The 68,890-nt window shown below is 43.1% G+C and overlaps 1 protein-coding gene and 2 long non-coding RNA genes across 4 annotated transcripts; 1 reads left to right on the top strand and 2 right to left on the bottom strand.

The window, feature by feature from the left end:
• Window positions 1–23,049: 23,049 nt before the first annotated feature.
• On the bottom strand, window positions 23,050–25,030 carry LOC146761914 (zinc finger CCCH domain-containing protein 11A-like). Its single transcript, XM_085539218.1, has 5 exons — window positions 24,995–25,030; window positions 24,656–24,779; window positions 24,069–24,365; window positions 23,663–23,733; window positions 23,050–23,210 (listed from the first exon to the last, which is right to left on the bottom strand). Exons 1-5 carry the CDS (start codon window positions 25,028–25,030, stop codon window positions 23,151–23,153), a joined length of 588 nt encoding a protein of 195 aa, XP_085395344.1. The 3' UTR covers window positions 23,050–23,150.
• Window positions 25,031–25,036: 6 nt separating this feature from the next.
• LOC146761913 (uncharacterized) lies at window positions 25,037–27,238 on the bottom strand. 2 transcript variants are annotated; one of them, XR_014942714.1, is made up of 3 exons: window positions 26,159–27,238; window positions 25,539–26,045; window positions 25,037–25,259 (listed from the first exon to the last, which is right to left on the bottom strand). It is a non-coding gene; the product is annotated as an uncharacterized LOC146761913 (long non-coding RNA). The 2 variants fall into 2 exon arrangements; XR_014942713.1 differs by having other exon boundaries at window positions 25,539–25,729; window positions 26,159–27,233.
• A 2,229-nt stretch (window positions 27,239–29,467) lies between these two features.
• LOC146761912 (uncharacterized) lies at window positions 29,468–35,852 on the top strand. Its single transcript, XR_014942716.1, has 4 exons — window positions 29,468–29,548; window positions 31,184–31,330; window positions 31,736–31,845; window positions 34,767–35,852. It is a non-coding gene; the product is annotated as an uncharacterized LOC146761912 (long non-coding RNA).
• The last annotated feature ends 33,038 nt before the right edge of the window (window positions 35,853–68,890 follow it).

Here is a 68,890-nt window from a genome sequence, read left to right as displayed (position 1 = left end):
CTGGTGCTCCCTGCACAGTGACACCATCTCTTCTGTCACCCCATTTAGCAATCTATCATAAAGCACTGATGCTATTCAGTGTAATACCTAGCATGGGTTTGTTTACGTTTCCTTGAGACTGCAGTCCATTTCTAGCAGTAACAATGCTTACTGCAGGTCACTCAACACCACATTATGACTATGAGTCTTACTTGAAATCCATTCCTAGCCATGAGAGCTGGGCAGTATTTAAATAGCGCTACATTGGAGCTCAGGATTGGTGCATCCCTAAGAGTAGGAAATAGGGAAGGGGGCTGTCCTGGAAATGGGTGATTCTGAGATTGTGGAGATGCTGAACGCCTTCTTTACTTTGGTTTTCACTTCAAAGACTGCCCCTTGGGACTCCTGGATCCTGGAGGGAAGAGAGAGAGCCTGGGAAATGGAGAGCTTCCCTCTGGGTGAGGAGGGGGTGATCTGAGAGCATCTGGGTGGGATCAGTGTGCACAAATCCATAGACTCTGATGGGATGCATCCACATGTGCGGAGGGAGCTGGCAGAGGTAATTGCCAAACTCTGTCATCTTTGACAGGTCTTGGAGAAGAGAAGTGCCTGAAAACTGGAGGAGAGCCTGTGACACTGCAGTCTTCAGAAAGGAGCAGGAGGAGGATCTGGTAAACTGCACGGCAGTCAGTTTCACCTCTGTCCCTGGGAAGGTGCTGGAACAGCTTGGTCTGGATGCCTTCTGCGAGCAATTGGAAAGAAAGAAGTTTATCAGCCGTTCCCCCTCCTGTTCATATGCTCCCTTCAAATACTACAAGGCCACAGTGAGGTCTCCCTGAAGCCTTCTTTTCTCCAAGCAAAAAAAGCCCAGTTCCCTCAACCTGTCCTCGTAGGAAAGGTGCTCCAGCCCTCTGATCATCTTCGTGGCCCCCCTTAGCATTATTTACAATTCTCTTTTGCCATCCTAAAAAACTACACCCCCTTCCGGGCACATTTCATCTCACTGTTAGGCCTTGTAAGAAGCACTATGGCAAGTCCACATGCAGAAAACACTGTCATTCCATTCAGTAACAGAGAAACCATTCTGCCCTTGCTCATGTCTCTCGTCCCTGCCTCCTCCTGAACTGGGCAATGAAAGAAATCCCCACATTCCAGAAAATACAGACAAAAAAGAAAGAGGCAGAGAAGTGGCACTAATACTTTGTCACTGGTGGGAATCTCCACAGAAAGTGTTGTGCTAAAGGTGTGAGGTTAAGGGATCATCACTCTTAAGATAAAAGTCATAGCATGGAAGATTTAGGGATGGCAGGCTGACTAGAAGGAATAAACAACACTTACCTTGTACCTTCTTCATTTTCTCTCTCTTATCATCGGATATCTTATCCTCATCTACAAAGCTCTGAGGTTGTCCAAAGCCTGTTGCCATGAGCTTTGCTAAACGCATGTCATGGTTTTGTAATTTTGTAATTTTGCTATCAGTATTCCACATCATAACATCATGTCAAGTATGGATACTTCTGTTGAATGTGCAGTCCACAGAAGAAGACTACATATCCCAGAGAACAACAGGAGTAACAATAAGTCACGGGACCAGGACTCTATATAATCTCGTTCCCAGGCTGGAGTGCCCTCCTTCTTCTCTCGAACTTCTCGGAGAGTGGGAAGCGTTCCAGCCGTGTCGCCTAGAGTTCACAGTAGGCCTCTCGGTTTTCGGAGACTCTCTCTCTCTGTTTCGTTCGATTTTGTTAGCCTTAATTATATTATATTGTGTTATCTTGTATTTCGATATCATATTTAGTAAAATAAGTTTTTCCTCCTTAGATTGTCGCTGTTTTATCCCACTCCCCTTTTCCCCCTCCTTTCCGGGCCCCGGGAGGGGGCGTGGGGTGGCTTCCCCTGTCACGGGCATAGGTAAATCTAAGTAACCCGTGACAGAATTTTTGGTGGAGAATGCGGGCATAGAGCTTTTTAGCTTTTAGAACAACTCTCTCTTTGCTCTTAAAGAGCTTCGTTACGGGAGTGTTGGGAGTGTTATCTTTCCGTAGCTGCTCACGGAGAACGTGACCTTGAAATACCAGACAAATTGTCAACATTAAGGGCTGCTGCACATTCTCAGCATTGCTATCTAACTTTTGTGTAGAAAACAAAGGGATTTCTTTCTCCCTTAGAGCAAAGCTAGCTAGCTCTGACTTTTACAGAGCCTGCCAGCTATGAATCCACTCTTCATCCCAGTTGCTCTGTTTAAGGGATTGAAAGCAATTATGATCTTCTTAAAGTATTGGTCAACTATTAACACCATAATTTGGTGTTGTGGAATTGTGCAGATATATAGCCTAATAAGGTGGATACTGATGGAGACACCTGCCTGGTACTTTTACGAGATGTGGTATGGTCAGAATTTTGGCATCTACACCCCAGATGGAATTGTGAATCTTACAAACACTTGCATTCCAGATGGAACAGGCAATTTTACAAATACTTGCATCCCAGATGGAACAGGCAATTTTACAAACACCACCATGTTTAATTCATTGTACAGGCTAAAAAAACCCTTTTTATTTAGGTTGTACTCTCAGATTTCCACACGCTTTTCAATAACTGAGATAGGGTTCATACTTGCATTCATGTTATCATTATCAATGCATGCATATATGTTCCTATGCATTCGTTCTATGCGGAAGTCTCCTCCAGAACCAGAGAATGATGACTGGCAGGGAATATGGAAAGGTTTAGGAAAAGTCTTAGAATCATGGGGACCTGTGGTGTCATGGGATTTCACTCTTGAACACCTAAGGGACCCTAAGAAATTAAGTGAGTATTTGGGTCAGAGATCTAAGGAGGTAAACCTTATGTGGGGTTTGGCTTATGCATACCGTGCTTTGTATCATACTATTCTGGAGAGAGAGAGTTTCCGATCTGAGATTCAAGCCCAAGTTAATTCTGATCAGTCACAGGAGGCATCAGTAGCAATATCAGTTGCCCCTGTGGAAGGCAAGAAATGGAAACGGGTGTCCATGCGTCTAGAACGAAAAGAAGGAGAAGCACAGGGGGGGGCAGCAGAAGACCCAGGTGCCGGGCATGGAGCAGTACCGAAAAAAGCAAAGGCAAAAACCAAGAGGCATGAAGAAGAGACTGATGATGAGGAGGAAATCACCTATTGTCGACCTCTGAAGCTGACTGAAATCCAAGGCTCAAGAAAGGAGTTCACACGGCGTCAAGATGAAGGTATCCTTGCTTGGTTGCTTCGCTGCTGGGACAACGGGGCCAACAGCTTGTCTCTAGATGGTAATGAAGCTCGCCAACTAGGAAGCATTGCCCAAGATGCAGGTATCGACAGAGGGATTAGCAGATGTTCGGATGGAGCTGCCACTCTCTGGTTGCGGCTGTTAGAAGCCGTGAGAGAAAGGTACCCCTATAAGGATGCTTTGAAGCCTAAATTTGATAGTTGGAATACCGTCCAAAAAGGTATTCAGCGCCTGAGGGAATTGGCCATGGCGAAAATGTTGTACAGCCCTGATCCAAGCGAACTTGACCCTGAGAGAGTGAGGGCCGATCCTGACATGTGGCAGAAAATCACAAGTACAGCACCAGAGAGAATTGCACAGTCATTGGTATCAGGATCTAAAGGATTCGTGGACAGATGGCCCCGAGTTGTTGAGCTGATTATAATGCTTCAAACCACCGATCAGCAGCTCCCCCAATTGCATGCCGCAGTTTCTGCCATCTCACGGCTAGAAAACCGAGTAGATGAAATGTGCAAGAAATTGTTTCCATCAACTAATTGTAATGATCCCGTAATAGTATCAGAAACAACTGATGAAGGTCAATCCTCGTACGGGCCACCAGGTCTAATGAAGGATCTGATCAAACTAGTCCAGTCCTACTCCCCACCTGCATCATCAAAAGTCTCAGCTGTTAAACGCACACGCTTCCCAGCTCGAGCAAAGAACAACAGTACGATTGCACCGCGTGTTTCCATGTGGCGCTACCTACGTGACCGTGGAGAAGACATGAGGAAGTGGCATGATCAGCCCACGTCTGCACTACGAGCACGGGTGAAAGAACTACTAGACATACCAACCACCAGTGGAGTTGCTCCAGTCATCACAGGTAACCAATAGAGGGGCCCTGCCCTCAGTCAGGGGAGGGAAAGGGATAATAGAGTTTATTGGACTGTGTGGATTCGATGGCCTGGCACATCAGAACCACAGGAATATAAGGCGCTGGTGGATACCGGTGCACAGTGCACCCTAATGCCCTCCAGTCATGAAGGGACAGAATCAATCCATATTTCTGGAGTGACTGGGGGCTCTCAAGAATTGACTGTGCTGGAGGCTGAAATAAGCCTCACTGGCAAAGACTGGCAAAAACATCCTATTGTGACTGGCCCAGGGGCTCCATGTATACTGGGTATTGATTACCTCAGAAGGGGGCATTTCAAGGATCCTAAGGGGTATCGATGGGCCTTTGGGATAGCTGCTGTAGACATGGACAACATTAAGCAGCTGTCTGTTTTGCCTGGCCTGTCAGAGGACCCGTCTGTTGTGGGGTTGCTACGAGTAAAAGAGCAGCAGGTACCGATTGCTACAAAGACAGTGCACAGACGGCAGTATCGCACCAACAGGGATTCCTTGCTCCCCATTCATGATTTGATTCGCCAGTTGGAGAATCAGGGAGTGATCAGTAAAACTCACTCACCTTTTAACAGTCCCATATGGCCAGTGCGTAAAGCCAGTGGAGAATGGAGGCTGACAGTAGACTACCGTGGCCTGAATGAGGTCACACCCCCATTGAGCGCTGCTGTGCCGGACATGTTGGAACTCCAGTACGAGCTGGAGTCAAAAGCAGCCAAATGGTATGCCACCATTGATATTGCTAATGCCTTCTTCTCTATTCCTTTGGCCGCAGAATGCAAGCCACAGTTTGCCTTCACCTGGAGGGGCATTCAGTATACTTGGAACCGTTTGCCCCAGGGGTGGAAACACAGCCCAACCATTTGCCATGGGTTGGTCCAAACTGTACTGGAACAGGGTGGTGCTCCTGAACACCTGCAGTACATTGATGACATTGTTGTGTGGGGTGATACAGCAGAAGAAGTTTTCACAAAAGGAGAGCAGATAATCCGGATTCTTCTACAAGCTGGCTTTGCTATTAAGCGAAGCAAAGTAAAAGGACCTGCCCAGGAAATTCAGTTCTTAGGTATAAAGTGGCAGGATGGACGTCGTCACATCCCAACAGATGTGATCGACAAAATCACTGCCATGTCTCCACCAACTAGCAAGAAAGAGACACAATCTTTCCTGGGTGCAGTGGGCTTTTGGAGGATGCACATTCCAAACTACAGCCTCATTGTAAGCCCCCTTTATCAGGTAACGCGGAAGAAGAATGATTTTGCATGGGGCCCTGAGCAGCAGCAGGCTTTTGAACAGATTAAACAAGAGATAGCCCGTGCTGTAGCCCTGGGGCCAGTACGGACTGGACAGGATGTAAAGAACATCCTCTATACTGCTGCTGGAGAGAAAGGCCCTACTTGGAGTTTGTGGCAAAGAGCCTCAGGAGAGACCCGAGGCCGACCCCTGGGATTCTGGAGTCGATCATATAAGGGGTCTGAAGAGTGCTACACTCCAACTGAGAAGGAGATCTTAGCCGCGTATGAGGGGGTTCGGGCTGCTTCCGAAGTAGTCGGGACTGAAACACAGCTCCTTTTGGCACCTCGACTGCCAGTGCTGAACTGGATGTTCAAAGGACAGGTTCCCTCCACCCATCATGCTACCGATGTCACCTGGAGCAAGTGGATTACGCTGATTACACAGCGAGCGCGAATGGGAAACCTCAATCGTCCAGGAATCCTAGAGGTAATCATGGACTGGCCTGAAGATAAAAAGTTTGGAACATCACCAGCAGAAGAGGTATCACGTGCTAAAGAGGCCCCACCATACAACGAATTACCAGAAAATGAAAAGAAATATGCCCTATTCACTGACGGATCATGTCGCATTGTAGGGAAGCATCGCAAATGGAAAGCTGCTGTGTGGAGCCCCACACGACAGGTTGCAGAGGCCACTGAAGGTAAGGGAGAATCAAGTCAGTTTGCAGAGGTAAAAGCTGTCCAGCTGGCCTTAGATGTTGCTGAACGGGAGAGGTGGCCAATGCTGTATCTTTATACTGACTCATGGATGGTGGCAAATGCCTTATGGGGGTGGTTACAGCGGTGGGAACAAAATAACTGGCAACGGAGGGGAAAATCTGTTTGGGCCGCTGAACTATGGAAGGACATTGCTTCCCGAACAAAGAATATGGTTGTAAAGGTGCGTCATGTGGATGCACATGTGCCCAAAAGTCGGGCTACTGAAGAACAACAAAACAACCATCAGGTAGATAAAGCTGCCAAAATTGAGGTGGCTCAAATTGACTTGGACTGGCAGAATAAGGGTGAATTATTTCTAGCTCGATGGGCTCATGAGACCTCAGGCCATCAAGGAAGAGACGCAACATATAAGTGGGCCAGAGACCGAGGGGTGGACTTAACCATGGACGCTATTGCGCAGATTATTCATGATTGTGAAACATGTGCCATAATTAAACAAGCCAGAAGGATGAAACCTCTCTGGGAGGAAGGGCGATGGCAAAAGTATAAATATGGGGAGGCGTGGCAGGTTGATTATATCACCTTGCCACGATCTCGCAGTGGTAAGTGTTATGTACTCACTATGGTAGAGGCAACCACTGGGTGGCTTGAAACATACGCAGTACCCCATGCAACTGCTCGAAACACCATATTAGGTCTTGAGAAACAAGTCCTGTGGCGACATGGCACCCCAGAAAGAATTGAATCTGATAATGGGACACATTTCAAAAATTCTCTTATAAATACTTGGGCCAAAGATCATGGCATTGAGTGGATTTATCATATTCCCTACCATGCACCAGCTTCTGGTAAAATTGAACGATATAATGGGTTGTTGAAAACTATGTTGAAAGCAATGGGTGGTGGAACATTTAAGCACTGGGAGCAGAATCTGGCAGAAGCCACTTGGTTGGTCAATACTAGAGGATCTGTCAATCGTGATGGTCCTAGTCAATCTAGCCCCCTACACACTGTAGAAGGAGATAAGGTCCCTGTTATACATGTAAAGAACATGTTGGGAAAAGCTGTTTGGGTCCTTCCAGCTTCTGGAAAGGGCAAACCTATCCGTGGAACTGTCTTTGCCCAGGGACCTGGGTGCACTTGGTGGGTAATGCAGAAGGATGGGGATGTTCAATGTGTGCCACAAGGGAATTTGATGCTGGGGGAGTGCAGTCAATAATTTTATGTATCTATATATATATATATATGTTTGCATGTGTAGTGTATTTTAGTTATTATAGTTGTACATTTAGTTATGTTACATGCAATTCTACTATTTAGCTATCACAATTTTACATACGTGTATATATATGTATATATATGTATATATATTAACCATGATGTAATAATGTAGAATAAGGGGTGGAATGTCATGGTTTTGTAATTTTGTAATTTTGCTATCAGTATTCCACATCATAACATCATGTCAAGTATGGATACTTCTGTTGAATGTGCAGTCCACAGAAGAAGACTACATATCCCAGAGAACAACAGGAGTAACAATAAGTCACGGGACCAGGACTCTATATAATCTCGTTCCCAGGCTGGAGTGCCCTCCTTCTTCTCTCGAACTTCTCGGAGAGTGGGAAGCGTTCCAGCCGTGTCGCCTAGAGTTCACAGTAGGCCTCTCGGTTTTCGGAGACTCTCTCTCTCTGTTTCGTTCGATTTTGTTAGCCTTAATTATATTATATTGTGTTATCTTGTATTTCGATATCATATTTAGTAAAATAAGTTTTTCCTCCTTAGATTGTCGCTGTTTTATCCCACTCCCCTTTTCCCCCTCCTTTCCGGGCCCCGGGAGGGGGCGTGGGGTGGCTTCCCCTGTCACGGGCATAGGTAAATCTAAGTAACCCGTGACAACACAGCAGTGCTGTGGCTCAGAGGTATTACACTGGCACATTGCAAAAGAGAACGCCATAACCCAAGTGTGGAAGGAAGATGAAAGGGGAACTGTTACAATTAATTACCTCCTCTAAACTGGTAACTGTAGGCTTCTTGTCACACACTAGTGCCTTAAAGCAGAACAGCACAGATGTTGACAACCATGACAGGGATTTCTGCATACAAGCAACCACACGAGGCTGGGCACACTCTCCTGTCTCTTTGCCATTCCTAGAAAGACCCAGAAGAGCTCAGTGTTCTCTTGCTGTTAGTTTACATACTCCAAGCATTTCCAAAGGCATGCTGCTCTGCTGAAAAAGCTGAGCTGTCCAGAAAGTTTGTTCAGGAAGAATGCAGCAGTATCAGTGTCCGTCATCCTGGGGGACCTGAATGCATTTGTTAAGAGAACAGGGAAAGAAGAGCGAAGAGAGCAAAAAACCAGGCACTAGCAGTGCTGCTCACAGGGGGCGGGGCTTGAGGCAGGGCCTGTGCCAGAGGGGGGCCTGGCACAGTTAGGGCCAGCTCAGGGCCCGGAGCAGAGGGGGAGAAGGCAGAGGCAGGGCCTTGGGGCCCAGGATTGAGGAGGACCAGGCACAGCTGGGGACAGCTCAGGGCCCAGACTGGAGAGGGACCTGGCACAGTTGAGGCCACTGCAGGGCCCAGGTGAGAGGGGAACCCAGCACAGTCGGGGCTGCTTTGGGGCCCAGGCCGGAGGTGGCCCGGCACAGCCAGGGCCTTGTGGCAGCACTCAGACTCTCCAGTTCAACCATTAACCATAACCTCAAATGGTAACTGTAGTGGAAGGCAGGAGCTGATACAGCTGCTTTACTCTGTTTTAATTTTCCTAAGAATGGCAAAGGACTCGAGCTAGTATCCAAAAAAAGGAATTTCTGAAAAAAAAAACCCAACACAAATCTAAACAAAAAATCCCAAATACACTTTTCTGAAGAACAGGATTCACAAAACGTTGCTATGGAGCAGATCTCCAAGTAGAGACTCTTTCTCTTAGACAGCCAGCTCTTAGATGAGATTAGGAAGGGAAGGAACCAGGCTCTCCCCCTTTTTGCGCATATGAAATGCTTCCAGCTGTGCTCCACAGCTGAACGTCTTTTAATGAAGATTAAAACCTGTGAAAGGAAAGAATCCTTTCCTATTTCTTTCACATTTGTGTATTGACTTCAGTTCCAACCAGGTGGACTCGCAGTGTCTTACAAGTGAGACCTGGAAGCAGGTACAGAGTGGAGACCCAGCTCCCTCAATCTCCAGGTGAGTAACAGCTGCCAAGGAGGCCTTTGGGCTCTGCAGGGTCCAAGTGTGGAGCATTACACACAGGAACACCTGAGTATAAAGACAGTGGCAGAGCTGTAGAGCTAGCCATAACAGAGAGGCACAGTGGCTCAGCTCATTTCCCACAGTAACACTGGAAATACGAGCCATGAGGGAAATGCAGATGCTTTCTGCCTTCCTCTTTTGTCTCATGCCTTCTGCCCCCATCAGAGGGGAAGAATGAGCTGCAGTTCCACAGAGACATTCCTCTCACAGCCACTCACACCTCAGGTGTGGAGGAGTGAGCTGGGGCTGCTGGTGGTAGCTGTGGAACACTGCCATCTGTGGTGCCCCATCCTACCCTGGAGATGGGCATGTAGAGCTGAGAACCTTTGACACTGTGCAAATGACTGCAAGCAGAGATGCAGCAGAGGAAACACAAAGCATCTAATAACTTATCATACAAAGCAATGAGTAATAGAAATAACAATATTTCCAACCAAATATCCCCCATCCTAACAGTCATGTCTGATCTCCAAAATCCCACCCAAACAATTTCCCACCCCCTAATAATATTCCATTCCCCTCAAATGCCACCTCCCCTCACCATCCAAACCTTAAATTTCCTTCCCACAATTCCCACCCAGGAATTACTCACACTAATTACCAGCAAGCAAGGCATGAGGAACACCTGTTCCTCGTGTGCAGATACCTGAAAAAGAGAAGTGGCAGGGAGCTGGTGTTCTGTAGCAGGTTTTAGAGGCTCTGCATGGAACACAGCCCCAGGCCACAACTCCATCAGCTGCTGGGGCAGCAGCATCCCTGTCAGTGGGGGATTTCGCCAGTGGTGGACAGGGACAGAGTGAAGCCACACCTTGATGTAGCTCTGCATCTGCTCCTTTCCTGCTCATGTCCAGTCCTTTCATCTATTGCACTTTCCATCTTCTGTCCTCCTTTCTTTCTTACCTGTATCCTTTCTTCTTTTCTGCTCTTTTCCTCTTCTTAAATTGTCTTACCTGTATCTGCTTTTCCCCTCTTCTGTTCTTTTACTGCTCTGGTCTGCATCCAGTGTCTGCACCGCAGCTCTAGGTTGGACTTTGTGTTGGGATGGAGAAAGGTTCACAGGGCATAGATTTGTACAAGAAAAGCTCTCCTGCTGTGCCCAACAGGTGATGAAAAGGAGCCCTCAGGACCCAGGACCACAAAGGCAGCTTTTTTTTTCCAAAGGCCACAGCGTAAGCTCGTGTAACTGGGAAGGATTCTGTTATACATCTCCTGGAAGTGCCTTTGAATGAATAATTTTCTGAACTTGTTTCCAATTGTTGCTCAGAGGAAATAAGTTTTTTATCCTTGTATCTTTGCAGGAAGACAGAGAGGAGGGAACCTGTCTGGTGAAATGCTCAGGTGCCATTTCCTTCCTTGCACCAACAGCCTGTTTGTGTCCACGTGATGCCAGTTCTCCTCCTGACAGTTTCTACTGATCCTTCCCTGAGACCTTCTGCTAAGCACTTCTGTTTCTGTATTCTCAGGGCCCTGTTAGGACTAAAAAGAGGAGTGGATAACAGATGGAAGGATCTGGCCTTCTGCTGGGTGATAGCCACCTGCATGTCATGTTCCTGCTTTCTCTTTATTACAGGTGGCATTGTGCTTCCCAAGGAGCATATGGACCTTTTAGATGGGAGTGCACAGCAATGATCCAACAGGGTCTCAGCTTCCTTCCTGCCCTGCACCTGAGTGAGGGACACCGTGACCTGCTCAGGAGGCAAGATGTCATGTCAGGGAGGTGAGTTTTCCTTGTTTTTTTTCGTCTGTGCTTGGCTCTGCTGTGCTGTTTTTTTCCTTTGTAGTGCTAAACATTGATTCCCTGGTCTTTGGCTTGCTTTTTTCTTTATTTTGCTTTGTATTGCTATTTTTTTATTTATTTTTTTTTTTTATTACTGTGTCATGTTCTGCTTTATGGTGACATTTGCAAGAGACTGTGAATTCTCCTGGTTCAAACTGCAGTCAGCTTCATCAAATGTGTAAGAAATATATAAGGGCTGCTGAGGCCAGGCTAGATTTCCATTTCTTTATGAACTGGGGTGTTGCTGCGGATGTATTTATCTCCTGTTTTGTCTCTTGTGCTTGTTCAAGAATTTTAGAACATACTATGTCAGTGTTTGTTTCTATCCTGCTTTCTCTTCTCTGTCTTTCAGGTCAGCTCGTGCTAGAAGTCGATGGCATCGCTGTATGAATCAAGGTCAGTTTAGGAGCAGCTGCTTGTGGAAGGAATCGAGTCCAGGCTAATAAATGGAAGCATCTCCTGGTGAGGTGTCAGAGGCGGCAGTAATGATGTCTGTCATCGTAAAAACCAGAGTGCAGGCTCATCCAAGTTCTTGCTGGCTGATGTTTGGGAGTATCTTGTTTTCCAGCTGAAAGATAAGAAAGCTAAACATGCTGAGCCGTTACAGCTTGAGCTGAAGTTGTAAATGTGCTCCCGGATGTTTCCTTTAGTGGTAAACCATGTTCTGGCACTGTGATAGTCCTATCTCTGTCATGATTTGGAGCACAGTGTCTGGTTGCAAGCCTTGTGTGCCTGTTTCCATGAACCTTGCTTTCTTTCTGTCTTCAGAGCAAGTGCAGGGTGCTTCCTTGCTTTTGGTGGATTCATCCAGGAGGCTTTCAGAAGGCCAATTGCAGTATTCATAACACAGAGAGACAATGGGAATGGACTGTCGTTACCACCAGGCAAAAGTTTCTTATGTCATGAACAATATAAACAAAATTCTTACCTCTGGCCTGGCCCTGAGCTGCTGCAGCTTAAAGGCTGTTTGCTTTTGGGTGGCCCTTCCTGGAATTACCTGATGAATTTTCCCCCAATATTTAAATGCCATTTGCACTCATAGCTTCAATTCTAAATTTGGGAGAGAAGTTAGATAAGGTTAGGGTAAGGTGTTTCTTTTTTTTTCTATTCTCCTAGGTGACTGTGTGTTTTCTGCCAGTGCTGTGCTAGCTCTGTAACTGGGGTTGTTCCTAATGCTCATGAAAAGGCTCTACTGGCAGCACAGAATTTGACCATTGGGGTGCCTGCTGGATTAATTTCTGTAGATTGAACAAACCATCTCAAAAAGCATACAATCAGTTTATTTTTTGAAAGGCTGTCAGCTTTTGAGGTCGCTGAGAAGTCTTGGTTTATCAGTCACTAGCAGCTTGCTGGAGCTTGAAGTAGTTGAATCGTCCCTTACAGAGCCGTTAAATAAAACCTTCTAATTACTTTGGCATTGTAGCTCTGAGCTAGGATATACCGCTGGTGTGTGTGCCTGTGCTGCAGATGGCATCCTTCCTCACCCTTCTCCTCCTCATTGGCAGAAGGTATCACCATCAGCTTTCTACCTCACACAGCAGTTGTTATCTGAGCAGAGACTTGGTCGCTTCCCAGTTTCTCTGTGGCACTTCCCTAGGCTGTTAGTTCTCTCTTTTTCTGTTGGTGTTCTGTGTAGTCTTCAGTTTGCCCTTAGATGCCAGGCCACTTGAAAAGAGTTTTCAAATTATATCCATCCTGATTTCTTTACGTGTTGTCCTTTTTTTAAACAAACAAACAAACAAACAACAACCAAACCAAAACAAACAAACAAAAAAAACAAAAAAAAAAAGCCAAAAAAAACGTCCTTTGTTCTCCCTGGGTAATATCAGCAACCAGCCCAGCAAAGACTACTGGTTGGCAGATAGGCTTCTGTACTTAGCCTTGGAAGGCAGGAGGATGCAGAGAGTAACATTTTGCAGAGTGCAGAGTGATTATAGAAACTGCAGAAGGTCAGCTTTGATAGGGATCATAGAGTCATAGAATTGCTCAGGTTGGAAAAGACCTTAAAGATGGTCAAGTCCAACCATAACCTGACCAAATGTACCCTAAACCTGACAACCTGCTGCCAAATCATGTCCCTGAGCACCACATCCAAATGGTTCTTAAACACATGCAGGGGTGGTGACTCAACCACCTGCTTGGTTTTTCCTTTGAGGAGCAAGCTGTCAGAGATGTCACTGCAGGAGCTGGTGCGGAAACTGGACAGAGGTGTGTACTTGGTTTTCAAGAAGTTGCAGGGCCTAAGAATCTGCCTGGAGAAAGTGATTGTGGGGAAGCCAGAGACACTGCAAGTTCCATCACAGCTGCCACAAGGACTGTGGTGTTAAATCTCATAGAAACATAGAATTGCTCAGGTTGGAAAAGGCATTAAGGATCATCAAGTCCACCCACAACCTAACCATACTAGCCTAACTCTAACAGCCCTCCACTACACTTTGTCTCTGAGCACCCCATCAAAATGATTTTGATGATACCTTTTGCATACCCCTTTTACCTTTGCCTTTTCTTCTATGTCACTTACCTTTTGCCTTTCCTCTGTTGAATTTGCCCTCAGGTTTTTGCTTTTCGCACTGCCATTTGCTTTTGCCCTTTGCCTTTGAATTTTGCATTTTGCTTTTGGTGTTTTCCTTTTGTCCTATGTCATTTGCCGTTTTCCTTTACCTTTGGCATTAGCTTTTTCACTTTACCTTTTGCATTTCCCTTTTGCCTTTGTCTTTTGTCCTCTGCAATTTTCCTTTTGCCTTTGCCTTTTGCTTTTTCTTTTGCCTTTGTTGTTATGCACTGTCTTTATCCATAGCCATTTGCATTGACAAGTTGCCTTTGCATTTTCAGTTTTCCTTTTGGCATTTGCCTTTGCCTTCTCTCCTGTGCCATTTGCCTTTTTCCTTTGCTTTGTCATTTTGCCATTTTCAGTTCCCTTTTGCCTTTGCCTTTTGTACTAACTGTCCCACTTAGCTTTTGCCTTTGCCTTTTGGAATCTGCCACTTACCTTTTGTCTGTGCATTTTTCTTTTGCCTTTTGCCTTTTCCTTTATGCTTTGTCTTTTGCTCTTTCCATTAGCTTTTACCCGTTGTCTTTGCATTTTCAGTTTTTATTTTGTCATTTCCCGTTGCCTTCTGTCGTATGCAATTTGCCTTTTCCTTTACTCTTCCAATTTTCCTTTTTCATTTCCCTATTGCCTTGGCCTTTTGATCTATGCCACGTACCATTTTCCTTTTGTTTATTGCCTTTTACCTATTGCATTTTACATTTGTCTTTGCCTTTTGCATACATATTACATTTTCCCGTTGGCCTTGGTGGGTGCATCTGCCCTTGTGTTTTGTATTTTCCCTTTGCCTTTTGCCTCAGCCCTTGGCTTTTGACCTTCCGTTTGCCTGTTGCCTTTTTCTTTTGCCCTTACCTTATAGCTTTGCCGTTGCATTTTGTCTTTTCCCTCTGCCATTTGCTTTGGCCTGTTGCATTTGCCTGTTGCCTTTGCCTTTGGCAGTTTGCTTTTGCTTTTGCCTTTGCCTTGTGTCCTATGCCATTTTGTTTTGCCATTGCCTTTTGCCGTTGCCTTTTGCCCTTTTTATTTTTCATGTCTTGCTTTGCTGCTCCGTCTATGTTGCCATGGATTGCTTTTGAGTTTTGGGTTTTTTTTTTCATATCTGTGGATTCCTTTTTTTTTTTTCTTTTCAATTCTTGGAGCTATTTTATCCTTCACTATGCGGTATTCCTTTTTGTTACTCAGTATTTCAAGCCATTTTGCTTTCCTTACCTTGGCTTCTTAGTTCTTCAGCTTTCATTTCTCTTTTTTGTTTTATCTTTGCTCTTTAGTTTTTCTTTTGAATCTTTACCTGCCCTTGTTTTTGAGTGTTCTTTGTTCCTTTCCAGTGCTCAGCACTGGTGAGCTTTTTTATTGTTTCTTTGATATGCACTCTTTGCTTTGACATGATCTTGTGTTCAGGTGATTTGCTTTACTCTTGCATTTCTAGACCTTGTTTTGCTTTGCTCTGTTTTCCTTCCATGTTTCGTTTTCCCCTGGTTGATTTTTTATAGTGCTCCTTTTTCTTTACTTTCCATGGTCCTTGTTTCATTATTGTTGTCTCTTTGTCTTTCCTGTTCCTTTATTTTCCTTAGTGATTTTTGATATTGTTTTTCTTTCGTTTCCTCTTTGTGTGTCCTGCAATTCTGTCTCCTGCCAGTGTGTGTTTCCTGCTATTGTTTGTTTGTCTCCTGCCAGTGTGTTTTTTCTTTCTGTCTTATAATACTTCTCTGTTTACTCTCATGGCTGCTTAAATCCATCCCTTACCTCCTTCTTGGCATGACTGCAGATGCTTTGCATTCCTACAAAGATATCTTTTGTTCTAAATGTCATCCGGAGACCCAATCTGGGCTTGTCACCCTGATGTAGCATCTCTGGTTGAGGCAGCAGCATGCCCTGTAGCTACCCATTCCTCCTCCCTGGCATGGATGTATTACTTTTTGTGTCCTCGAGACTCTGTTTGCATGTCTGCATTCTATCTTTGATACTACTTTTCCCTAGTGCTTTCCCTTCGTACATTTCCTCAGAGTTTTTCCTCATTGATTTTTCTTAGTGTTGTTGCTTATTGTTTTTCCGTACTGTTGTGTTTTTTTTATTTTATTTTTTCTTTTTTTTTTTTGTTTGTGTTTGTTACGTGCCAGTGTATGCCTCCAGTCAGTTTGTGTCTCCTGCCAGCACTTGTGTCCTGCTACTTTGTGTTTCCTGCCTGTGTTCCTCTCCTTCCAGTCCATTTTTTTTTTCTTTCTTTCTTTCTTTCTTTCTCTCTTTTCTTTTTCTTTTCCTCTTGTCACTTCTGAGATTCATTTCCCAGTAACTAGCCTTACCTTCTCTGGTGGAGGTAGCAGCATGCCCGGTAGCTACCTATTCCTCTTCCCTTGTATTGTTGGTGATATCTTAGCCTTTTTCTGGCTCTGTTGTCATCTCTGCATCACCATGGGAGTGCATTCTTTTCTTTATCCTTTGTTTGATCTGTATTCCTTTGTTTGTTTCAGTTGTTGTTGAATTGTTATTTTGTTGTTGTTGTTTTTTACTTATGCTGTTTTTTTCATTTCTCTTAATCTCTGAATTTTATCTCGTTATCACTTAGCCTAATTTATAGCCTGCAGTTCTTTTCCCCGAGTCACGTTCAGGTTTGGAACCAGTCAGCCTGGGGTTACACCTTCCCATGTTGCATCTTTGTTGTTGCTAGGGAAAAGGAGTGGCTCCTTTTCTACAAGATACTCTGAAAACATCTGTACTGAAAGCATGGGATTTATTTTGGTTGGGGAAAACAAACTGCTTCCCGTCTTACTCCCCCGTCACTTCCTTGGAGCCTTTCCTACTGCTCGCATTTGCAGTTCCTCTTGTAGACATGTAGTTAGATAAGAGCATCTCTGCTTTCCTTGTCCCTTTCCAGCTTGCCCTGATTCTTCTGCTGCTGTCCTGCCTCTTCTGCTTCTTTCTCTGGTTCTCCTTGTTAAATAAATTGCAGCCCAACCTTCAAAAAGGAAAGAAGAATTTAACTGCAGTGACCGATGTCCTTATCCCACTGTGGTCTGTGCTGAAATGGCTATTGACTGAATTGGGAACAAGGCTGCCTTCCCCCTGCTTTCACATAGCCTCTCTATGGCGTACAATAAGTGGGGTTTCACAGGTTGCATGAGGAGCAGCCAGGTCCAAACCTTCCCTCCTTGTCAATGCAGTGGCTGGGGAAGTTTCACACCTCCTTGGAGCCAGGGAGCTCTTTGGTGGAGCTGACGGAGGAAGGTCCCACCTCCATCAGGGGAAATAAGAAGGAACTCTGCCATGCAAAATAAGGAATAACATACCAAGTGGGGATTGTACAGTGAAGCAGGAATCAGATGCTCTGTTGGAATATGGAATAAAGGGGGACTAAAAGAGGGAAACTTAAAGGTAGTTTATAGAAACAAGTAAAGGATAGTTAAATTTTACAAGTAAAGAAACAAGGGGCCTAGGAGAGCAGGGAGGATGCAGATAAGGAGTGAGACCTCACGGACGACATCAGGCAAGGAGGAGAATAACTACTTGTAAACTACCAGAAGAGGAGTTTCATCCCCCTGATAAGAACAAGAGGGGGTCTTCATGCTAAAGACCTATTGAATATGTATCAGAATTCCGAGAACTATTGACTATGTATTAGAATTCTGAGAAATCATTGACTATGTATTAGATGTACCTATATCTGTGTCACGATTTTACAAGTTGGTGTGCAAGTTTGGTGGAGCTATCCCCCTTGCACCCGGCACTGGAATAAACATACCTGCTTTATAACCCATCTCTGGATTATAGAGTTTTATTCCGCAAGTCAGGATGAAATGTATTCATTTGGCTATGGCTTTTTGGATGCAGCACTGCTTAGCAGCCCTGGGCTGTGGGAGCACTGACATGATGCAGCGGGATGCCACTGGGATGCAGGGACAATTCCTGCTTTTCCGCAACCCAAACTCAGCTCTTGTGGAGGCCCCGGAAGGAAGAGTGCAGTGCTGTGCAGTGTTACTGGGCTGGGGATGAAGGCTGAGGATGACTCATCCCCACTCAAGGGAAGTGCTGTGTGTGGCTGGTCTCATGCGTGTGCCATGGACTCTTTCCTTACCGGAACACACAGGAGTTTTGAGGCACAGCACTGAATGACTGTGCTGGGTTTTCCAGAGCCCCCAGGGATTTGGGGACATTACTGCCACCATGTCGCTGTGCCCTGGCTGCTGGTGGGTCTCAGTTCATTGCTGTCCCTTTACCCCCCACCGCTGCCATCCCTAGAATTGATCCCTAGCTTGATGCCTTGTTCCATCCTCTTCCTGGTGACTCTTTAGGACAAATAGGGACAGAGCCACTGGTGTCTCCCGGCCTTGTAGGCCTGGGGATTGTCCTGAGTACCCAGCATCACTCTGCTGATGAGAACCAGTTTCTAGGGTCTGTCCCCTGTCCTCAGCTTGGCTGGGGTCCACCCGTATGGAATCACCTGTAAATAAGGGATAATAGGGACAGCAGCAGGACTGGGGGCTGCTGCAGCACCCATGTGCATCCAACCCCTCAGCATCACATAGAAAACCCCCTCTACTTGCTCAGTGAAGAAATAGCCCCCCCAGCCCCCCCCCCCCCAAAAAAAAATCCCCGAGTGACTCATTTGGGGCTAAAAAGGCAGCAAAAAGCAGAAGCTTGGGAAGGGTGGGAAAAGCATGGGAGCCCTTTGCTCCTGTCCCCATTTGGGGTAAGAAAAGGGGCTAAAGGGTTGCAGAGTGGGACCCCCTCAGCTGTCTGCACCCAGAAGCTGGAGGGGGAGGAAAGGAGAGAGAGAAGTGGAAGATGAGGGGGGAAATGAGGACACTTTGAGTTTGACAAAAAGCCTTTCATTCCAGGAAAGAAACGCTTGGCTTTGACTCAGCAGCACTCAGAGCAAAAGCCATCCCCGTGCCCGCTGTGACATCCTGCCAAACTTCTGCCCTGCAGCGCTTGGCTCACCTTGTTGCCTCTGTTTCCCCTCGTGCGACGTGCAGTGGTGCCACCCCCAGCCATCCTCAGGACCCACAGTGAGTCTGTTGGTGGCCAGTGTGTCACTGAGTGACAGCATCAGGTGGGAATGCATCAACATAGAGCCAGGGGAGAGCTGAGCAGCGCTGGCATGGGGGGGAATTCAGCCCCAAGGGGAAAGTCTCCCCCGTGAAAAAAGTGGGTCATTTAATACCTTGCGTGAGATGCTGGAGAACAGGAAATGAATGAGCTTAATATGTGCCACGAGGGTACTGCCTGTACGTCTTCCAACACCACAAGTGCTGTCCAGAGCTCTCCAGTGTCCCCTCGTGCTCCTTGCAGTTCCCCAGTAAGCTCCCATTGCTTCCCAGTATTGTCTAGACTCTCTTTGTGCAAACTCTGTATCCCCCAGTACTGCCTGGAGCCACCACAGTGCTGTCTGCGTCCTTCAATAGCCTCCCAGTGGCACCAGTCCTGCCCAGTGCCCCCAGTTAACACAGCCATTGTACAGTACGTGACCATCTCCTTCCACGAGAACAACACAAGGCCACAGAGATGTTGACAGCAACGATGGTGCTGGAGACATTCAGTCTGGAGGAGCTGCAGCTCTTGGTTCACTGCAACCACTCCAGCATCCCCAGAGGTGGGCATGGAGGTCTGGGTGGCCTTTGGTGCTGCAGGAATGACTGCAGGCAGAGATGTACCCAAGTGAGCACCAAACATTTAACACATTAACATACTAAACAGTAAAGAAATGACAATATTCCCAACCATTTCCAGGTAAAGGCAGAAATCTTCCTTTTACACTTTGTACCTATTAAACAAAGAAACAAACACGTGCTGAAATCACAAGTGATAACCTTGCTGCCAGTACTGGTTGACCTGAGTGATCTCTCCAGAGGTGCTTTGAAGTGGTTGTTCCCTTGGCAGAGGAGAGAAGTAAGCTTCGTGCTTGGGTACTTAAAATAAAGTTCAGTGTTCTGGGTCTTCCAGTGCGCCTGCCTGGGGAAGCAAGCAATTCTTTGGGAGAAACCATCACATTTCTCTTTCATTTGACAGAACTCGGTGCAGTATCAGCTTAATGTGAACACTGAGGTCCATCTGCAATTATTTTAGAGAGTTTTGTGCCACACAACCCGACTGTTTGTTTCATCTTCAGCAATGGCTGACTTCCTGACTGGCATCCTCACTCGAGCAGAGAGCCACTTGGGCTCCTGTCCCCGTGACCTGGATGCTGAAAAGAAGCTGTGGGACTCAGCCAGGAGGGATCTGTCATTTCATTTGCTGGGAGGAACCAGCAGGCCTACCTTGCCAGTGTCCAGAGTGCCTGCCTCATTTTTGGCCAAAGTCAGCAGTAGATGTACTCAGAGCTCTGTGCATGTGCCTCTTCACTGTCCTGCTTGGCTGGTGGCACTCAGGGGGGATTTTGTGAGGTGAGGTCTCTGCTGGGCGATTCAAGCCCAACACATTTGAAGTTGAGTGGCAGACAGTATGTATTTTGATTTCCAGGCTTGTGACTTGGTCACAGGGACTGGCAAGTAGGATGGAGAGAGCTCTCTGGAGATTTTGCCATTTTGCTACACATTGCTGCCAGCACCACAGCAGGAGGCAGATAGCCATACATCAGTGGTGGGATGCACAGAGAATGAACACCTGCCTGCCCATCAATAATTCCCCAGAGACCACAGTCTGCAACTATAGGAGACAGAGTGACAGAAAGCATGCTGTAGGTTTGCAGTCCACTTTATGTCTAGCACTTAGAGGTATGTTTTGTCTGAACTGTCTGATACTTTGGTCAGTTAGTGCTACAGAACAGAAGCAGACAGTGACTTCTGTATGGGCAATTGATTCTAACAAAGAGAAAAGCACTGCAGGAAGCCTTACCTCCACCTGCAGAGAAATCAGTTCCCAGCCCTATGTCAGTTCAGTTAAGCATCACTGCTCCTTCCCCAAGGAGGATCCTCTATGAAATGCAACAGGACAAAATGTGAACCTTTCACAATGTATCAATCCTTTCAAACCAAGGCATCTAGCATCTCAAAATGACTACTGCTCGACTACCAGGTCGTTTCAGATCACATAGGCTTCAGCATCTGGGAAGCCTCTGTTATTAAAGGAGAAAAGGGCTCATGCACTTGCATAAGGGCCACGACTTTGGGGACAGCAGCTACTCCCATTCTTTTCCATTTAAAGCTGTAATTTAGCTTTCACTGCATCTACTTCATGCAGCCATTCATTAGTTCTGCAGTGCACTGAATGGTGCAAAGACTGTGGATCAAGGGAACCAATCTAACCAGTCCTTTATTTCCTGATGAGAAATCTCTCTCACTCTCTTGGAATAGCACTGATCACTTGGAGCACATTAAAGTAAAGCACCCAGGAAAAAGTTCCGCCGGTGGCAAAAGTTGAATCACAGCGCCACCTGCTGGAGACCGACATCTCGAGGGAAGCAGGATGGATGTTGCAGCCAAATGTGCTCCTCCACCACTGGTTTTCTGAGACGTACCCGTGAGCACCACACATTTGTACGGTCTGTCTGTCCGTAGAGCTACAAAGGCAGAAGCAGAACATCTATATGGTTTGTTGTAGCTGTGGGTTGTGACTGATATCAGTCCTTGGATCTGTTACACTTCACAATTGCGTTCAGAGTTTTTTCAGGTCATCCTGGCTTTCTGGTGCTCCCTGCACAGTGACACCATCTCTTCTGTCACCCCATTTAGTCAAACTGACTGTGATTTGCATGTAGCTCCTCCACGGTGCTTCCAAATTCCTAACAAAGTGGGAAATGAGCCAAGGGACCCATCTGATATCTGATAGATGCTGACACAAAAGCAATCTGTCATAAAGCCCTTTGCACTGATGCGATTCAGTGTAATACATAGCATGGGTTTGTTTACCTTTCCTTGAGACTGCAGGTCATTTCTAGCAGTAACAATGCTTACTGCAGGTCACTCAACACCACGTTATGACTATGAGTCTTATTTGAAATCCATTCCTAGCCACGAGAGCTGGGCAGTATTTAAATAGCGCTTCTTTGGAGCTCAGGATTGGTTCATCCCTAAAGGTAGGAAATAGGGAAGGGGGGTGTCCTGGAAATGGGTGATGCTGAGATGGTGGAAATGCTGAACGCCTTCTTTACTTTGGTTTTCACTTCAAAGACTGCCCCTTAAGACTCCTGGACCCTGGAGCGAAGAGAGAAAGCCTGGGAAATGGAGAGCTTTCCTCTGGGTGAGGACGGGGTGATCTGGGAGCATCTGGGTGGGATCAGTGTGCACAAATCCATAGACTCTGATGGGATGCATCCACATGTGCGGAGGGAGCTGGCAGAGGTAATTGCCAAACTCTGTCATCTTTGACAGGTCTTGGAGAAGAGAAGTGCCTGAAAGCTGGAGGAGAGCCTGTGACTCTGCAGTCTTCAGAAAGGAGCAGGAGGAGGATCTGGTAAACTGCACGGCAGTCAGTTTCACCTCTGTCCCTGGAAAGGTGCTGGAACAGTTTGGTCTGGATGCCTTCTGCGAGCAATTGGAAAGGAAGAAGTTTATCAGCAGTATTCAGCTTGGATTCACCGAGGAAAAGTCATGCTCATCCAACCCTGCAGCCTTCTATAATGGCATCACAGCACAGAGTCCATTTGGAGACCTGTGGTCTGCAGTGTTCCACAGGGCTTGGTGCTGTGTCTGATCTTGTTCAGTATCTTCACAGATGACCTTGAGGAGGGGATAGTGTCCATGCTCTGTAAGTACGCCTATGATACAAAGCTGGGAAGAATGGCTGGCACACCTGAAGTCTGTGCTGCCATTCAGCAAGAGCTGGACAGACTGGAGAGCTGGGCACCAATAAACGCGAAGAGGTTTAACAAAAGCAAGTGCAGAATCTTCAGCCTGGGAAGGAGTAGCAGCAAGTATCAGTACAAGGGCATGGAATGTTGTGTGGGCACACGGGTGTGCAAAGGAGGCATGGTGGCACACATAGATGTCCATGCACATGGGTAGACAGAAGGACAGGGTTGCACATCAATGTGTGTGCACAGTGTTATTCAAATGGCTGGGGTCATACAAGTATGAGCAGGCATGTGGCTGTGTGCAAGAGAGGAGCTGCCCATGTTTGGTTGCAGGGCTGTGCAATGGAGTGGGGTTGTACAGCTGTGTGCGGGGGCCAGGTCCTGTGTGCCATGGAGCTCCATGGGAAACCTCTATGAGTGCTAGCAACAGCAGGAGCACTTGGAGCACTGCCTGGAAGAGTGGTGCTGGGATGGGCTGTGGTGGGCCGAAGATGCGTAGTGGACCGAAGATGCGTAGATGCTACTCTGGACCAAATGCCGAGAAGCTGCTCATGGAATGCCACTGGACAAATCAGGCTGTGCAGTCTTTGTGAATATGTAATTATGATAGTTTATTGATTGAATGCATTAAAGGAAAAAAAAAAGGAAAAAAAAAAAAAAAAAAAAAAAAGAAAATAAATAAATAAAAGAAATCCCAGAATGTAGTAAAACATGGAATGCTGAGTTGGGCTGCAACTGAAATGCTGTGCACTGCAGCCGCTGCCTTGTGACGCTTTTCCTCTCAGTCCTTCATGTTCACCTTCTGCATCATCTCCGCAAGTATGTTCATCTCTGCGAAGAACTGGAAAGAAACAAAGCAAGCGTAGAAGTAGGACAGAAACAATCTAGGGAGATCTCATGAAGAAAGCCTGACCAGTAAACTTCCAGAATGACCCCGTGCGGAACAGCACGTTCCTTTCATTCAGGTCACTGACACTACTTCCCATGACACGTTGTCTATGGTAAGATTCATGCTCTGTCATGGGAAGGTCATTTCAAAGGTTGCAGTGCCCAACATGGCAAGCTTCTTTATCACAGCAAAACCTTCTGGCTGTTACCAACCACACTGTTCTCAAGCCAGAGGAAGGCGTCCAAGCTCCCCACGGCAGCTTTCACTGACAGTGTCATTTCCTCAAACACACAATTTTTCTATTCCATCGCTTCTCTCAGGATTTTGCCATCTCTTTTATGTCTGACAGATGTAGGCACTGAGACCAACAAGAGAATGCATGTCTGTGTTCACCAAGGACTCACCTCTGCACGTGCAGCTCTCAAAGAAGCCTTTCTCATTTCCCTTTTCCTTTCTTTTTGTTGTTGTCTTCTTGCTAGAAAGCAAGAATACCAATGAATTCATTTTGTCAACAGCAAAGCTGCCGAAACATAGGTGCCGAGAAAACAAATGGCAGTCCAAAGACAAAGCAAATGGGACTAGGAAGCCTCTCAGTGAGTAACATTTCCAGGGGGAAATACAGAAGAGCACAGTGAAGTTAATGGAATGAGATGCGTTTAGGTATTCTGGCACCTCGCTGCCTTTGGACTTTGTAGCCTTCAACTCCTTTCCCCTCCACAGAGAAGGAAAAGGTAAAGCAAGCCCTAAGCAAACTCAGTGTGTTTGATAAGGACAGCACTTCACTGGGACGGTGCCACAGCACCTTCTTACCTCTTTGCTTGGAGCTCCGTGGTGGGGTTGGGGCCGGCACACTGCCTGTGCTCTGGCCCCTGGCTCTTTTGTTAGCAGGCAACTGCGCTGCTGCCTGTTGCTCTTCGTCCAAGCCCTTGCGTTTCCCTCCAGCCAGGGTCTTGGAGACAGAGCGGGGGCACACAGCCAGGGAAGGTCTTCTCCCTGAGCTGGGACCTGATGTTACTGGAAGCCCTCCAGCCTGGAGATGATCTCTCCCAGAAAGCACTTCCTGCACTGCTTTCACGTAGATCATTCCATTTGCTTCACATTGTACATCTGTTATAATCAAGAAAGGAGAAGCAGTTAGACTTCAAGGGAGCCCAAGGCTACTTTCAGTCTGCAGAATGGGCCACGATACTAGGAAATCTCATCTTGAGTGTTCACAGCAGCAGATCTTGGGTGAAGTGTGGGTTTGCATTTCAAATCTGGACAGGGAAGGTACTTGTAAATCCCAGGGACAAAGACCTCAAGCAACATGCAGCAACAACACTCCCAGGAAAGAAAAGACAGAAAGCCTGACTAGAACGACATCGAATCAAACCCCGATGCCTGTTGTGCCTCTGTACCTCTCTTGGGTGCCACGTCAAAGGCTGCAGTCCTCCCCAGACCTGCCGCAAGGCTGCGCTTTGCTGGAAGGCCGCTTGCGTCATCTTCTGGCAGAAAGAAACAAGAAATACTTGAAGAGCATCTCTTGGGAGGAAGATTTGAGCACAGCCAACCACCAACTTCAACTCTCCAAGTGTAGTTCCTACCATTTTCCTTTTTGCTGCTACAGCATGGTGCCATTTCTGCAGTCAGCACAGATCTGCAGTGGACTTTCTTCACTCTTCCATCACACATGCACCCCTTCATGCAGCCCTATTTAGGGGCAGGTACCCACACCACAGCTCACAAGAGGTTCTTACCTGCATGGGCTTTCCGTTTCCCACCTTGCCCAGCATTGCATGGACGCACGGGCTCTGTCCCTAAAACAAGAGATCGTGTGTTGATTTCACAGATGACAGTAGCAGTATTGTCCTGTTAGCCCGTGTCCACCCCCCACTAAAGAAAGACCCTGTTTTACAGACAGAAGAGAAACTCACTTTTGCGTGGCAGTAAGGACGGTCCATCCCCATTGCGTCCCTCTGCGCGCTGAAAGGTGCAGCTGGATGTCTGGCAGCTGCGCCGCCTCTGAAGAGAGAAAGGAAGAAACTCAGGTCGGAACGGGCAGCTGAGAGCTTCCAGATCGTGCCAGAGATGGGATATCAGAGTGCTGAGACATCATTGATCACTAAGGGAAAATACAGCCTGAGCCCTGACCGTGCCATTAGCCCAGGCTGTCAGCAGTGAGCGCAAAATCCAACCACTTACTGAGGTCCCAAAGGACCAGCAGGGCTCCCCCTGCTCCACTCCTTCCCCTTACAAATGAGAACAAAGAAGAAAAGTCAAGCCAAAGGAACCCAGCCATACCTTTCCGCTCACAGAGCAGGCATTGGATCCGCACTTGTCTCCTTGCTGAGACATGATGGCTCAAGTGTCAGAGGAAGCACAAGTTCTCTCACAAGCTCTCTCCACAGGAACTTTCCCTGCTCTTGGAAAGAGCTGGCTTCACTCTTCCTAAGACTGCCTCGATCCTCCAAATCTCCCTGCAAACAGGAACCCTGCAGAAATCATCCACAAGAGAAAAGTCATGAGGGAGAAGTATATTCCCAGCTTTGTTCTGCCATGCAATTGAGTCTCTTGTGGAGGGAAAGGTCTGGGAATCAGCTGGCTGCAAGAACGTCCCAACGCTAGCTGCAGCTTGTGTCTGACTGCCGTGGCTTGTGTCAGCAAGTGCTCTTCTCCATCTCCTCAGGAGCTCTGCACCCAGCCATCCGTGTGGTAGTGAGGCACAAGTTGCGCTCTGTTTCCTTTTGAATGGTGTTTCATCATCCTCACCAAAACACGGGTTGGAATCTCCACAAGAACCTCTTTCCCCTGGGAACAGCCATGTGGAGGGGCACTGCTGGAGCTGGAGACTTCTCCCCGGCCTAGCATTTCATGTCTGTAGAGACACATCCCACAGCCAGCCAGCACCAAACCCAGCTCACCTGTTGGGCCTGTTCAGCCTAAGCTGCGCTCAGCTCACCAACACAGCACAGCAGTCCTTCGGACAGGCTCTGCCAGGGTGATCTGTTCCACGAAATGCACAGAGCTCAGTCTCCGCGTGCAGCACGCTCGCCAGAGCACCAGCTCTGCTCACCACCTGTGGGACACGTGCTCCTCCCACCGTGCCAACCATTGTGACCTCAGCAATGCTCGCATGACTTCTGCGCTTTCATCATAATGGAAGTGGACGCCTCCTAGATCCGAATTTAAGGAAACCAACGCCAGGGTCAGCCAATGGGGTGATCTGAAGTCAAACAACAGGGAAGTGAAGGTGACTCTTGTGCAGCTGTCATGGTTTTGCAATTTTCATTAAAAACCGGTCAAGACTAATGTGGCCTCATAGTGCTCAATGGAGTCCCAGGGGAGATAGTGGGAAGGAATAGGGGTGCACATCTGTATGCCCCGAGGCTGGTGCTCACCTCTCTGACTGTGGCTTTAGGCTCCAGAGCCGATGTTGACTTCCCTTACTGTGGCTTTATGGCCCAGGGCCAGTGCCGGCCTCATGGGCTGGGGTTTGAGGCCCTTGGACCATTGCTGGCCTCACTGAGTGGGGCTTCTGCCAGTTGGATACAGCTGCTGGCTGAACTGGCCAGGATGGAGCCTTCCCTTTGTAGCCTCCCATGTGCATATCCACCCCAAGAATGGAAGTCCTCCTTCTATATGTACCCCATTCAACCACAATGTGGAAAGCAAACCATTTAGGCACCTGAAATGCTTCTGCTCCTGCAGTCTGGCAGAAAGCAATGCCCTCTATTTCATGCCACCTCTGCACAAACTGGAAGGGAATGGGGAGACATACGTCAGAACCAATGGGACAGGACTTCACTGAATGCAGTTTAAAAGCAAATCACCCCAGCTCTTGGTTGGGCTGTTGCCCTCTATTGCTGGGGATCCCTGACCCCTGGCCTCTGGCTTTCCACCCATGCATCCTTCCTTGGAGCCAAGTGTGCCTTTCCCAGCAGCAAGCACCAGGCTGGAGTCAGCACCAAAACCAAAACCTCCTTGCATCTTTCGCGTCCTCCTTTCACACATAGTCTTTTGGTTTCAGAAAATAGGGCCAGACCCCAATGAAACAAGAGCTCTAGGACAAAGCAGCTGCTTTATTTTCCTCTTTCCCTTTCCTCATCTACACCCCACAGAAAGACCATTTGCCAAGTAAGGGATGCAGTGATCAGGTGTATGAGGGGCAAAGCGAATCAAGCTTAATTTCAGAGGCTTGCCTCTTCCATGTGACTTCCCTGAGGTCTGATACAATCGTACAGTCATAGACTCATAGAATAGCCTGGGTTGAAAAGGACCACAGTGTGCAGGGTCACCAACCACCAGACCAGGCTGCCCAGAGCCACATCCTGCCTGGCCTGGTACTATCACTATCCACCCTCGTAAAAAGCCGTTCCCCCTAGCTGTTTATATGCTCCCTTCAAATACTACAAGGCCGCAGTGAGGTCTCCCTGAAGCCAAGCAAAAAAAGCCCAGTTCCCTCAACCTGTCCTCATAGGAAAGGTGCTCCAGCCCTCTGATCATCTTCGTGGCCGCCCTTAGCATTATTTGCATTTCTCTTTTGCCTTCCTAAAAAACTACACCCCCTTCCGGGCACATTTCATCCCACTGTTAGGCCTTGTAAGAAGCACTATGGCAAGTCCACATGCAGAAAACACTGTCATTCCATTCAGTAACAGAGAAACCATTCTGCCCTTGCTCATGTCTCTTGTCCCTGCCTCCTCCTGAACTGGGCAATGAAAGAAATCCCCACATTCCAGAAAATACAGACAAAAAAGAAAGAGGCAGAAAAGCGGCACTAATACTTTGTCACTAGTGGGAATCTCCACAGACAGTGTTGTGCTAAAGGTGTGAGGTTAAGGGATCATCACTCTTAAGATAAAAGTCATAGCATGGAAGATTTAGGGATGGCGTGCTGACTAAAAGGAATAAACAACACTTATCTTGTATCTTATTCATTTTCTCTCTCTTATCATCGGATATCTTATCCTCATCTACAAAGCTCTGAGGTTGTCCAAAGCCTGTTGCCATGAGCTTTGCTAAACGCAGCACTTCTGTGGCTCAGAGATATTACACTGGCACATCGCAAAAGAGAACGCCAAAACCCAAGTGTAGAGGGAAGAAGAAAGGGGAACTGTTACAATTAATTACCTCCTCTAAATTGGTAACTCTAGGCTTCTTGTCACACACTAGTGCCTTAAAGCAGAACAGCACAGATGTTGACAACCATGACAGGGATTTCTGCATACAAGCAACCACACGAGGCTGGGCACACTCTCCTGTCTGTTTGCCATTCCTAGAAAGACCCAGAAGAGCTCAGTGTTCACTTGCTGTTAGTTTACATACTCCACGCATTTCCAAAGGCATGCTGCTCTGCAGAAAAAGCTGAGCTGTCCAGAAAGTTTGTTCAGGAAGAATGCAGCAGTATCAGTGCCCGTCATCCTGGGGGACCTGAATGCATTTGTTAAGAGAACAGGGAAAGAAGAGGGAAGAGAGCAAAAAACCAGGCACTAGCAGTGCTGCCCACAGGGGGCGGGGCTTGAGGCAGGGCCTGTGCCAGAGGGGGGCCTGGCACAGTTAGGGCCAGCTCAGGGCCTGGAGCAGAGGGGGTGCAGGCGGAGGCAGGGCCTTGGGGCCCAGGATGGAGGAGGACCAGGCACAGCTGGGGCCAGCTCAGGGCCCAGACTGGAGAGGGACCCGGCACAGTTGAGGCCACTGCAGGGCCCAGGTGAGAGGGGAACCCAGCACAGTCGGGGCTGCTTTGGGGCCCAGGCTGGAAAGGGGCCCGGCACAGCCAGGGCCTTGTGGCAGCACTCAGACTCTCCAGTTCAACCATTAACCATAACCTCAAATGGTAACTGTAGTGAAAGGCAGGAGCTGATACAGCTGCTTTACTCTGTTTTAATTTTCCTAAGATTGGTGAAACGACTCGAGCTAGCAATCAGAAACAGAATTTCTGGAAAAAAACCAACACGGATCTAAACAAAAAATCCCAAATACACTTTTCTGAAGAACAAGATTCACTAAATGTTACTATGGAGCAGATCTCCAAGTAGAGACTCTTTCTCTTAGACAGCCAGCTCTTAGATGAGATCAGGGAGGGCAGGAACAAGGCTCTCCCCCTTTTTTGCACATTTGAAATGCTTCCAGCTGTGCTCCACAGCAGAACGTCTTTTAATGAAGATTAAAGCCTGTGAAATGAAAGAATCCATTGCTATTTCTTTCACATTTGTGTTTATTGACTTCAGTTCCAACCAGGTGTACTGGCAGTGTCTTACAAGTGAGACGTGGAAGCAGGTACAGAGTGGAGAGCCAGCACCCTCAATCTCCAGGTGAGTAACAGCAGCCAAGGAGGCCTTTGGACTCTGCAGGGTCCAAGTGTGGAGCATTACACACAGGAACACCTGAGTATAATGACAGTGGCAGAGCTGTAGAGCTAGCCATAACAGAGAGGCACAGTGGCTCAGCTCATTTCCCACAGTAACACTGGAAATAAGAGCCATGAGGGAAATGCAGATGCTTTCTGCCTTCCTCTTTTGTCTCATGCCTTCTGCCCCCATCAGAGGGGAGGAATGAGCTGCAGTTCCACAGAGACATTCCCCTCACAGCCATTCACACCTCAGGTGTGGAGGGCTGAGCTGGGGCTGCTGGTGGTAGCTGTGGAACACTGCCATCTGTGGTGCCCCATCCTACCCTGGAGATGGGCATGTAGAGCTGAGAACCTTTGACACTGTGCAAATGACTGCAAGCAGAGATGCAGCAGAGGGAACACAAAGCATCTAATAACTTATCATACAAAGCAATGAGTAATAGAAATAACAATATTTCCAACCAAATATCCCCCATCCTAACAGTCATGTCTGATCTCCAAAATCCCACCCAAACAATTTCCCACCCCCTAAAAATATTCCATTCCCCTCAAATGCCACCTCCCCTCTCAATCCAAACCTTGAATTTCCTTCCCACAATTCCCACCCAGGAATTACTCACACTAATTACCAGCATGCAAGGCATGAGGAACACCTGTTCCTCGTGTGCGGATACCTGAAAAAGAGAAGTGGCAGGGAACTGGGGTTCTGTAGCAGGTTTTAGAGGCTCTGCATGGAACACAGCCCCAGGCCACAACCCCATCAGCTGCTGGGGCAGCAGCATCCCTGTCAGTGGGGGATGTCGCCAGTGGTGGACAGGGACAGAGTGAAGCCACACCTTGATGTAGCTCTGCATCTGCTCCTCTCCTGCTCATGTCCAGTCCTCTCATCTATTGCACTTTCCATCTTCTGTCCTTCTTTCTTTCTTACCTGTATCCTTTCTTCTTTTCTTCTCTTTTCCTCTTCTTTAGTTGTCTTACCTGTATCTGTTTTTCCCCTCTTCTGTTCTTTTACTGCTCTGGTCTGCATCCAGTGTCTGCACCACAGCTCTAGGTTGGACTTTGTTTTGGGATGGAGAAAGGTTCACAGGGCACAGATTTGTACAAGAAAAGCTCTCCTGCTGTGCCCAACAGGTGATGAAAAGGAGCCCTCAGGACCCAGGTCCACAAAGGCAGCTTTTTTTTCCAAAGGCCACAGCGTAAGCTCGTGTAACTGGGAAGGATTCTGTTGTATATCTCCTAGAAATGCCTTTGAATGAATAATTTTCTGAACTTGTTTCCAGTTGTTGCTCAGAGGAAAAGAAGTTTTTATACTTTTATCTTTTCAGGAAGACAGAGAGGAGGGAACTTGTCTGGTGAAATGCTCAGGTGCCATTTCCTTCCTTGCACCGACAGCCTGTTTGTGTCCACGCGATGCCAGTTGTCCTCCTGACAGTTTCTACTGATCCTTCCCTGAGTCCTTCTGCTAAGCACTGCTGTTTCTGTATTCTCAGGGCCCTGTTAGGACTAAAAAGAGGAGTGGATAACAGATGGAAGAATCTGGCCTTCTGCTGGGTGATAGCCACCTGCATGTCATGTTCCTGCTTTCTCTTTTCCACAGGTGGCATTGTGCTTCCCAAGGAGCATATGGACCTTTTAGATGGGAGTGCACAGCAATGATCCAACAGGGTCTCAGCTTCCTTCCTGCCCTGCACCTGAGTGAGGGACACCGTGACCTGCTCAGGAGGCAAGATGTCATGTCAGGGAGGTGCGTTTTCCTTGTTTTTTTACGTCTGTGCTTGGCTCTGCTGTGCTGTGCTCTTTTTTTCCTTTGCAGTGCTAAACTTTGATTCCCTGGTCTTTGGCTTGCTTTTTTCTTTATTTTTCTTTGTATTGCTATTTTTTTTTTCTTTTGCTGTGTCATGTTCTGCTTTATGGTGACATTTGCAAGAGACTGTGAATTCTCCTGGCTCAAACTGCAGTCAGCTTCATCAAATGTGTAAGAAATATATAAGGGCTGCTGAGGCCAGGCTGGATTTCCATTTCTTTATGAACTGGGGTGTTGCTGCGGATGTGTTTATCTCCTGTTTTGTCTCTTGTGCTTGTTCAAGAATTTTAGAACATACTATGTCAGTGTTTGTTTCTATCCTGCTTTCTCTTCTCTGTCTTTCAGGTCAGCTCGTGCTAGAAGTCGATGGCATCGCTGTATGAATCAAGGTCAGTTTAGGAGCAGCTGCTAGTGGAAGGAATCAAGTCCAGGCTAATAAACGGAAGCATCTCCTGGTAAGGTGTCAGAGGCGGCAGTAATGATGTCTGTCATCATAAAAACCAGAGGGCAGGCTCATCCAAGTTCTTGCTGGCTGATGTTTGGGAGTATCTTGTTTTCCAGCTGAATGATAAGAAAGCTAAACATGCTGAGCCGTTACAGCTTGAGCTGAAGTTGTGAATGTGCTCCCGGATGTTTCCTTTAGTGGTAAATCATGTTCTGGCACTGTGATAGTCCTATCTCTGTCATGATTTGGAGCACAGTGTCTGGTTGCAAGCCTTGTGTGCCTGTTTCTATGAACCTTACATTCTTTCTGTCTTCAGAGCAAGTGCAGGGTGCTTCCTTGCTTTTGGTGGATTCATCCAGGAGGCTTTCAGAAGGCCAATTGCAGTATTCATAACACAGAGAGACAATGGGAATGGACTGTCGTTACCACCAGGCAAAAGTTTCTTATGTCATGAACAATATAAACAAAATTCTTACCTCTGGCCTGGCCCTGAGCTGCTGCAGCTTAAAGGCTGTTTGCTTTTGGGTGGCCCTTCCTGGAATTACCTGATGAATTTTCCCCCAATTTTTAAATGCCATTTGCACTCATAGCTTCAATTCTAAATTTGGGAGAGGAGTTAGATAAGGTTAGGGTAAGGTGTTTCTTTTTTTTTTCTATTCTCCTAGGTGACTGTATTTTCTGCCAGTGCTGTGGTAGCTCTGTAACTGGGGTTGTTCCTAATGCTCATGAAATAGCTCTACTGGCAGCACAGAATTTGACCATTGGGGTGCCTGCTGGATTAATTTCTGTAGATTGAACAAACCATCTCAAAAAGCATACAATCAGTTTATTTTTTGAAAGGCTGTCAGCTTTTGAGGTCGCTGAGAAGTCTTGGTTTATCAGTCACTAGCAGCTTGCTGGAGCTTGAAGTAGATGAATTGTCCCTTACAGAGCTGTTAAATAAAACCTTCTAATTACTTTGGCATTGTAGCTCTGAGCTAGGCTATACCGCTGGTGTGTGTGCCTGTGCTGCAGATGGCATCCTTCCTCACCCTTCTCCTCCTCCTTGGCAGAAGATATCACCATCAGCTTTCTATCTCACACAGCAGTTGCTCTCTGGGCAGAGAGTTGGTCGCTTCCCAGTTTCTCTGTGGCACTTCCCTAGGCTGTTAGTTCTCTCTTTTTCTGTTGGTGTTCTGTGTAGTCTTCAGTTTGCCCTTAGATGCCAGGCCACTTGAAAAGAGTTTTCAAATTATATCCATCCTGATTTCTTTACGTGTTGTCCTTTTTTTAAACAAACAAACAAACAAACAACAACCAAACCAAAACAAACAAACAAAAAAAACAAAAAAAAAAAGCCAAAAAAAACGTCCTTTGTTCTCCCTGCTTTTCTGTCCTGTCTGGATTTAGCTGTGTTTTTCTTCAGCCTGCTTTCCTTCCAGTGCTGACAGTCATGGGGAACTCCTAGTTGTGTCAAGGAAAATGAATGCCGCAGCACACATTCCTTCTTGATATGCAGCAGGTGCTGGTGATAGCAGAGCCCCTGTTCTCTGTGAGCAACTTGTGCTTAGCCTGCATTCGTTGATCTCTGATCTGCTAACCTTGTGAGAAGATGAAACAGAGCTTCCAGCTACTTCACTGGGATTGTGGTTTGCACTGCTTTGACTTTAGTCCTGCTGGCCAGTGATGGACAAGGCAGAGGTGTTGGGATACTGAGAGAAGTGTTTGTGTTTGGAACTCTGCATTTTTTTATTTTTATTTTTTTCTTAACCATCACTGGGGACTGCTTCAGTTTAGCAGAGGAGCCTTAGTGGTGTGGTTGCCTCAGGTGTACCTGATCTCATGATGGTATGTGGCCTTTTGGCAGAGTTTGGGAACTGACCCCTCAAAACAGTGTTTAGAACTAGTTGCAGGTGATAGCAAGGCTAATCCAGTAAGGTTTTGATGAATCTGTCACAGAAGAGTTACCTGTCCTTATGAGCATGGCTGGTGTGTGGTGTATGTTGCTGCGACCTTCCTTCTTCTGTGTTTGATGAAGTAGCTGCTTTCTGGGTGGGACATTAAGGCTTTGGATGTGATAAGTTGGAATCCTATTGTGAGCCCAAATTCAGCAAACAGTTACTGCTTAACAGGGGCCTCAGGCATATGTTTTAAGTTTCTCTGTTTCCTGTAGGACTTAAAAACGTGTTTATAGCTTTGCAGAGTATATATGGAACAAGGTGTGCTTGAGTATCTTGTGTTCTCCTTGGCAAGGACGGGATAAAAACCAGTCTTGGATGTTTGGTGAGGGAGCAGTGTTGAGAGAGGCGAGCCAAGTGGTGGTAGGAGTCCTGAGCCACCGGGTTTCTGTGCCTCTGTGAGGAGCTTTTTGTTTTGGAAATGTCCAGATTAGCTTTGGCTAAGCCTCTGAGCTTCTGGATGCTTCTCATAACCAGCTCAAACCTCTCAAAAGCTTGAGGTTTGTCCATCACTAATTTTCAAATGAATTGCATGGGGAAATGAAGATAAAAACCAAAACCCTCAAGTAGAAGTACTTGTTATTTTAAGAATAGAAAGGATAATGAATATGCCAGTAGTGTTTGATTGTTATGGAGGAGCACAAAGTAGTGGCCAAGAGATAGGAGAAATAAGGAGGAATGTCTCTTGGTTTGTTGATAAACGTAAAGATGGGTAATACACACATAAAGAATGATAGTGGTTTTAAGGGTTGGAAAAATATTGTGAAGCACCTGTGTTTCGCCCCAGATTAAAACATTTCGAACTCTCCCAGAGTAGAGAACAGTTTGTCTGATTTCCATTTTGCTGAGCAGTTCAGGCCATCAGAGAGGACTTGCTGGCCTCTGGACAAAGGGAGAGTGTGAAGGAGAGGAGGAAATAACGATGTTAAGATCTGTGAAGAAGGATGAATGGCAATGGTTGTTTGTCACCTTACTGCCCTTTTTGTCTCCCTAGAGCCCAGCTGACTTCCTGGGATTGCTGAATAGCTGCCTTTTGTTGCCTTTTGCTGCCTCCTGCCTATCAGACCAAAAGCCAGTGGTGTAAAACTGAGTGTGAATTTAGTGGGGTAAGTCCTTGAGTATTCTTTATTTCCGTAAAAGGCATTGGATGTCTCAGGATGGAAGTCCACGTACCTGCTCAAGTGTATTACAGCAGTCATGGAATTTCTATTTCAGAGACTTTTTCAAAGCCCTTCAGGTGGAAAGGCAAAGGGATGTGCAACTTTGGAGTAGTAAATGGTGCATATTAAAATGTAAAGAGGGCTAATTAATGTAAACAGACTCTAGTCATGCCGGTGTATAGCTTTCTTTAGGAGGGTACTCAGGAATTCTTTTCTGACAATGAGTGATAGCGTCCCAACTCCAGGTGCGTGCTCAGCTTGGAAATGCATGCACATAGCTTTTGCTTGGCCAGCTGCTTTGAATGCATCGCACTGCATCATCTTGTCTTGACCTCTTTGCTCCCTCCATCAAAAGTTTTTCTCGGTCTAGACTCGTTGCAGGTGCTCACTGTGTTATTTTGACCCACGTGAGATCAATACAGAGATGAATACAGAAAATTAAGTAGGGTTGTGCAGCACTAATTTGAACGTCTTAGGGAAACGATCGTGCTTAGGATAGGGTATCTTCCACACTGCTGATTGTCATCGTCGCCCACCCTTTGTGGGACTCAGACTTGTAGAACTAGCTCTTTGAAGAGAGGGCTCCTAAGGTATTAACCCATGTAAACTTCAGAGTACCAGGTTGTGTGATGGCATTTATGGGGCAGAGCCCACAGGGAATATGCCTCTGTCGTCACTCAGTCTTGTGATGACACAGCGCCCGCTGCAGCATGGGGTCAGTGGGACTGCAGGCACAGCGGCATGGAAGCTGAGCCAGCCACAGCCTGGTGTGTGCTGTGCAAGTTGCCCTGCCTGGTGCTGGGCTTAATGCTGCCCTGTGCTGATGAAGGCAGCCTCGGAGTGGTGTGGGGCAGCAATTTTTGCAGCTCCCTGCCAATCAGGACCTCGACCAAGCAGCAGGTTACTTGTGTGAGCAGGGGCGTGGGGGGGAGCCCATTTCACTTGCTGTTACAGCCTCAGAGAAATGTGGTTATTTTTAAAATAAAGCTTCTGACTGCCGGAGGACTTGTGTCATTCTCGCATCCCACTTTAGTGGATCCTGTCATGTGACTTGAAAGCACAGGCTGAGAGTGCAGGCTTGTTGGATTTCATTTGATCTTTCCTGTCGACAGGAACCAATGGGTGGCTTCCAGAATAGTTCAAGATGTCTCTGTTAAGAGCGAGTTTTACTACACGTAACTGGAACCCTGAGCTCTTGATATTGTGCTGCTGATTAAAGCATTCTTTCCAATCAGCTGAAGAAATAGGCTTAGGAACACAGAGCATAATTCCTAGCTGCAGTAGATGATAGTGTAGCTTGAAGAAGTGTTCCCGTGGCGGCTCAGGTAGTTTAGATCTTAGTAGCATCTGGTAGTCTTAAGTGTGACTAATTCAGCTGGTGTACTTCTCTTTGTATTGTTGGCTCTTCATTGTTGGTGGGTAATTTCAGCAACCAGCCCAGCAAAGACTACTGGTTGGCAGATAGGCTTCTGTACTTAGCCTTGGATGCAGAGGGTAACATTTTGCTGAGTCAGAGTGATTTTAGAAATTGCAGAAGGTCAGCTTTGATAGGGATCACAGAGTCATAGAATTGCTCAGGTTGGAAAAGACCTTAAAGATGGTCAAGTCCAACCATAACCTGACCAAACGTACCCTAAACCTGACAACCTGCTGCCAAATCGTGTCCCTGAGCACCACATCTAAATGGTTCTTAAACACATGCAAGGGTGGTGACTCAACCACCTGCTTGGTTTTTCCTTTGAGGAGCAAGCTGTCAGAGATGTCACTGCAGGAGCTGGTGCGGAAACTGGACAGAGGTGTGTACTTGGTTTTCAAGAAGTTGCAGGGCCTAAGAATCTGCCTGGAGAAAGTGATTGTGGGGAAGCCAGAGACACTGCAAGTTCCATCACAGCTACCACAAGAACTGTGGTGTTAAATCTCATAGAATCGTAGAATTGCTCAGGTTGGAAAAGGCATAAAGGATCATCAAGTCCAACCACAACCTAACCATACTAGCCTAACTCTAACAGCCCTCCACTACACTTTGTCACTGAGCACCGCATCATTAATGCTCGTTAATTAAGGTCAGGGAGCGTTTTTTATTGGTTAATCTTCCTTGGACTCTTTGCTTTGACATGACATTGTATCATTCTGTTTGACCTAGTCCACTTACCTAGTCTGCCTTTTGCCTTTGCCTTTATGTTTTGTCTTATGCCACTGCCATTTCCTTTTGCTTGTTGCCTTTGCCTTTTGTCCAATGCCATTTGCCTTCTTCCTTTTCCTTTTGCTTTTCCCTTTTGCATTTCACATTTGACTTTGCTTGTTGCCTTTCTATTTTGCTTTTGCCTTTTGCCTTTCCTCCATTGAATTTGCCCTCAGGTTTTTGCTTTTCGCACTGCCATTTGCTTTTGCCCTTTGCCTTTGCATTTTGCAGTTTGCTTTTGGCGTTTGCCTTTGCCTTTTGTCCTGTGCCGATTGCCTTCTTCGTCTACCTTTGGCATTAGCTTTTTCACTTTACCTTTTGCATTTCCCTTCTGCCTTTTTGTCCTACACTACTTACCTTTTGACTTTGCCATTTGCCTTTGTGTTTTGCCTTTGCCATTACGCTTTGTCTTTTGCTCTTTCCATTTTCTTTTACCCGTTGCCTTTGCATTTTCAGTTTTCCTTTTGACGTTTGCCAGTGCCTTCTGTCGTATGCAATTTGCCCTTTCCTTTGCTCTTTCTTTTTTCCTTTTTCATTTCCCTATTGCCTTGGCCTTTTGTCCTATGCCACGTACCATCTTCCTTTTGTTTATTCTCTTTTGCCTTTTGCCTTTTACATTTGTCTTTGCCTTTTGCATACGTATTGCCTTTGCCTGTTCGCCTTGCTAGGTGCTTCTGCGCTTGTGTTTTGTATTTTCCCTTTGCCTTTTGCTTCAGCCCTTGGCTTTTGACCTTCCGTTTGCCCTTGCCTTTTTCTTTTGCCCTTGCCTTATAGCTTTGTCGTTGTGTTTTGTCTTTTCCCTCTGCCATTTGCTTTGGCCTGTTGCATTTTCCTGTTGCCTTTGCATTTGGCAGTTTGCTTGTGCTTTTGCCTTTGCATTTTACCTTCTATCCTATGCCATTTGGTTTTGCCGTTGCATTTTGCCATTGCCTTTTGCCGTTTTTATTTTTCGTGTATTGCTTTGCTGCTCCATCTTTGTTGCCATGGATTGTTTTTGAGCTTTAGGTTTTTTTTGTCAGATCTGTGGATTCATTTTTTTTTTCCTTTTCCATTCGTGGAGCTCTTTTATCCTTCACTATGCAGTATTCCTTTTTTTTTTCCTCTGTGTTTCAAGCCATTTTGCTTTCCTTTCCATGGCTTTTTAGTTCTTCATCTTTCATTTCTCCTTCCTGGTTTTCCGTTGCTCTTTGGTTTTTCCTTTGTATCTTTGCCTTGCATAGCTTTTGAATGTTCTTTCTTTGTTTCCAGGGCTCATCACTGTGGAGCGTTTTTATCTGTTTCTTTTAGTTGGACTCTTTGCTTTGCCATGATCTTGTGTTCAGGTGATTTGCTTGACGTTTGTATTTCTAGACCTTTGCTTTGCTCTGTTTTCCCTGTTTATTTGTTATTCCCCCCTTTGCTTTTCTGTAGTGCATCTTTGGATTTGCTTTCCATGGTCTTTGTTTCATGTTTGCTGCTTCTTTGTCCTTCCCGTTCCTTTCTTTGCATTCTCTTTCTCCTTGCTGAGAGTATTCTTTTTCTTTCCAGACTCTTTTTTTTTCTCTTTGCTTTGAGTTTCTCCTTTCCTTTTCCTTCTTCCTTTCCTGGCTTGGCTTTCCTTGTCCCCTTGCCCGTGCCTTTCCTCTTTCTTTGCCTTCACTTACCTGATGTTTTTTTGCCCTCGCTTGTTCTGTTTGGTTTATTCCTTTCTGGCTTCTTCAGCTCCAGCCTCCTCTTTTGGCTTTCCTGCTCTGCTTGATGCATTTGCAGTTGTTTTTTTTCTCATTTTCTCAGGTCTGTCCACGCCTCCTGGGCAAGGATGCCTGTTCCCTCGTGGTGGTCTTGCAGCTTTTTCACCGGTGGCTGGCAAGATCCGTGCCCGGTAGCTACCCGTACCTCCTCCTTGGCATGACTGCGGGTGCTTTGCCTTCCTCCAGACAGATGTTTGGTTCTAATGGTGATCGGCAAATTCTTCTGGGCTGGCCACCCTGACGTGGCATCGCTGGGGGAAGTAGCAGCATGCCCTGTAGCTACCCTTTCCTCCTCCCAGGCACGGATGCTGAGTTTTTGGCCTCCTCCAGACTCAGCAGTCATCTCCTTCTCACCATGTGAGTGTCTACTTTTCCTTTCATTTGATGCTGTTGTTTCTAATGCATGGCTTGATGTTGGTTTTCTCTGATCCGTTTCCTTATTCTTTTATTTCTTCTGCCTTGGTTTACGGTTCCTCCTGACTTGGAATGAATGCTTAACTTCACTTTTTTCAGGTTCAATGATATCCATTCATCTTTCCTTTACCTTTTGACTTTGCCCTTATGTTTTGGCTTTCCACACTGCCATTTGCTTTTGCCCATTGCCTTTGCATTTTGCTTTTGGCATTTTTTTTTTGCCTTTTGTCCTGTGCCATTTGCCTTATTTCTTGAAATTTGGCAGTAGCATTTTCATTTTGCCTTTTGCATTTCCCTTTTGCCTTTGCCTTTTGGACTAACTGTGCCACTTAGCTTTTGCTTTTGCTTTCTGGACTTTGTTACTTACCTTTTTTCTTTGCCTTTTTCTTTTGCCTTTCGCCTTTTCCTTTATGCTTTGTCTTTTGCCATAGACATTTGCTTTGACCCGCTGACTTTGCATTTTCAGGTTTCCTTTTCGTGTTTGACTTTGCCTTCTGTCATATGCCATTTGCTTTTTCCTTGACATTTGGCAGTAGCATTTTCATTTTCATTTTGCATTTCCCTTTTGCCTTTGCCTTTCTTCTATGTCACTTTCCTTTTGCCGTTCCCTTTTGACTTTTGCCTTTCCTCCATTGAATTTGCCCTCAGGTTTTTGATTTTCACACTGCCATTTGCTTTTGCCCTTTGCCTTTGCATTTTGCAGTTTGCTTTTGGCGTTTGCCTTTGCCTTTTGTCCTGTGCCGATTGCCTTCTTCGTTTACCTTTGGCATTAGCTTTTTCACTTTACCTTTTGCATTTCCCTTTTGCCTTTTTGTCCTACGCTACTTACCTTTTGACTTTGCCATTTGCTTTTGCGTTTTGCCTTTGCCATTACGCTTTGTCTTTTGCTCTTTCCGTTTTCTTTTACCCGTTGCCTTTGCATTTTCAGTTTTCCTTTTGACGTTTCCTGTTGCCTTCTGTTGTATGCAATTTACCCTTTTCCTTTCCTCTTTCATTTTTCCTTTTTCATTTCCCCATTGCCTTGGCCTTTTGTCTTGTGCCATGTACCATTTTCCTTTTGTTTATTGCCTTTTGCCTTTTGCCTTTTACGTTTGTCTTTGCCTTTGGCGTATTGCCTTTGCCCGTTGGCCTTGCTGGGTGCTTCTGCGCTTGTGTTTTGTATTTTCCCTTTGCCTTTTGCTTCAGCCCTTGGCTTTTGACCTTCCGTTTGCCCGTTGCCTTTTTCTTTTGCCCTTGCCTTATAGCTTTGTCGTTGCGTTTTGTCTTTTCCCTCTGCCATTTGCTTTGGCTTGTTGCATTTTCCTGTTGCCTTTGCATTTGGCAGTTTGCTTGTGCTTTTGCCTTTGCATTTTACCTTCTATCCTATGCCATTTGGTTTTGCCGTTGCCTTTTGCCATTTTTATTTTTCATGTCTTGCTTACCTGCTTTATCTTTGTTACCATGGATTGATTTTGAGTTTTGTGTTTTGTGCCGGGTATGTGGATTCATTTTTTTTTTTTTTCCTTTTCCATTCTTGGAGCTCTTTTATTTTTTCTTATTTTTAATAAGAATTATTTTCTTATATTTATTTTTTCTTCTATTTCACTTTCCTTTTGCCTTTGCCTTTTACCATTTGCCTTTCCTCCTTTGAATTTGCTTTCAGGTTTTTGCTTTTCACACTGCCATTTGCTTTTGCGCTTTGCCTTTGCATTTTGCATTTTGCTTTTGGCATTTTCCTTTGTATTTTTTTCCTCTGCCATTTTCCTTTTGCCTTTAACTTTTTCTTTCTTTTAATCTTTTTCTTATCATTTTTTTTCTTTTTTTTCCTTTTTCTATTTCTCTTTTCCTTTTTCTTTCTCTTTTTCTTTTTTTCCTTTTTTTCTTTTTTTCTTTTCCTTCCTCTTTTTCTTTTTTTTTACTTTCTCTTTCTTTTTCTCTTTCTTTTTCTCTTTCTTTTTCTCTTTCTTTTTCTTTTTCTCTTTTTGTTTCTTTTTTTCCCTCTTTTTATTATTTTTTGTGGTATTTTTCCTTTTCTTTCTCTTTTTCTTTTTTTTCTTATTTTCTCTTTTTTTTTTTTCTTTCTCTTTCTCTTTTTCTTTCTCATTCTCATTTTTTTTTTCTCTTTTTCTTTTTCTCTCACCTTTGTCCTTATGTTGTGTCCTTTGCCATAGCCATTTGCATGGACACACTGCTTTTGCATTATCAGTTTTCCTTTTGGCATTTGCCTTTGCCTTCTGTCCTATGCCATTTGCCTTTTCTTTTGCTTTGCCATTTTGCCATTTGCAATTCCCTTTTGCCTTTGCTTTCTCTACTAACTCTGCCACTTACCTTTTGTCTTTGAGGTTTTCGTTTGCCTTTCGCCTTTTCCTTTATGCTTTGTCTTTTGCCATAGCCATTTGCTTTGACCTGTTGGCTTTGCATTTTCAGGTTTCCTTTTGGTGTTTGACTTTGCCTTCTGTCATATGCCATTTGCCATTTTCCTTGACCCTTGGCAGTAGCATTTTCATTTTGCCTTTTGCATTTCCCTTTTGCCTTTGTCTTTTGTCCTCTGCCATTGTCCTTTTGCCTTTGCCTTTTGCCTTTTGCCTTTCATTCGTTGAATTTGCCCCCAGGTTTTTGCTTTTCGCACTGCCATTTGCTTTTGCCCTTTGCCTTTGCATTTTGCCTTTTGCTGTTGCCCTTTTCCTTTGCGTTTTGTCTTGTGCCATTTGCCTTCTTTGTTTACCTTTGGCATTAGCATTTTCACTTTACATTTTCACAGAATCACAGAATCACATTTTGCATTTCTCTTTTGCCTTGCTTTTTGTGCTATGCCACTTACATTTTGACTTTGCCTTTTGCCTTTGCTTTTGCCATTACGCTTTTTCTTTTGCTCCTTCATTTGCTTTTATCCATTGTCTTTGTTTTTGCTTGGTATTTTTGATTATTGATTTTGCTTAGTGTTTTTGCTTGCCTTTTTTGCTTGGTGTTTATGGTAGCCTTTTTTCTTAGCATGTTTACATAGTGATTTGATTAGTGCTTTTGATTAGATTTTTTGCTTAGTGCTTTTGCTTATTGTTTGTTATGTGTTCTTTTGCTTATTTTTCTCATTTGTTTTTTTGCTTGGCGCTTTTGCTTGGCGCTTTTGCCTGGCGCTTTTGCCTGGCGCTTTTGCTTGGCGATTTTGCTTGGCGATTTTGCTTGGCGCTTTTGCTTGCCGCTTTTGCTTGGCGTTTTTGCTTAGCGTTTTTAGTGTTTTTGCTTAGTGATTTTGGCATTTGCTTTTGATTAGTTCCTTTGCTTAGTGCTTTAGCTTATTGATTTTCATTCATGATTTTGCTCCTTGTTTCTCAATTGTGTTTTTGCTTATTGTTCTTCCTTAGATTTTTTGCTTTGTTTTTTTGCTTTGGTTTTCTCTTAGTGTTCCTGCTTAGTGTTTTTGATTAGTGGATTTTTAATTTTTTCCCTAAGTGATTTTTTTATTGTTTTTCTTTCTTGTCCTCTTTGTGTGTCTCTGCCAGTGTGTGTGTGTGTCTCCTGCCAGTGTGTGTGTGTGTCTCCTGCCAGTGTGTTTCTCCTGTGAGTGTGTGTGTGTTTCTCCTGCCAGTGTGTGTGTCTCCTGCAATTGTGTGTGTGTGTCTCCTGCCAGTGTGTGTGTGTGTGGCCTGCCTGTGTGTGTGTGTGTCACCTGACATTGTGTTTTTTCTTTCTGTCTTTTAATACTTCTCTGTTTACTCTCATGGCTGCTTAAATCCATGCCTGGTAGCTACCCTTACCTCATCCTTGGCATGACTGCAGATCTTTTGCATTCCTACAAAGATATGTTTTGTTCTAAATGTCATCCGGAGACCCAATCTGGGCTTGTCACCCTGATGTAGCATCTCTGGTTGATGTAGCAGCATGCCCTGTAGCTACCCATTCCTCCTCCCAGGCATGGATGCTGTGCTTTTAGTGTCCTCGAGGCTCAATTTGCATCTCTGAATTCTTTTCCTCTGTGGTTTTTGGTACTACTTTTCCCTTGTGTTTTCTTTCCACACTTTTCCTTACCGTTCTACTTAGTGATTTTGCTTCGCGTATTTACATATTGCTTTTGATTAGTTTTTTGCTTAGTGCTTTTGCTTACTGTTTGCCATTCAGTCTTGTGTTTATCATTATCAATTGTGTTTTTGCTTTTTGTTTTTGCTTTTTGTTTTTGCTTTTTGTTTTTGCTTTTTGTTTTTGCTTTTTGTTTTTGCTTTTTGTTTTTGCTTTTTGTTTTTGCTTTTTGTTTTTGCTTTTTGTTTTTGCTTTTTGTTTTTGCTTTTTGTTTTTGCTTTTTGTTTTTGCTTTTTGTTTTTGCTTTTTGTTTTTGCTTTTTGTTTTTGCTTTTTGTTTTTGCTTTTTGTTTTTGCTTAGTGTTTTTGCTTAGTGTTTTTGCTTAGTGATTTTGCTTATTGATTTTGCTTATTGATTTTGGTTGGCGGTTTTGCTTATTGTTTTTGCTTGGCGTTTTTGCTTTTGGTTTTTGCTTTTGGTTTTTGCTTTTGGTTTTTGCTTTTGGTTTTTGCTTGGCGTTTTTGCTTGGCGTTTTTGCTTGGCGTTTTTGCTTAGTGTTTTTGCTTAGTGTTTTTGCTTAACGTTTTGCTTAGCGTTTTTGCTTAGCGTTTTTGCTTAGCGTTTTTGCTTTTGGTTTTTCTTTTGGTTTTTGCTTTTTGTTTTTGCTTAGCGTTTTTGCTTAGCGTTTTTGCTTAGCGTTTTTGCTTAGCGTTTTTGCTTAGCGTTTTTGCTTTGCGTTTTTTGCTTGGCTTCTTTGCTTGGTAATTATGGTTATCATTTTTTCTTAGCAAATTTTATTACATTTTTTCTTTTAGCTTTATTGCTTAATGTTTTTTCTTAGTGTTTTTGATTATTGCTTTTGATTAGTTCTTTTGCTTACTGCTTTTGCTTACTGTTCCTCATTCATGCTTTTGCTTATTTTTTCTCATTTATGTTTTTGCTTCTTGCTTTTGCTTATTTTTTTTGCTTAGTGTTTTTGCTAGGCCTTTTTGCTTGACGTTTATGCATAGCGTTTTTACATATTGCTTTTGATTATTGCTTTTGATTAGATTTTTGCTTAGTGCTTTTGCTTATTGTTTGTCATTCTTGCTATTGCTTAGTGTTTTTGCTTAGTGTTTTTGCTTAGTGTTTTTGCTTAGTGTTTTTGCTTAGTGTTTTTGCTTAGTGTTTTTGCTTAGTGTTTTTGCTTAGTGTTTTTGCTTTTGGTTTTTGCTTTTGGTTTTTGCTTTTGGTTTTTGCTTTTGGTTTTTGCTTTTGGTTTTTGCTTTTGGTTTTTGCTTAGTGTTTTTGCTTAGCGTTTTTGCTTAGCGTTTTTGCTTAGCGTTTTTGCTTAGCGTTTTTGCTTAGCGTTTTTGCTTAGCGTTTTTGCTTAGCGTTTTTGCTTAGCGTTTTTGCTTAGCGTTTTTGCTTAGCGTTTTTGCTTAGCGTTTTTGCTTAGCGTTTTTGCTTAGCGTTTTTGCTTAGCGTTTTTGCTTAGCGTTTTTGCTTAGCGTTTTTGCTTTGTGTTTTTTGCTTGGCTTTTTTGCTTGGTAATTATGGTTATCATTTTTTCTTAGCAAATTTTATTACCTTTTTTCTTTTAGCTTTATTGCTTAATGATTTTTCTTAGTGTTTTTGATTATTGCTTTTGATTAGTTCTTTTGCTTACTGCTTTTGCTTACTGTTCCTCATTCATGCTTTTGCTTATTTTTTCTCATTCATGTTTTTGCTTCTTGCTTTTGCTTATTTTTTTTGCTTAGTGTTTTTGCTAGGCCTTTTTGCTTGACGTTTATGCATAGCGTTTTTACATATTGCTTTTGATTATTGCTTTTGATTAGTTTTTTGCTTAGTGCTTTTGCTTATTGTTTGTCATTCTTGCTATTGCTTAGTGTTTTTGCTTAGTGTTTTTGCTTAGTGTTTTTGCTTAGTGTTTTTGCTTAGTGTTTTTGCTTAGTGTTTTTGCTTAGTGTTTTTGCTTAGTGTTTTTGCTTAGTGTTTTTGCTTAGTGTTTTTGCTTAGTGTTTTTGCTTAGTGTTTTTGCTTAGTGTTTTTGCTTAGTGTTTTTGCTTAGTGTTTTTGCTTAACGTTTTCTTAACGTTTTGGATAGCGTTTTTGCTTAGCGTTTTTGCTTAGCGTTTTTGCTTAGCGTTTTTGCTTAGCGTTTTTGCTTGGCTTTTTTGCTTGGCTTTTTTGCTTGGCTTTTTTGCTTGGCTTTTTTGCTTGGCTTTTTTGCTTGGCGTTTTTGCTTGGCTTTTTTGCTTGGCTTTTTTGCTTGGTAATTATGGTTATCATTTTTTCTTAGCAAATTTTATTACCTTTTTTCTTTTAGCTTTATTGCTTAATGTTTTTTCTTAGTGTTTTTGATTATTGCTTTTGATTAGTTCTTTTGCTTACTGCTTTTGCTTACTGTTCCTCATTCATGCATTTGCTTATTTTTTCTCATTTATGTTTTTGCTTCTTGCTTTTGCTTATTTTTTTTGCTTAGTGTTTTTGCTAGGCCTTTTTGCTTGACGTTTATGCATAGCGTTTTTACATATTGCTTTTGATTATTGCTTTTGATTAGATTTTTGCTTAGTGCTTTTGCTTATTGTTTGTCATTCTTGCTATTGCTTAGTGTTTTTGCTTAGTGTTTTTGCTTAGTGTTTTTGCTTAGTGTTTTTGCTTAGTGTTTTTGCTTAGTGTTTTTGCTTAGTGTTTTTGCTTAGTGTTTTTGCTTAACGTTTTGCTTAACGTTTTGGATAGCGTTTTTGCTTAGCGTTTTTGCTTAGCGTTTTTGCTTAGCGTTTTTGCTTAGCGTTTTTGCTTGGCGTTTTTGCTTGGCGTTTTTGCTTGGCGTTTTTGCTTGGCGTTTTTGCTTGGCGTTTTTGCTTAGTGTTTTTGCTTGGCTTTTTTGCTTGGCTTTTTTGCTTGGCTTTTTTGCTTGGCTTTTTTGCTTGGCTTTTTTGCTTGGTAATTATGGTTATCATTTTTTCTTAGCAAATTTTATTACCTTTTTTCTTTTAGCTTTATTGCTTAATGTTTTTTCTTAGTGTTTTTGATTATTGCTTTTGATTAGTTCTTTTGCTTACTGCTTTTGCTTACTGTTCCTCATTCATGCTTTTGCTTATTTTTTCTCATTTATGTTTTTGCTTCTTGCTTTTGCTTATTTTTTTTGCTTAGTGTTTTTGCTAGGCCTTTTTGCTTGACGTTTATACATAGCGTTTTTACATATTGCTTTTGATTATTGCTTTTGATTAGATTTTTGCTTAGTGCTTTTGCTTATTGTTTGTCATTCTTGCTATTGCTTAGTGTTTTTGCTTAGTGTTTTTGCTTAGTGTTTTTGCTTAGTGTTTTTGCTTAGTGTTTTTGCTTAGTGTTTTTGCTTAGTGTTTTTGCTTAGTGTTTTTGCTTAGTGTTTTTGCTTAGTGTTTTTGCTTAGTGTTTTTGCTTAGTGTTTTTGCTTAGTGTTTTTGCTTTTTGTTTTTGCTTTTTGTTTTTGCTTAGTGTTTTTGCTTAGTGTTTTTGCTTAGTGTTTTTGCTTAGCGTTTTTGCTTAGCGTTTTTGCTTAGCGTTTTTGCTTAGCGTTTTTGCTTAGCGTTTTTGCTTAGCGTTTTTGCTTAGCGTTTTTGCTTAGCGTTTTTGCTTTGCGTTTTTTGCTTTGCGTTTTTTGCTTGCCTTTTTTGCTTGGTAATTATGGTTATCGTTTTTTCTTAGCAAATTTTATTACCTTTTTTCTTTTAGCTTTATTGCTTAATGTTTTTTCTTAGTGTTTTTGATTATTGCTTTTGATTAGTTCTTTTTCTTACTGCTTTTGCTTACTGTTCCTCATTCATGCATTTGCTTATTTTTTCTCATTTATGTTTTTGCTTCTTGCTTTTGCTTATTTTTTTTGCTTAGTGTTTTTGCTAGGCCTTTTTGCTTGACGTTTATGCATAGCGTTTTTACATATTGCTTTTGATTATTGCTTTTGATTAGATTTTTGCTTAGTGCTTTTGCTTATTGTTTGTCATTCTTGCTATTGCTTAGTGTTTTTGCTTAGTGTTTTTGCTTAGTGTTTTTGCTTAGTGTTTTTGCTTAGTGTTTTTGCTTAGTGTTTTTGCTTAGTGTTTTTGCTTAGTGTTTTTGCTTAGTGTTTTTGCTTAGTGTTTTTGCTTAGTGTTTTTGCTTAGTGTTTTTGCTTAGTGTTTTTGCTTTTTGTTTTTGCTTTTTGTTTTTGCTTTTTGTTTTTGCTTTTTGTTTTTGCTTTTTGTTTTTGCTTTTTGTTTTTGCTTTTTGTTTTTGCTTTTTGTTTTTGCTTTTTGTTTTTGCTTTTTGTTTTTGCTTTTTGTTTTTGCTTTTTGTTTTTGCTTTTTGTTTTTGCTTTTTGTTTTTGCTTTTTGTTTTTGCTTAGCGTTTTTGCTTAGCGTTTTTGCTTAGCGTTTTTGCTTAGCGTTTTTGCTTAGCGTTTTTGCTTAGCGTTTTTGCTTAGCGTTTTTGCTTAGCGTTTTGGATAGCGTTTTGGATAGCGTTTTGGATAGCGTTTTGGATAGCGTTTTGGATAGCGTTTTGGATAGCGTTTTTGCTTAGCGTTTTTGCTTAGCGTTTTTGCTTAGCGTTTTTGCTTAGCGTTTTTGCTTAGCGTTTTTGCTTGCCTTTTTTGCTTGGTAATTATGGTTATCGTTTTTTCTTAGCAAATTTTATTACCTATTTTCTTATAGCTTTATTGCTTAGTGTTTTTTCTTAGTGTTTTTGATTATTGCTTTTGATTAGTTCTTTTGCTTACTGCTTTTGCTTACTGTTCCTCATTCATGCTTTTGCTTATTTTTTCTCATTTATGTTTTTGCTTCTTGCTTTTGCTTATTTTTTTTGCTTAGTGTTTTTGCTAGGCCTTTTTGCTTGACGTTTATGCATAGTGTTTTTACATATTGCTTTTGATTATTGCTTTTGATTAGATTTTTGCTTAGTGCTTTTGCTTATTGTTTGTCATTCTTGCTATTGCTTAGTGTTTTTGCTTAATGTTTTTGCTTAGTGTTTTTGCTTAGTGTTTTTGCTTAGTGTTTTTGCTTAGTGTTTTTGCTTAACGTTTTGCTTAGCGTTTTGCTTAGCGTTTTTGCTTAGCGTTTTTGCTTAGCGTTTTTGCTTAGCGTTTTTGCTTAGCGTTTTTGCTTAGCGTTTTTGCTTGGCTTTTTTGCTTGGCTTTTTTGCTTGGTAATTATGGTTATCATTTTTTCTTAGCAAATTTTATTACCTTTTTTCTTTTAGCTTTATTGCTTAGTGTTTTTTCTTAGTGTTTTTGATTATTGCTTTTGATTAGTTCTTTTGCTTACTGCTTTAGCTTACTGTTCCTCATTCATGCTTTTGCTTATTTTTTCTCATTCATGTTTTTGCTTCGTGCTTTTGCTTATTTTTTTTGCTTAGTGTTTTTGCTAGGCCTTTTTGCTTGACGTTTATGCATAGCGTTTTTACATATTGCTTTTGATTATTGCTTTTGATTAGATTTTTGCTTAGTGCTTTTGCTTATTGTTTGTCATTCTTGCTATTGCTTAGTGTTTTTGCTTAGTGTTTTTGCTTAGTGTTTTTGCTTAGTGTTTTTGCTTAGTGTTTTTGCTTAGTGTTTTTGCTTAGTGATTTTGCTTAGTGTTTTTGCTTAGTGTTTTTGCTTTTTGTTTTTGCTTTTTGTTTTTGCTTTTTGTTTTTGCTTAGTGTTTTTGCTTAGTGTTTTTGCTTAGTGTTTTTGCTTAGTGTTTTTGCTTAGTGTTTTTGCTTAGTGTTTTTGCTTAGTGTTTTTGCTTAGTGTTTTGCTTAGCGTTTTTGCTTAACGTTTTTGCTTAGCGTTTTTGCTTAGCGTTTTTGCTTAGCGTTTTTGCTTAGCGTTTTTGCTTAGCGTTTTTGCTTAGCTTTTTTGCTTGGCTTTTTTGCTTGGTAATTATGGTTATCATTTTTTCTTAGCAAATTTTATTACCTTTTTTCTTTTAGCTTTATTGCTTAATGTTTTTTCTTAGTGTTTTTGATTATTGCTTTTGATTAGTTCTTTTGCTTACTGCTTTTGATAACTGTTCCTCATTCATGCTTTTGCTTATTTTTTCTCATTCATGTTTTTGCTTTATGCTTTTGCTTATTTTTTTTGCTTAGTTTTTTTTCTAGGCCTTTTTGCTTGACGTTTATGCATAGCGTTTTTACATATTGCTTTTGATTATTGCTTTTGATTAGTTTTTTGCTTAGTGCTTTTTCTTACTGTTTGCCATTCAGTCTTGTGTTTATCATTATCATTTGTGTTTTTGCTTTTTGTTTTTGCTTAGTGTTTTTGCTTAGTGTTTTTGCTTAGTGTTTTTGCTTAGTGTTTTTGCTTAGTGTTTTTGCTTAGTGATTTTGCTTATTGATTTTGGTTGGCGGTTTTGCTTATTGTTTTTGCTTGGCGTTTTTGCTTGGCGTTTTTGCTTGGCGTTTTTGCTTGGCGTTTTTGCTTGGCGTTTTTGCTTGGCGTTTTTGCTTGGCGTTTTTGCTTGGCGTTTTTGCTTAGCGTTTTTGCTTAGCGTTTTTGCTTAGCGTTTTTGCTTAGCGTTTTTGCTTTTTGTTTTTGCTTTTTGTTTTTGCTTTTTGTTTTTGCTTTTTGTTTTTGCTTTTTGTTTTTGCTTTTTGTTTTTGCTTTTTGTTTTTGCTTTTTGTTTTTGCTTTTTGTTTTTGCTTTTTGTTTTTGCTTTTTGTTTTTGCTTTTTGTGTTTGCTTTTTGTGTTTGCTTTTTGTGTTTGCTTTGCGTTTTTGCTTGGCGTTTTTGCTTGGCGTTTTTGCTTGGCGTTTTTGCTTGGCGTTTTTGCTTGGCGTTTTTGCTTGGCGTTTTTGCTTGGCGTTTTTGCTTGGCGTTTTTGCTTGGCGTTTTTGCTTACTCTTTTTGCTTACTCTTTTTGCTTACTCTTTTTGCTTACTGTTTTTCTTTAGCATTTTTTCTTAGCTTTTATTTTGTTAAAGTTTTTGCTCATTGTTTTTATTTAGTGATTTACATATTGCTTTTTATTAGTTTTTTGCTTTGCGCTTTTGCTTATTGTTTACCATTCGTGCTTTTATTTATTGTTTATCATTTGTGTTGTTGCTTTTTGTTTTTGCTTTTTGTTTTTGCTTTTTGTTTTTGCTTTTTGTTTTTGCTTTTTGTTTTTGCTTTTTTTTTTGCTTTTTTTTTTGCTTTTTTTTTTGCTTTTTTTTTTGCTTTTTGTTTTTGCTTTTTGTTTTTGCTTTTTGTTTTTGCTTACTGTTTTTGCTTACTGTTTTTGCTTACTGTTTTTGCTTACTGTTTTTGCTTACTGTTTTTGCTTACTGTTTTTGCTTACTGTTTTTGCTTACTGTTTTTGCTTACTGTTTTTGCTTACTGTTTTTGCTTACTGTTTTTGCTTACTGTTTTTGCTTATTGTGTTTGCCTGGCGTTTTTGCCTGGCGTTTTTGCCTGGCGTTTTTGCCTGGCGATTTGCTTGGCGTTTTTGCTTTGCGTTTTTGCTTTGCGTTTTTGCTTAGCGTTTTTTCATAGCGTTTTGCTTAGTGCTTTTGCTTATTTCTCATTCGTGTTTTTCCTTGGCTTTTTCCTTGGCTTTTTTCTTGGCTTTTTTCATTGGCTTTTTTGCTTGGCTCTTTTGCTTGACATTTTTGTTTATTGTTTTTGCTTAGTGCTTTTGATTATTGCTTTTGATTAGTTGTTTTGCCTAGTGCTTTAGCTTATTGATTTTTATTCGTGATTTTGTGCCTTTTTTCTCAATTAAGATTTTGCTTATTGTTCTTCCTTAGATTTTTTGCTTTGTATTTTGCTTAGTTTTTTTCCTAGTATTTTTAATAGCATTCTGGCTTATTGTTCTTGGTTAGTGTTCTTGCTTAGTGGATTTTTCTTTAGTTTTTTTCCTAAGTGATTTTTTATTATTGTTTTTCTTTCTTGTCCTCTTTGTGTGTCTCCTGCCAGTGTGTGTTTGTGTCTCCTGCCAGTGTGTGTTTGTGTCTCCTGCCAGTGTGTGTTTGTGTCTCCTGCCAGTATGTTTGTGTCTCCTGCCAGTATGTGTGTGTGTCTCCTGCTAGTGTGTGTGTGTGTCTCCTGCCAGTGTGTGTGTGTGTCTCCTGCCAGTGTGTGTGTGTGTCTCCTGCAATTGTGTGTGTCTGTCTCCTGCAATTGTGTGTGTCTGTCTCCTGCCAGTGTGTGTGTGTCTCCTGCCAGTGTGTGTGTGTGTCTCCTGCCAGTGTGTGTGTGTCTCCTGCCAGTGTGTGTGTGTCTCCTGCCAGTGTGTGTGTGTGTCTCCTCCCAGTGTGTGTGTGTGTCTCCTGCCAGTATGTGTTTTTCTCCTGCCAGTGTGTGTGTGTTTCTCCTGCCAGTGTGTGTGTGTGTCTCCTGCCAGTGTGTGTCTCCTGCCAGTGTGTGTCTCCTGCCAGTGTGTGTCTCCTGCCAGTGTGTGTCTCCTACCAGTGTGTGTGTGTGTCTTCTGCCAGTGTGTGTGTTTCTCCTGCCAGTGTGTGTTTGTGTCTCCTGCCAGTGTTTGTGTCTCCTGCCAGTATGTGTGTGTGCCTCCTGCCAGTGTGTGTGTGTGTCTCCTGCCAGTGTGTGTGTGTCTCCTGCCAGTGTGTGTGTGTGTCTCCTGCCAGTGTGTGTGTGTGTCTCCTGCCAGTGTGTGTGTTTCTCCTGCCAGTGTGTGTGTTTCTCCTGCCAGTGTGTGTGTTTCTCCTGCCAGTGTGTGTGTGTTTCTCCTGCCAGTGTGTGTGTGTTTCTCCTGCCAGTGTGTGTGTTTCTCCTGCCAGTGTGTGTGTGTTTCTACTGCCAGTGTGTGTGTGTTTCTACTGCCAGTGTGTGTGTGTTTCTCCTGCCAGTGTGTGTGTGTTTCTCCTGCCAGTGTGTGTGTGTGTCTCCTGCCAGTGTGTGTGTGTGTCTCCTGCCAGTGTGTGTGTGTGTCTCCTGCCAGTGTGTGTGTGTGTCTCCTGCCAGTGTGTGTGTGTCTCCTGCCAGTGTGTGTGTGTCTCCTGCCAGTGTGTGTGTGTCTCCTGCCAGTGTGTGTGTGTGTCTCCTGCCAGTGTGTGTGTGTGTCTCCTGCCAGTGTGTGTGTGTGTCTCCTGCCAGTGTGTGTCTCCTGCCAGTGTGTGTCTCCTGCCAGTGTGTGTCTCCTGCCAGTGTGTGTCTCCTACCAGTGTGTGTGTGTGTCTTCTGCCAGTGTGTGTGTTTCTCCTGCTAGTGTGTGTGTCTCCTGCCAGTGTGTGTGTTTCTCCTGCCAGTGTGTGTGTGTGTCTCCTGCCAGTGTGTGTGTGTGTCTCCTGCCAGTGTGTGTCTCCTGCCAGTGTGTGTGTTTCTCCGGCCAGTGTGTGTGTGTCTCCTGCCAGTGTGTGTGTGTGTCTCCTGCCAGTGTGTGTGTGTGTCTCCTGCCAGTGTGTGTGTGTGTCTCCTGCCAGTGTGTGTGTGTGTCTCCTGCCAGTGTGTGTGTGTGTCTCCTGCCAGTGTGTGTGTGTGTCTCCTGCCAGTGTGTGTGTGTGTCTCCTGCCAGTGTGTGTGTGTGTCTCCTGCCAGTGTGTGTCTCCTGCCAGTGTGTGTCTCCTGCCAGTGTGTGTGTGTGTCTCCTGCCAGTGTGTGTGTGTGTCTCCTGCCAGTGTGTGTCTCCTACCAGTGTGTGTGTGTTTCTCCTGCCAGTGTGTGTGTGTCTCCTGCCAGTGTGTGTGTGTGTCTCCTGCCAGTGTGTGTGTGTGTCTCCTGCCAGTGTGTGTGTGTTTCTCCGGCCAGTGTGTGTGTGTTTCTCCGGCCAGTGTGTGTGTGTGTCTCCTGCCAGTGTGTGTGTGTGTCTCCTGCCAGTGTGTGTGTGTGTCTCCTGCCAGTGTGTATGTGTGTCTCCTGCCAGTGTGTGTGTGTGTCTCCTGCCAGTGTGTGTGTGTCTCCTGCCAGTGTGTGTGTGTGTCTCCTGCCAGTGTGTGTGTGTGTCTCCTGCCAGTGTGTGTGTGTGTGTCACCTGCCATTGTGTTTTTTCTTTCTGTCTTTTAATATTTCTCTGTTTACTCTCATGGCTGCTTAAATCCATGCCTGGTAGCTACCCTTACCTCCTCCTTGGCATGACTGCAGATGTTTTGCATTCCTACAAAGATATGTTTTGTTCTAAATGTCATCAGGAGACCCAATCTGGGCTTGTCACCCTGATGTAGCATCTCTGGTTGATGTAGCAGCATGCCCTGTAGCTACCCATTCCTCCTCCCAGGCATGGATGCTGTGCTTTTAGTGTCCTCGAGGCTCAATTTGCATCTCTGAATTCTTTTCCTCTGTGGTTTTTGGTACTACTTTTCACTTCTGCTTTCTTTCCACACTTTTCCTTACCGTTTCTACTTAGTGATTTTGCTTCCCGTATTTACATATTGCTTTTGATTATTTTTTTGCTTAGTGCTTTTCCTTACTGTTTGCCATTCAGTCTTGTGTTTATCATTATCATTTGTGTTTTTGCTTATTGTTTTTGCTTAGTTTTTTTGCTTGGCCGTTTTGCTTGACGTTTATGCATAGCGTTTTTACATATTGCTTTTGATTACTGCTTTTGGTTAGTTTTTTGCTTAGTGCTTTTGCTATTGTTTGTCATTCTTGCTATTGCTTAGTGTTTTTGCTTAGTGCTTTTGCTTATTGTTTGTCATTCTTGCTATTGTTTAGTGTTTTTGCTTAGTGTTATTGCTTAGTGTTTTTGCTTAGTGTTTTTGCTTAGTGTTTTTGCTTAGTGTTTTTCTTAGTGTTTTTGCTTAGTGTTTTTGCTTAGTGTTTTTGCTTACTGTTTTTGCTTATCTTTTTTCTTTTAGCTTTATTGCTTAATGTTTTTTCTTAGCGTTTTTGATTATTGCTTTTGATTAGTTCTTTTGCTTACTGCTTTTGCTTACTGTTCCTCATTCATGCTTTTGCTTATTTTTTCTCATTTATGTTTTTGCTTCTTGCTTTTGCTTATTTTTTTTGCTTAGTGTTTTTGCTAGGCCTTTTTGCTTGACGTTTATACATAGCGTTTTTACATATTGCTTTTGATTATTGCTTTTGATTAGATTTTTGCTTAGTGCTTTTGCTTATTGTTTGTCATTCTTGCTATTGCTTAGTGTTTTTGCTTAGTGTTTTTGCTTAGTGTTTTTGCTTAGTGTTTTTGCTTAGTGTTTTTGCTTAGTGTTTTTGCTTAGTGTTTTTGCTTAGTGTTTTTGCTTAGTGTTTTTGCTTAGTGTTTTTGCTTAGTGTTTTTGCTTAGTGTTTTTGCTTAGTGTTTTTGCTTAGTGTTTTTGCTTTTTGTTTTTGCTTTTTGTTTTTGCTTAGTGTTTTTGCTTAGTGTTTTTGCTTAGTGTTTTTGCTTAGTGTTTTTGCTTAGTGTTTTTGCTTAGTGTTTTTGCTTAGTGTTTTTGCTTAGTGTTTTTGCTTAGTGTTTTTGCTTAGTGTTTTTGCTTAGTGTTTTTGCTTAGTGTTTTTGCTTAGTGTTTTTGCTTAGTGTTTTTGCTTAGTGTTTTTCCTTAGCGTTTTTGCTTTTTGTTTTTGCTTTTTGTTTTTGCTTAGCGTTTTTGCTTAGCGTTTTTGCTTAGCGTTTTTGCTTAGCGTTTTTGCTTAGCGTTTTTGCTTAGCGTTTTTGCTTAGCGTTTTTGCTTAGCGTTTTTGCTTAGCGTTTTTGCTTAGCGTTTTTGCTTAGCGTTTTTGCTTTGTGTTTTTTGTATTGTGTTTTTTGCTTTGCGTTTTTTGCTTGCCTTTTTTGCTTGGTAATTATGGTTATCGTTTTTTCTTAGCAAATTTTATTACCTTTTTTCTTTTAGCTTTATTGCTTAATGTTTTTTCTTAGTGTTTTTGATTATTGACTTTTGATTAGTTCTTTTGCTTACTGCTTTTGCTTACTGTTCCTCATTCATGCATTTGCTTATTTTTTCTCATTTATGTTTTTGCTTCTTGCTTTTGCTTATTTTTTTTGCTTAGTGTTTTTGCTAGGCCTTTTTGCTTGACGTTTATGCATAGCGTTTTTACATATTGCTTTTGATTATTGCTTTTGATTAGATTTTTGCTTAGTGCTTTTGCTTATTGTTTGTCATTCTTGCTATTGCTTAGTGTTTTTGCTTAGTGTTTTTGCTTAGTGTTTTTGCTTAGTGTTTTTGCTTAGTGTTTTTGCTTAGTGTTTTTGCTTAGTGTTTTTCTTAGTGTTTTTGCTTAGTGTTTTTGCTTAGTGTTTTTGCTTAGTGTTTTTGCTTAGTGTTTTTGCTTAGTGTTTTTGCTTAGTGTTTTTGCTTAGTGTTTTTGCTTAGTGTTTTTGCTTAGTGTTTTTGCTTAGTGTTTTTGCTTAGTGTTTTTGCTTAGTGTTTTTGCTTAGTGTTTTTGCTTAGTGTTTTTGCTTAGTGTTTTTGCTTTTTGTTTTTGCTTTTTGTTTTTGCTTTTTGTTTTTGCTTTTTGTTTTTGCTTTTTGTTTTTGCTTTTTGTTTTTGCTTAGCGTTTTTGCTTAGCGTTTTTGCTTAGCGTTTTTGCTTAGCGTTTTTGCTTAGCGTTTTTGTTTAGCGTTTTTGCTTGCCTTTTTTGCTTGGTAATTATGGTTATCGTTTTTTCTTAGCAAATTTTATTACCTATTTTCTTATAGCTTTATTGCTTAGTGTTTTTTCTTAGTGTTTTTGATTATTGCTTTTGATTAGTTCTTTTGCTTACTGCTTTTGCTTACTGTTCCTCATTCATGCTTTTGCTTATTTTTTCTCATTTATGTTTTTGCTTCTTGCTTTTGCTTATTTTTTTTGCTTAGTGTTTTTGCTAGGCCTTTTTGCTTGACGTTTATGCATAGTGTTTTTACATATTGCTTTTGATTATTGCTTTTGATTAGATTTTTGCTTAGTGCTTTTGCTTATTGTTTGTCATTCTTGCTATTGCTTAGTGTTTTTGCTTAGTGTTTTTGCTTAGTGTTTTTGCTTAGTGTTTTTGCTTAGTGTTTTTGCTTAGTGTTTTTGCTTAGTGTTTTTGCTTAGTGTTTTTGCTTAGTGTTTTTGCTTAGTGTTTTTGCTTAGTGTTTTTGCTTAGTGTTTTTGCTTAGTGTTTTTGCTTAACGTTTTGCTTAGCGTTTTTGCTTAGCGTTTTTGCTTAGCGTTTTTGCTTAGCGTTTTTGCTTAGCGTTTTTGCTTGGCTTTTTTGCTTGGTTTTTTTGCTTGGTAATTATGGTTATCATTTTTTCTTAGCAAATTTTATTACCTTTTTTCTTTTAGCTTTATTGCTTAATGTTTTTTCTTAGTGTTTTTGATTATTGCTTTTGATTAGTTCTTTTGCTTACTGCTTTTGCTTACTGTTCCTCATTCATGCATTTGCTTATTTTTTCTCATTTATGTTTTTGCTTCTTGCTTTTGCTTATTTTTTTTGCTTAGTGTTTTTGCTAGGCCTTTTTGCTTGACGTTTATGCATAGCGTTTTTACATATTGCTTTTGATTATTGCTTTTGATTAGATTTTTGCTTAGTGCTTTTGCTTATTGTTTGTCATTCTTGCTATTGCTTAGTGTTTTTGCTTAGTGTTTTTGCTTAGTGTTTTTGCTTAGTGTTTTTGCTTAGTGTTTTTGCTTAGTGTTTTTGCTTAGTGTTTTTGCTTAGTGTTTTTGCTTAGTGTTTTCTTAGTGTTTTTGCTTAGTGTTTTTGCTTAGTGTTTTTTCTTAGTGTTTTTGCTTAGTGTTTTTGCTTAGTGTTTTTGCTTTTTGTTTTTGCTTTTTGTTTTTGCTTTGTGTTTTTGCTTTGTGTTTTTGCTTTGTGTTTTTGCTTTGTGTTTTTGCTTTGTGTTTTTGCTTTGTGTTTTTGCTTAGTGTTTTTGCTTAGTGTTTTTGCTTAGTGTTTTTGCTTAGTGTTTTTGCTTAGTGTTTTTGCTTAGTGTTTTTGCTTAGTGTTTTTGCTTAGTGTTTTTGCTTAGTGTTTTTGCTTAGTGTTTTTGCTTAACGTTTTGCTTAGTGTTTTTGCTTAGCGTTTTTGCTTAGCGTTTTTGCTTAGCGTTTTTGCTTAGCGTTTTTGCTTGGCTTTTTTGCTTGGCTTTTTTGCTTGGCTTTTTTGCTTGGCTTTTTTGCTTGGTAATTTTAGTTATCATTTTTTCTCAGCAAATTTTATTACCTTTTTTCTTTTAGCTTTATTGCTTAATGTTTTTTCTTAGTGTTTTTGATTATTGCTTTTGATTAGTTCTTTTGCTTACTGCTTTTGCTAACTGTTCCTCATTCATGCTTTTGCTTATTTTTTCTCATTCATGTTTTTGCTTCTTGCTTTTGCTTATTTTTTTTGCTTAGTTTTTTTGCTAGGCCTTTTTGCTTGACGTTTATGCATAGCGTTTTTACATATTGCTTTTGATTATTGCTTTTGATTAGTTTTTTGCTTAGTGCTTTTTCTTACTGTTTGCCATTCAGTCTTGTGTTTATCATTATCATTTGTGTTTTTGCTTTTTGTTTTTGCCTAGTGTTTTTGCTTAGTGTTTTTGCTTAGTGTTTTTGCTTTTTGTTTTTGCTTTTTGTTTTTGCTTAGTGATTTTGCTTATTGATTTTGGTTGGCGGTTTTGCTTATTGTTTTTGCTTGGCGTTTTTGCTTAGCGTTTTTGCTTAGCGTTTTTGCTTAGCGTTTTTGCTTTTTGTTTTTGCTTTGTTTTTGCTTTTTGTTTTTGCTTTTTGTTTTTGCTTTTTGTTTTTTCTTTTTGTTTTTGCTTTTTGTGTTTGCTTTGCGTTTTTGCTTAGCGTTTTTGCTTGGCGTTTTTGCTTGGCGTTTTTGCTTAGCGTTTTTGCTTAGCGTTTTTGCTTAGCGTTTTTGCTTAGCGTTTTTGCTTACTGTTTTTGCTTACTCTTTTTGCTTACTGTTTTTGCTTACTGTTTTTCTTTAGCATTTTTTCTTAGCTTTTATTTTGTTAAAGTTTTTGCTCATTGTTTTTATTTAGTGATTTACATATTGCTTTTTATTAGTTTTTTGCTTTGCGCTTTTGCTTATTGTTTACCATTCGTGCTTTTATTTATTGTTTATCATTTGTGTTGTTGCTTTTTGTTTTTGCTTTTTGTTTTTGCTTTTTTTTTGCTTTTTGTTTTGCTTTTTGTTTTTGCTTTTTGTTTTTGCTTTTTGTTTTTGCTTTTTGTTTTTGCTTTTTGTTTTTGCTTTTTGTTTTTGCTTTTTGTTTTTGCTTTTTGTTTTTGCTTTTTGTTTTTGCTTACTGTTTTTGCTTACTGTTTTTGCTTACTGTTTTTGCTTACTGTTTTTGCTTACTGTTTTTGCTTACTGTTTTTGCTTACTGTTTTTGCTTACTGTTTTTGCTTACTGTTTTTGCTTATTGTGTTTGCCTGGCGTTTTTGCCTGGCGTTTTTGCCTGGCGTTTTTGCCTGGTGATTTGCTTGGAGTTTTTGCTTTGCATTTTTGCTTTGCGTTTTTGCTTAGCGTTTTTTCATAGCGTTTTGCTTAGTGCTTTTGCTTATTTCTCATTCGTGTTTTTCCTTGGCTTTTTCCTTGGCTTTTTTCTTGGCTTTTTTCATTGGCTTTTTTGCTTGGCTCTTTTGCTTGACATTTTTGTTTATTGTTTTTGCTTAGTGCTTTTGATTATTGCTTTTGATTAGTTGTTTTGCCTAGTGCTTTAGCTTATTGATTTTTATTCGTGATTTTGTGCCTTTTTTCTCAATTATGATTTTGCTTATTGTTCTTCCTTAGATTTTTTGCTTTGTATTTTGCTTAGTTTTTTTCCTATAATTTCTAATAGCATTCTGGCTTATTGTTCTTGGTTAGTGTTCTTGCTTAGTGGATTTTTCTTTAGTTTTTTTCCTAAGTGATTTTTTATTATTGTTTTTCTTTCTTGTCCTCTTTGTGTGTCTCCTGCCAGTGTGTGTTTGTGTCTCCTGCCAGTATGTGTTTGTGTCTCCTGCCAGTATGTGTGTGTGTCTCCTGCCAGTATGTTTGTGTCTCCTGCCAGTGTGTGTGTGTGTCTCCTGCCAGTGTGTGTGTGTGTCTCCTGCAATTGTGTGTGTCTGTCTCCTGCCAGTGTCTGTGTGTCTCCTGCCAGTGTCTGTGTGTCTCCTGCCAGTGTCTGTGTGTCTCCTGCCAGTGTGTGTGTGTGTCTCCTGCCCGTGTGTGTGTGTGTCTCCTGCCAGTGTGTGTGTGTGTCTCCTGCCAGTGTGTGTGTGTTTTTCCTGCCAGTGTGTGTGTGTGTCTCCTGCCAGTGTGTGTGTGTGTCTCCTGCCAGTGTGTGTGTGTGTCTCCTGCCAGTGTGTGTGTGTGTCTCCTGCCAGTGTGTGTGTGTTTCTCCTGCCAGTGTGTGTGTGTTTCTCCTGCCAGTGTGTGTGTGTGTCTCCTGCCAGTGTGTGTGTGTGTCTCCTGCCAGTGTGTGTGTGTCTCCTGCCAGTGTGTGTGTGTGTCTCCTGCCAGTGTGTGTCTCCTGCCAGAGTGTGTGTCTCCTGCCAGTGTGTGTGTGTGTCTCCTGCCAGTTTGTGTGTGTGGCCTGCCTGTGTGTGTGTGTGTGTCACCTGCCATTGTGTTTTTTCTTTCTGTCTTTTAATACTTCTCTGTTTACTCTCATGGCTGCTTAAATCCATGCCTGGTAGCTACCCTTCCCTCCTCCTTGGCATGGCTGCAGATGTTTTGCATTCCTACAAAGATTTGTTTTGTTCTAAATGTCATCCGGAGACCCAATCTGGGCTTGTCACCCTGATGTAGCATCTCTGGTTGAGGTAGCAGCATGCCCTGTAGCTACCCATTCCTCCTCCCAGGCATGGATGCTGTGCTTTTAGTGTCCTCGAGGCTCAATTTGCATCTCTGAATTCTTTTCCTCTGTGGTTTTTGGTACTACTTTTCCCTTCTACTTTCTTTCCACACTTTTCCTTACCGTTTCTACTTAGTGATTTTGCTTCGCGTATTTACATATTGCTTTTGATTATTTTTTTGCTTAGTGCTTTTGCTTACTGTTTGCCATTCAGTCTTGTGTTTATCATTATCATTTGTGTTTTTGCTTATTGTTTTTGCTTAGTTTTTTTGCTTGGCCGTTTTGCTTGACGTTTATGCATAGCGTTATTACATATTGCTTCTGATTATTGCTTTTGATTAGTTTTTTGCTTAGTGCTTTTGCTTATTGTTTGTCATTCTTGCTATTGCTTAGTGTTTTTGCTTAGTGTTTTTGCTTAGTGTTTTTGCTTAGTGTTTTTGCTTAGTGTTTTTGCTTAGTGTTTTTGCTTAGTGTTTTTGCTTAGTGTTTTTGCTTAGTGTTTTTGCTTAGTGTTTTTGCTTAGTGTTTTGGATAGCGTTTTTGCTTAGCGTTTTTGCTTAGCGTTTTTGCTTAGCGTTTTTGCTTAGCGTTTTTGCTTAGCGTTTTTGCTTTGCGTTTTTGCTTTGCGTTTTTGCTTTGCGTTTTTGCTTAGCATATTTTCTTAGCTTTTTTTCTTTTAGCTTTATTGCTTAATGTTTTTTCTTAGCGTTTTTGATTATTGCTTTTGAGTAGTTATTTGCTTACTGCTTTTGCTTATTGTTTCTCATTCATGCTTTTGCTTATTTTTTCTCATTCGTGTCTTTGCTTCTTGCTTTTGCTTATTGTTTTTGCTTAGTTTTTTTGCTTGACATTTATGCATAACGTTTTTCCATATTGCTTCTGATTATTGCTTTTGATTAGTTTTTTGCTTAGTGCTTTTGCTTATTGTTTGTCATTCTTGCTATTGCTTAGTGTTTTTGCTTAGTGTTTTTGCTTAGTGTTTTTGCTTAGTGTTTTTGCTTAGTGTTTTTGCTTAGTGTTTTTGCTTAGTGTTTTTGCTTAGTGTTTTTGCTTTTTTTTTCCTTTTCGTTTTTGCTTCTTGTTTTTGCTTAGTACTTTTGCTTTTTGTTTTTCTTTAGCATTGTTTCTTAGCTTTTATTTTGTTAGCGTTTTTGCTCATTGTTTTTATTTAGTGATTTACATATTGCTTTTGATTGGTTTTTGCTTAGTGTTTTTGCTTATTTCTCATTCTTGTTTTTTCTTGGCTTTTTTCTTGGCTTTTTTCTTGGCTTTTTTCTTGGCTTTTTTTCTTGGCTTTTTTCTTGGCTTTTTTCTTGGCTTTTTTCTTGGCTTTTTTCCTTGGCTCTTTTGCTTGGTTCTTTTGCTTGGCTGTTTCGCTTGGCTCTTTTTCTTAGCTCTTTTGCTTGACAGTTTTGTTTATTGTTTTTGCTTAGTGCTTTTGATTATTGCTTTTGATTAGTTCTTTTGCTTAGTGTTTTTGCTTAGTGATTTTTGTTCATGATTTTGTGCCTTTTTTCTCAGTTGTGTTTTTGCTTATTGTTCTTCCTTAGATTTTTTGCTTTGTTTTTTTGCTTAGTTTTTTTCCTAGTATTTCTGATAGCGTTCTTGCTTATTGTTCTTGCCTAGTGTTTTTGCTTAGTGGATTTTTCTTTAGTTTTTTTCCTAAGTGATTTTTTATTATTGTTTTTCTTTCTTGTCCTCTTTGTGTGTCTCCTGCCAGTGTGTGTGTGTGTCTCCTGCCAGTGTGTTTGTGTCTCACAGAATCACAGAATCACAGAATTACCCGGCTTGGAAGGGACCTCAAGGGTCATGTAGTTCCAACCCCCCTGCCTAGCAGGGCCACCAAACATACGCCAGTGTCTGTGTGTGTCTCCTGCCAGTGTGTGTGTGTCTCCTGCCAGTGTGTGTGTGTGTCTCCTGCCAGTGTGTGTGTGTGTCTCCTGCCAGTGTGTGTGTGTGTCTCCTGCCAGTGTGTGTGTGTGTCTCTTGCCGGTGTGTGTGTGTGTCACCTGCCTGTGTGTTTTTTCTTTCTGTCTTTTAATACTTCTCTGTTTACTCTCATGGCTGCTTGAATCCATGCCTGGTAGCTACCCTTACCTTTTCCTTGGCATGACTGCTGATGCTTTGCATTCCTACAAAGATATCTTTTGTTCTAAATGTCATCCGGAGACCCAGTCTGGGCTTGTCACCCTGATGTAGCATCTCTGGTTGAGGCAGCAGCATGCCCTGTAGCTACCCATTCCTCCTCCCTGGCATGGATGTATTGATTTTGGGTCCTCGAGACTCTGTTTGCACGTCTTCATTCTGTCTTTGATACTACTTTTCTCTAGTGCTTTCCCTTTGTACATTTCCTCAGAGTTTTTCCTCATTGATTTTTCTTAGTGTTGTTGCTTAGTGGGCTTTTTGTACTGTTTTTTTTTCTTTATTTATGTTTGTGTGTGTTACCTGCCAGTGTATGCCTCCGGTCAGTTTGTGTCTCCTGCCAGTGCTTGTGTCCTGCCACTTTGTGTTTCCTGCCTGTGTGCCTCACCTGCCAGTCTATTTTGTTAACTTTCTGTCTTTTTCTTTTTCTTTTCTATTTATCGCATGTGAGATTAATTTCCCAGTAACTATCCTTACCTTCTCCTTATTTTGAAGCACGTGCTCTGCGTTTTTCCTGAGAGTTTTTTTTTTTTTGGTCATTGGCAGATATGGTCTTTTCTCCTGGATGGCTATACTCTTGTTGCATCTCTGGTGGAGGTAGCTGCATGCCCTGTAGCTACCTATTCCTCTTCCTTTATATTGTTGGTGATATCTTGGCCTTTTTCTGGCTCTGTTATCATCTCTGCATCACCATGAGTGTGCATTCTTTTCCTTATCCTTTTTTTCATCTGTTTTCCTTTGTTTCAGTTGTTGTTGAATTGTTGAATGCGTTTTTTTGTTTTTTCCTTATGCCGTTTTTTTTCATTTCTCTTTATCTTTAAATTTTATCTCGTTATCACTTACCGTAACTTATAGCCTGCAGTTCTTTTCCCCGAGCCAAAAGGATAATCTTTATCCCTAAAAATTTAGAGCCCTTAAGCATTTTACCACAACAGATATAGCCTTATCCCTAATAAAAAATGGGCCGCCCTTAGTCCTATGTACCAAGGTCTGCCCTTAACCATAGCCTGAAATATGAATTCTGAACTCTACTCCAAGCAGCCAGCCAGCACCAAACCCAGATGATCTGTTGGGCCTGTTCGGCCTAAGCTGCGCTCAGCTCACCAACACAGCACAGCAGTCCTTCGGACAGGCTGTGTCAGGGTGATCTGTTCCACAGAAGGCACAGAGCTCAGTCTCCGCGTGCAGCACGCTCGCCAGAGCACCAGCTCTGCTCACCACCTGTGGGACACGTGCTCCTCCCACCGTGCCAACCATTGTGACCTCAGCAATGCTCGCATGACTTCTGCGCTTTCATCATAATGGAAGTGGACGCCTCCTAGATCCGAATTTAAGGAAACCAACGCCAGGGTCAGCCCATGGGGTGATCTGAAGTCAAACACCAGGGAAGTGAAGGTGACTCTTGTGCAGCTGTTATGGTTTTGCAATTTTCATTAAATCCGGTCAAGACTAATGTGGCCTCATAGTGCTCAATGGAGTCCCGGGGGAGATAGTGGGAAGGAATAGGGGTGCACATCTGTATGCCCCGAGGCTGGTGCTCATCTCTCTGACTGTGGCTTTAGGCTCCAGAGCCGATGTTGACTTCCCTTACTGTGGCTTTATGGCCCAGGGCCAGTGCTGGCCTCATGGGCTGGGGCTTGAGGCCATTGGGCCATTCCTGACCTCACTGAGTGGGGCTTCTGCCAGCTGGATACAGCTGCTGGCTGAACTGGCCAGGATGGAGCCTTCCCTGTGCAGCCTCCCATATGCATATCCACCCCAAGAATGGAAGTCCTCCTTCTATATGTACCCCATTCAACCACAATGTGGAAAGCAAACCATTTAGGCACCTGAAGTGCTTCTGCTCCTGCAGTCTGGCAGAAAGCAATGCCCTCTGTTTCATGCCACCTCTGCACAAACTGGAAGGGAATGGGGAGACGTATGTCAGATCCAATGGGACAGGACTTCACTGAATGCAGTTTAAAAGCAAATCACCCCAGCTCTTGGTTGGGCTGTTGCCCTCTATTGCTGGGGATCCCTGACCCCTGGCCTCTGGCTTTCCACCCATGCATCCTTCCTTGGAGCCAAGTGTGCCTTTCCCAGCAGCAAGCACCAGGCTGGAGTCAGCACCAAAACCAAAACCTCCTTGCACCTTTCCCGTCCTCCTTTCACACATCGTCTTTTAGTTTCAGAAAATAGGGCCAGACCCCAGTGAAACAAGAGCTCTAGGACAAAGCAGCTGCTTTATTTTCCTCCTTCCCTTTCCTCATCTACACCCCACAGAAAGACCATTTGCCAAGTAAGGGATGCAGTGATCAGGTGTATGAGGGGCCAAGCGAATCAAGCTTAATTTCAAAGGCTTGCCTCTTCCATGTGACTTCCCTGAGGTCTGATACAATCGTACAGTCATAGACTCATAGAATAGCCTGGGTTGAAAAGGACCACAGTGTGCAGGGTCACCAACCACCAGACCAGGCTGCCCAGAGCCACATCCTGCCTGGCCTGGTCCTATCACTATCCACCCTCGTAAACAGCCGTTCCCCCTCCTGTTCATATGCTCCCTTCAAATACTACAAGGCCGCAGTTAGGTCTCCCTGTAGCCAAGCAAAAAAAGCCCAGTTCCCTCAACCTGTCCTCGTAGGAAAGGTGGTCCAGCCCTCTGATCATCTTCGTGGCCCCCCTTAGCATTATTTGCATTTCTCTTTTGCCTTCCTAAAAAACACACCTGCTTCCGGGCACATTTCATCCCACTGTTACACCTTGTAAGAAGCACTATGGCAATTCCACAAGCAGAAAACACTGTCATTCCATTTAGTAACAGAGAAACCATTCTGCCCTTGCTCATGTCTCTCGTCCCTGCCTCCTCCTGAACTGGGCAGTGTTTGTGGGCAATGAAAGAAATCCCCACATTCCAGAAAATACAGACAAAAGAGGCAGAAAAGCGGCACTAATACTTTGTCACTGGTGGAAATCTCCACAGAATGTGATGTGCTAAAGGTGTGAGGTTAAGGGATCATCACTCTTAAGATAAAAGTCATAGCATGGAAGATTTAGGGATGGCGTGCTGACTAGAAGGAATAAACAACACTTACCTTGTATCTTATTCATTTTCTCTCTCTTATCATCAGATATCTTATCCTCATCTACAAAGCTCTGAGGTTGTCCAAAGCCTGTTGCCATGAGCTTTGCTAAACGCAGCAGTGCTGTGGCTCAGAGATATTACACTGGCAGATGGCAAAGGAGAACTCCATAACCCAAGTGTCGAGGGAAGAAGAAAGGGGAACTGTTACAATTAATTACCTCCTCTAAATTGGTAACTGTAGGCTTCTTGTCACACACTAGTGCCTTAAAGCAGAACAGCACAGATGTTGACAACCATGACAGGGATTTCTGCATACAAGCAACCACACGAGGCTGGGCACACTCTCCTGTCTCTTTGCCATTCCTAGAAAACCCAGAAGAGCTCAGTGTTCTCTTGCTTTTAGTTTACATACTCCAAGCATTTCCAAAGGCATGCTGCTCTGCAGAAAAAGCTGAGCTGTCCAGAAAGTTTGTTCAGGAAGAATGCAGCAGTATCAGTGCCCGTCATCCTGGGGGACCTGAATGCATTTGTTAAGAGAACAGGGAAAGAAGAGGGAAGAGAGCCAAAAACCAGGCACTAGCAGTGCTGCCCACAGGGGGCGGGGCTTGAGGCAGGGCCTGTGCCAGAGGGGGGCCTGGCACAGTTAGGGCCAGCTCAGGGCCCGGAGCAGAGGGGGAGCAGGCAGAGGCAGGGCCTTGGGGTCCAGGATGGAGGAGGACCAGGCACAGCTGGGGCCAGCTCAGGGCCCAGACTGGAGAGGGACCCGGCACAGTTGAGGCCACTGCAGGGCCCAGGTGAGAGGGGAACCCAGCACAGTCGGGGCTGCTTTGGGGCCCAGGCTGGAAAGGGGCCCGGCACAGCCAGGGCCTTGTGGCAGCACTCAGACTCTCCAGTTCAACCATTAACCATAACCTCAAATGGTAACTGTAGTGAAAGGCAAGAGCTGATACAGCTGCTTTACTCTGTTTTAATTTTCCTAAGAATGGTGAAGGACTCGAGCTAGTATCCAAAAAAAGGAATTTCTGAAAAAAAAACCCAACACAAATCTAAACAAAAAATCCCAAATACACTTTTCTGAAGAACAGGATTCACAAAACGTTGCTACGGAGCAGATCTCCAAGTAGAGACTCTTTCTCTTAGACAGCCAGCTCTTAGATGAGATTAGGGAGGGCAGGAACCAGGCTCTCCCCCTTTTTGCACATATGAAATGCTTCCAGCTGTGCTCCACAGCAGAACATCTTTTAATGAAGATTAAAACCTGTGAAATGAAAGAATCCATTGCTATTTCTTTCACATTTGTGGTTATTGACTTCAGTTCCAACCAGGTGGACTCGCAGTGTCTTACAAGTGAGACGTGGAAGCAGGTACAGAGTGGAGAGCCAGCACCCTCAGTCTCCAGGTGAGTAACAGCAGCCAAGGAGGCCTTTGGGCTCTGCAGGGTCCAAGTGTGGAGCATTACACACAGGAACACCTGAGTATAAAGACAGTGGCAGAGCTGTAGAGCTAGCCATAACAGAGAGGCACAGTGGCTCAGCTCATTTCCCACAGTAACACTGGAAATAAGAGCCATGAGGGAAATGCAGATGCTTTCTGCCTTCCTCTTTTGTCTCATGCCTTCTGCCCCCATCAGAGGGGAGGAATGAGCTGCACTTCCACAGAGACATTCCCCTCACAGCCACTCACACCTCAGGTGTGGAGGGGTGAGCTGGGGCTGCTGGTGGTAGCTGTGGAACACTGCCATCTGTGGTGCCCCATCCTACCTTTGACACTGTGCAAATGACTTCAAGCAGAGATGTAGCAGAGGGAACACAAAGCATTTAATAACTTATCAAACAAAGCAATGAGTAATAGAAATGACAGTATTTCCAAAGAAGTGGCAGGGCACTGGGGCTGTGTAGCAGGCTGTAGAGGCTCTGCATGGAACACTGCCCCTTGCCACAACCCCATCAGCTGCTGGGGCAGCAGCATCCCTGTCAGTGGGGGATGTCGCAAGTGGTGGACAGGGACACAAGGAGAAGCCACACCTTGATGTAGCTCTGCATCTGCTCCTCTCCTGCTCATGTCCAGTCCTTTCATCTATTGCACTTTCCATCTTCTGTCCTTCTTTCTTACCTTTCTTCTTTTCTGCTCTTTTCCTCTCCTTTAGTTGTCTTACCTGTATCTGCTTTTCCCCTGTTCTGTTCTTTTACTGCTCTGGTCTGCATCCAGTGTCTGCACCGCAGCTCTAGGTTGGACTTTGTGTTGGGATGGAGAAAGGTTCACAGGGCATAGATTTGTACAAGAAAAGCTCTCCTGCTGTGCCCAGCAGGTGATGAAAAGGAGCCCTCAGGACCCAGGACCAGAAAGGCAGCTTTTTTTTCCAAAGGCCACAGCGTAAGCTCGTGTAACTGGGAAGGATTCTGTTGTATATCTCCTGGAAGTGCCTTTGAATGAATAGTTTTTGGGCTTCTTTCCAATTCTTACTCAGAGGAAATGAGGTTTTTATCCTTGTATCTTTGCAGGAAGACAGAGAGGAGGGAACCTGTCTGGTGAAATGCTCAGGTGCCATTTCCTTCCTTGCACCAACAGCCTGTTTGTGTCCACGCGATGCCAGTTGTCCTCCTGACAGTTTCTACTGATCCTTCCCTGAGTCCTTCTGCTAAGCACTGCTGTTTCTGTATTCTCAGGGCCCTGTTAGGACTAAAAGAGGAGTGGATAACAGATGGAAGGATCTGGCCTTCTGCTGGGTGATAGCCACCTCCATGTCATGTTCCTGCTTTCTCTTTTCCACAGGTGGCATTGTGCTTCCCAAGGAGCACATGGACCTTTTAGATGGGAGTGCACATCAAGGATCCAGCAGGGTCTCAGCTTCCTTCCTGCTCTGCACCTGAGTGAGGGACACCGTGACCTGCTCAGGAGGCAAGATGTCATGTCAGGGAGGTTTCCTGGCTTTTTGTCATCTGTGCTTTGCTGTGCTGTGCTCTTTTTTTCCTTTGCAGTGCTAAACTTTGATTCCCTGGTCTTTGGCTTGCTTTTTTCTTTATTTTTCTTTGTATTGCTATGTATTTAATTTTCTTTTGCTGTGTCATTTTCTGCTTTACGGCAACATTTGCAAGAGACTTTGAATTCTCCTGGTTCAAACTGCAGTCGGCTTAATCAAATGTGTAAGAAATATATAAGGGCTGCTGATGCCAGGCTGGATTTCCATTTCTTTATGAACTAGGGTGTTGCTGCGGATGTGTTTCTCTCCTGTTATGTCTCATGTGCTTGTTCAAGAATTTTAGAACATACTATGTCAGTGTTTCTTTCTATCCTGCTTTCTCTGTCTTTCAGGTCAGCTCGTGCTAGAAGTCGATGGCATCGCTGTATGAATCAAGGTCAGTTTAGGAGCTGCTGCTGGTGGAATGAATCAAGTCCAGGCTAATAAACGGAAGCATCTCCTGGTAACGTGTCAGAGGTGGCAGTAATGATGTCTGTCATCATAAAAACCAGAGGGCAGGCTTATCCAAGTTCTTGCTGGCTGATGTTTGGGAGTATCTTGTTTTCCAGCTGAATGATAAGAAAGCTAAACAAGCTGAGCCATTACAGCTTGAGCTGAAGTTGTGAATGTGCTCCCGGATGTTTCCTTTAGTGGTAAATCATGTTCTGGCACTGTGATAGTCCTATCTCTGTTATGATTTGGAGCACAGTGTCTGGTTGCAAGCCTTGCGTGCCTGTTTCCATGAACCTTGCTTTCTTTCTGTCTTCAGAGTAAGTGCAGGGTGCTTCCTTGCTTTTGGTGGATTCATCCAGGAGGCTTTCAGAAGGCCAATTGCAGTATTCATTACATGGAGACACACGATGGGAATGGACTGTCGTTGCCACC

This window comes from Coturnix japonica, chromosome 2 (assembly GCF_054131305.1).
Source record: "Coturnix japonica strain WE chromosome 2, WE-NBRP24, whole genome shotgun sequence".
NCBI lineage: Eukaryota > Metazoa > Chordata > Aves > Galliformes > Phasianidae > Coturnix > Coturnix japonica.
This window is presented reverse-complemented; position numbering and strand designations above follow the sequence as displayed.

Coding starts and splice junctions, on each gene's coding strand:
- LOC146761914 (XM_085539218.1), bottom strand. CDS start 25,030: ATGCTGGGCAAGGTGGGAAACGGAAAGCCCATGCAG. Junction 23,734..24,068: donor ACGGAGCTCCAAGCAAAGAG/GTAAGAAGGTGC, acceptor CTTGCTTTCTAG/CAAGAAGACAACAACAAAAA. Junction 23,211..23,662: donor TGAGAGCTGCACGTGCAGAG/GTGAGTCCTTGG, acceptor GTTTCTTTCCAG/TTCTTCGCAGAGATGAACAT.